Source organism: Hydra vulgaris, chromosome 07 (assembly GCF_038396675.1).
Source record: "Hydra vulgaris chromosome 07, alternate assembly HydraT2T_AEP".
NCBI classification, from domain to species: Eukaryota; Metazoa; Cnidaria; class Hydrozoa; order Anthoathecata; family Hydridae; genus Hydra; species Hydra vulgaris.
Genome location: NC_088926.1, coordinates 6,555,410 through 6,627,498, shown reverse-complemented (window position 1 = coordinate 6,627,498; position 72,089 = coordinate 6,555,410). Strand labels below are relative to the sequence as shown.

Here is a 72,089-nt window from a genome sequence, read left to right as displayed (position 1 = left end):
AGAAAATGCAATTCAAAAAAGAAAAAAAAATACTGAAGGAGAAAAGGTAAACTGGCTGAAAATATGTTGGCTGAGGTTTTGTAAAAGTGCACCATATACTGTTTCATATAAAACATCGATGGAGGATACGGAATTTAAGACTTTAGACTTATCACCAACCGTTCGAGGGAGACCACCAAAATTTGAAAGAATCGCGCTAAAGTCTTTGTATATTAATGCCAGACCCATTACACACGAAAAATATAAGGATATGATGCAGTTGTTACCTTGTATACCTCCTGTGCATCATAAATATTTCAAAACACTTCCACATAATGAGCCTACATAAAAACCAGTAACTAATGTTAAGCTCGTTTAACGTTGAGAATTAAAAAGACACTATTTTATTTTGTGTTATCATTTTTTTTATAAAGAAAATCAGAACAAAACAATGTATTTCAAGTGAAAATTAGTTTTTTGTTATTGACTCCATTTAAGACCCTGAAAGAATATGTTATTTTAGTTAAATTTAAGTCATTTATGTAATCAAATTACACATTTCTAAATTCGTAGAGACATTGTTAAACTTAGTACAATTTATGCATATTTTTTAATCAACTAAAATGCTAACCTTTAAATTCTCGAAAGCAGAAAAAACGGACTTACATCACTTTCAAAATAAACGGTTCATATATGAAAGTTTCTCAAACCATTAGGTAGCTCTCAGAAATTCTAATTGCATCAACAGCTGTAAAATATCAGATTATTAATAGCATTGTGTTGTGCATGTTTGATGTGCAATGTCGAGGCCACACAAAGAGTTACAAATTTGAGTTAGTCAGAATGAGGTTACTGCGTAGCTTATTGCTTAGGGTGTCATACACTATCTAATTGAATATTACTTTTTGCAGAATTTATCAGACCTGCTTGCTCATTGTGAGACTAATGTTAATTCGACTATTTTATCTTCAAATCCTTATACCAAAAAAAATCCTAAGGGTATTAGCCTTTGATTGATAAAGATTTTAATGTTGCAGAAGTTAGATTCTAGAGACCTAAATATTGTTTTAACACAGGTCTTAAACCTCATATTCCATTTATCATACATGAGTTTAAACTGATTTGGAAGACAGCTCTTAAATCAGAACTATTTGCAAAGAGCTTTTTCTCTAACTTCTTGAATCTAACGGCCACATTCTTCCTGTTTTCCCAAAGAAACAGGTAATCCAATGTTTAACAACTAAATCATTTCTTCTGTTGCTAAAGCTGTTTCCCACGAAACCTTTCTACCGCTTTTGATCAAAACAACATTCCTATCTTGGAAAAGTCTCTTTTTATATAAAATTCTTTATATAAAAAAGTTAAATAGTTTATTTTGCAAAAAGAGTGCTCAGTAAAATTAAACACTTATTTTTTTCTTCTATTGTCCGATGCTTCTTTAACAGGATCATCAGGATCTCCCAGTTACTGCTTCAACATTATCATCAGCTCTCCTGATTATCTTTTTGAAGGGAAAACTGGCAGTAGAATAAAAGTTAAATATATTTAATAATAATAACATTTATATAAAGTTTGATACAATGTTTTTACATTGTATCAAACTTTATATATATATATGTTATTATTATTAAAAATATAAATAACATATAAATGTATATAAATATATATAAATACATGAATATATATACATAAATATATATACATTTATGTATATATATTTATGTATATATATATATATACATTTATGTATATAAATTTATGTTTATATATTCATGTATTTATATATATTTATATACATTTATATATATATATATATTTATATATATTTATATACATATATATATATATATATTTATATACATATATATATATATTTATATACATATATATATATATATTTATATACATATATATATATATATATATTTATATACATATATATATATATATATTTATATACATATATATATATTTATATAAATATATATATATATTTATATATATATATATATATATATATATATATATATATATATATATATATATATAGGTATTTTTAAAATACTGAAAACAGTCCGTTGCATTTTACCCTTTTTTCGAGCACTGCATATAAGGTATCAAAAACACAAAACTTCATGTATTAAATTAGCTAAAAACTGTTATTAAAAACTTATTGTTCCTATAAATATTTAATTTTTGCATTTGGTTTAAAAATCAACCTGATTTGCATTCCATTAACTTTTATATAAAAGTAATCTTCTCGACTACAGTTGAAGAGACTACTTTTTTATTTTTTGTAAAAAAAAATTGTGATAGCAACATTGTGATTAGGGTGTATCGAAAAACAACTTTTTTTTATTTTGAAATTGTAATAGAGCGAAAAAGTTGCATAATGCTATAAAAAGTAACTGTGCCATAATGCTATAAAAAGTAACTGTGCCCTTCATTCGATGTAACTCTTGCACGAATGAAGCCGTCTCTACTAGCCAAACTGTAAACATGATCTGAAGTTTCGGTTACAAGTTTGATACATCTTTCTACTCTTTGAGAATGGCTCTCTACTCTTTTTCATTTGAAATGTGAGACTCACATTTTAGATGGAATTCTAATTGAAATGTTAACAAATTTTTATCTTCCAGATGTGAACCATTTTCCGTGCCATACTCAAGGAGTAGAGAGATGCATCAAACTTGTAACCGAGTTAGCAGTTTCGTAATCAAGTTTGCGAAAAATAATGCTTTTATTCAACACAAAAAGACAGTTTGAGACAGATCCAAATGAAACAGGTAGTTGAACTTTGTTACAGCTAAACTTTAAACATTTTTCAAAAACAATTTCCACTCTTATTAAAACTTTAATTGTACATTATGGACTGCAGAGCTTGTTTGCCAGAAACTCCTGAAACAGTGTTTTTTCGTAAAAACTCATCCCTCTAGCGGCAGCTGAAGACATTAAAATATTTTCTTGAAAATTAAAACCATTTCTTACTTAGTCATTGTGTAATGTTTAAACTCTATTACAACTCTAGTCTATGCGTAGAATTTGTTAATTTTATTTTGTAAAAAATGTCAGAAAGCATGTTTTTTAAGAAAAATAAAACCCTAGCGCAAACTGAAGACATTAAAAAAAAAAAAAAATTTTGGCACAGTTACTTTTTATAGCATTATGCAACTTTTCCGCTCTATTACAATTTCAAAATCAAAAAAAGTTGTTTTTCGATATACCCTAATTGTGATTTTCAACTTTTTAACTTCGAAACATGAATCATGATGAACAAAACAGCTGCACAGAGAAGCAAGTTGATTGCTGTACAACCAGGGACGTGTTGGGTTTGAACACCTTCCCGCTTACAAGTCGAGCGGATGGAATGTACTTGAAACTTTTAAATTTTCTACAGACAGAGATGTTTTTTTTATAACTTAGAAAACGATGGAAAACGTTTTAAAATTCCTTCGTCGGAATGGGACGCAAATGATATTTATTTAAAATGAAGCTTTTTTCAAATCTTTAAAGTAACTATCAACACAAGAAAATTAGGTCAAGAAGGAAGTTCGAAATAGATACATAATTGAAATAATATTTCTTATCTTCAAGGCGATGCTAGCAAAACAAAGTTTTTGAAGTGGTCAAAAATTGCAATAAGTAGCGATTATTCGCTGATTTAGCACAATACAAATAATAACTGCTTTTATAGCTCTTTTTATATGATGAAATAGCATGAATTACGAGAGTTATTTTACTGAAAAAATTATTATAACAAATATTTTTGCTGCAGATATAAAAATCTTAATCTTTTTTCACTTTCCTACAAAATTCTTATTTTGGCATATTTTAGACATTATGAGCACTAATAATGTTTTTATCTATTCTTTTTATTAGTTTTTATTGTTACGTGTAAAAAATCATGTTTATTTCACACGTTTTGTTTTCACTAACTTGTTTTTGGCCTGCCCTTATATATATTATTGTTATTATTATTTTATGTGTGTGTGTGTATATATATATATTATTGTTTTTTTTTCTTTTTTTAACATCTGTTTTGATATTAACAATTGTTCTTTTGTGTTGTATAATATTTTAAATAATTGTAAGTATGTCAAAATCGTTTGCATTTGGTTGTTTTTGTTTTGTTTTTTATGTATTATTTTAAACATTTATTTCTAAATTATTATATTTTTTATTGTTATTACTAAAAAATGTTTTTTAAGGGACAGGAGGATTTTTTCTTTAGCTTTTGGGATTTTTAAATGTGTTTGTATGGAGCGGCAATATGTGGTTCTTGTGGAAAGAAACACCGTGGCATACAGCTAATCGCAGAAATCAACCAGCAACTTTAGGCGGGCAGAGTCATCAATCAGCACCGGCTGCACCTATATAAATAAATAGTTATCTATTTACCACATATAAGTTACTTTTTGTATGGTTATATGGATACACTTAGCCGTTTATTTAGAACTATCCTTCGGATGTCTTTTATGCTGTAATTTTTAATTTGTTTTTTTTTAAAAATGTTTATATTTCAAAGGTAAAGTGATTTGTGTACTAGAATAACTTTGTGAACATTATGTTCAAGGTTTTTTTTAACCAAAGGTTTTGCTTAAGTTTTTTTTGCGGGATTTGCTTTTGTAAGATTATTTTCATTTCTTTGTTCATTTACAATTTTTAATTTATAAATTTAAGATTTGTTTCATAATAAAGATTTCTTTTGCTTAACGAACAATTAAATTTCTTTTACTACACTTATTAAATATTTAAGTCCATCTTTTTAAATAAAAAATAGTTCCTCAAAGTTAGTTTTCTCTTCAGTGAAAAGAAAATTTAAATATATCTACGCTTTGTGAAAACTTAATGGTAATTCGAAATAAGTCCATTTTATAGTGGATTTTCAGTTATTTGACATTTTGGTTATTTGAAGTAAAATCTTATTACCTGTGGAACTTCCAACAATTGAGAGTCTACTGTATTAGTAGAGTTGGGCGAATCTGGAAAAAATGTACGCCTATTGGAATCGTATGCTCTCAATAATGCTAAAACCGAGTCAGGAGATCTTCTATCGCTAATCCTTTGTTTTGATTGGTTATAGCAAGGACGTTTTAATAGATGCTTATTTTCAGTTTTCCGAAACTCATTATTTAAAAGCAAAGATATGCGCGTTTGTAATTGTTATAAATAACAATAGGAAACATTTGCGTCACGTGGAAATACTTTTGATTATACATCAAAATGATTATGATTATATCTTATTAATGATTATGAATATATCATATGATTATACATCAAAATGACAACTTAAGATGAGACTTATCTATCCGTTTAAATAAAAAAAAACTTTATTATGCAAAGTATTGTGATAAATATATTTAACTATTTTGTTAAAAATTATTCTATCTATTCCATCGCCCTTGTATAACTATATAACAAAAATTTTTTAAATCATATGATTATTTTAGAACTCTATTAGTAAAAAAATTCAAATACCAAAAAATATCAAAACAAAGTTGAGACAATAAACAATTTGATTTCCGTCAAAAATTAGAAGTTTAAGGTGGTCCTATACTAATAAAACCAAAATTTTATAAATGCATTCTTATTTTATAATTTTTTACAAAATATAGTATTTCATATTTAAAGCACAGTAAATAAATTTTTTTTTTTTTTTTGCGTCAAGATTTTGGGTCCATGGGCCCTAAAAATGGACTACGTGCTGAGATAAACACCCTATGAACTAATAATGGTATGACCATGAAAATTTCACAACTTTTTAATATCAGATGATTATACTCACCCTGCCAAAATCAAATAATGATTTTTTTTTGTCGAAGGAAAAAAATAATAATGGCGAAATTTTCACCAATCAATATAAAGGATTTACTGGAGATACATGAAAACACATTAATAAAACTTTTTAATGATAAATTCGATAAAATAGAAATTAAATTTAATAATATACAAGAAGAAAATAAAAATCTTAACAATGAAATGAAGGAATTAAGAAAGGCAGTCGACTTATTAAAGTGAGAAGATTGTAAAAACTCTAGCCGAACTGAAAAAAAACGCAATTCCAAATGTCGAACTAACAGATAACATAAAGTTTAATGACAAAAACAATGATGTGAAAGACAAGCTTGCCGAACTTGAAGATCAAAGTCGTAGGAATAATCTTCGGTTTAATGGAGTCCAAGAAAGCGAGAACGAATCATGGGAAGACAGCGAGAGAAAAATTCAAGAAGTCTTAAAATCCAAGTTTGGTTTTACTAATGATTTAGAGATTGAAAGGGCGCATCGAACAGAAAGAAATGAAAATGGAGTTAAAAAAAGAACAGAACAATAATAGTAAAATTTCTTAATTACAATGAAAGAAACGCAGTTTTTGAAAAATTTATCAAACTAAAACTTTGGAATGAAAAACTATATATTAACGAAGATTTTAGCGAAAGAACCACGGAAATTAGGAAAAAGTTGTTTAAAGAAGCAAACGAATTAAGAGCCAAAGGTAAATTTGCTAAAGTTATTTACAACAAACTTATTACGTGCGATTTTTAAATGAACTCTTTTATTTCTAGTTATTTAAATTTTAAAAATGGATTCTTATTATCAAAACAATTTTGAATCGCTATCATTTAACTTTTTTCAACCTAACGATTTGGTGCTTGATACTAATTCAGATCGGGATCTAAACTATTTTAGTGATTTAGGAGCTTTTCGAAACAATTGTTACTACTTCTATAACAAAGAAATAAAAGAATTTCTTTCTCAGGATCATTTAAATGTTATTCATTTTAACATTAGAAGTCCTAAAAAAAACTTTGAAAATTTGTGTACTTTAATAGAGGAAACTTCAAATACATTTAGTATAATTTGCTTAACTGAAACGTGGTGTGAATTTGATGGCGCTAAATCTCCATATTCGAGGTTTTAATATGATCCCACTAGCGCGTAAAGCAAATAAACGCGGAGGTGGTGTACTTTTTTATATAACGGAAAATTTGAGGTTTTTTATTAGGCCTGAGATGAGTATTTCTGATGACAATAAAAAAATTTTAACAATTGAACTTTTAACCAATAGTTCTAAAAACATACTTATAAGCTGCTGTTATCGCCCACCATCTGGTCATATTGAAAGTTTTAATGCATTTTTGTGTAATATTTAAAAATATTTAAAAAAATAGTTTTAAGGAAAAGAAATTAAATTATATAATTGGTGACGTAAATTTAAATTATTTTGAATGTCACGTTAATAGCAACATTAAAAAGTTTTACGATGACTTATTCGAACATGGAGCAATTCCACTAATTAACAAACCTACTAGAGTAACCTCAACTTCAGCTACCTTAATTGACAACATTATAACAACCGATATCTTTAATGAAACTCTTCAAAAAGGTATAATAAAAAGCGACGTTTCCGACCACTTCCCTATTTTTTTCTCTATTGATATTGACAACAAATTAATACAACAACATAAAAAGTCATTATCAAACGTTTTTTCACCGATTCAAATCTAGCATCGTTTAAGGATCAATTATCTTTAATAAATTGGAATCATATAAACAGTTCATTTGAAGCTAATGAAGTATACGATATATTCTTTTAAACTTTCTATGAAATATATGATGTAAATTTTCCAAAACGTGAATTTATTATAACCAATAAGTGTTTAAAGTCACCATAGGTCAATAAAGATCTTAGGAAATCCTCAAAAATAAAGCAAAAACTGTATATAAAGTACTTAAAAAAACCAAGACCAGAAAATAAAATTAATTATAAAAATTATGCTAAAAGTCGAAGAAAAAATTTAAAAAAAGATATTACTATGGTTTACTAGAAAAATATAAACATTATCCAAAATGCGCATGGCAAATTATAAGTCAAGTTACTGGAAATTATGCTCTGTGCCTAACACTATAAAAGTTGATGGCGTATTTTTATATGAACCCAAACAAATAGCAAGAGAATTAAATAAATATTTCGTGTCTGTTGCCCCTAATTTAGCTAAAAATATTCCAAATATGATTAATCCAATAAATGATTACGTGTTTCCATTAATCTCTAGTTTAGATAAATTTGAATTATTTTCTTCAGAATTTGAAAGTGGTTTTAAAATATTTAAAACTAATAAAGCAGTTGGTCCTGATGACATATGAATTGTAATATAGTCATAGATTCACACAATACCATAAAATATATTCTTTTTAAAGTTTTTAAATTTTCTATAAATCAAGAAATTTTCCCCGATCAATTGAAAATAGCCAAAATAACGCCTATATTTAAAGGATTTGAACCATCAAATGTCAGTAATTATCGAACAATATCTATCCTCTCTGTTTTTTCAAAAATTTTAGATAGAATTTTGTTCAACCAAATATCTAATTATCTTGCTGCTAATAATATACTTTACATAAATCAATACGGGTTTAAAAAAAATAACTGAACATGCAATAATTCATCTTACTCGTAGTATAACTGATTCATTCCAAAAGTCAGAGTTTACTTTAGGCTTATAGACCTATCTAAGGCTTTCGACACAATTGACCATGAAATACTGTTTAAAAAACTTGAACATTATGGTATCACCGGTAATGCTTTAAAACTATTAAAAAGCTATTTAAAACATCGCAAACAATTTGTCTATGTCGACGGATCTGCTTCACAAGATTATCTAAATATAACCTGTGGAATTCCACAGGGATCTATACTAGGGTCCTTATTTCTAATTTATGTTAACGATCTCCATGAAGTCTCAAAATTAACAACTATAATGTTTGCTGATGATACAAACCTGTTCCTATCTAATAATAACATCAATAAACTTTTTTATGATATGAACATTGAACTAACAAAAATATCTGACTGGTTTAAGTCAAATAAACTTTCACTCAACATTGATAAAACTAAATGGATTTTCTTTCATCCACGATTTAAAAAACATTTACTTACAAGTAATATGCCTCTTCTTCATATTGATAATATTCAAATAAAAAGAGTAATTTTCACAAATTTTCAAGGTATCATTGTAGATGAAAATCTATCATGGAAGAAACACAGTGGACATTTATGCAATAAAATTGCAAAAAGCATTGGAGTTTTATATAAAGCAAGAAGCGTTTTAAACAAACATTCATTAACTCAACTATATTACTCTTTTATACACTGTCATATTAATTATGCTAATATTGCATGGGGGTAGTACCCATAAAAGTAAATTAAAGCCACTTTATTGTTAGCAGAAGCATATTGCACGTCTTATAAATTTCAAAAATCGTTTTACTCACTCAAGGACACTCTTATTTAACATGAATGTTCTTAATATATATCAAGCAACGGAAACTGGAACTGTTAGAAAAAGTTTTAAACTCGCGCCGACATTTGGAAAAGACGTCTCCAAGTTGTATTTATATAAAAAATTTAGGAGTTCTTTGGGCTGCTTTTTTGTCTTTTACGATTATTTTCAAAGAAATTATTTCTTTATACAATTCCGCGCCATTGACATCACAGGATTCACCATCTTTAAATTTATTAATAAAATCGAAAAAACTTTTTTTATTTCTTTATCTTTCATATCAATAAATTTGAAGAGAAATCAAAAGCATTGTTCGAAATTTGACAAAGTTTCAAAACAGGTGGTAAGAGATAAAATTGCTGTATCTAGTATTACATAAAAAAAATTAATTTGAAAATTTTCTTTTGGAGTAAATTAAATATCTTTTTCTTCTTCATAGCTAAACTATTTTCGGTGACGTCGGCGACGGACACTAATTTCAGCAGGGAAATTCGGTTCTGTTTCAACTGCTTTACAAATTTCATTAGAAATATTCAAACAATTTTCGAAACATTTATCATTTCTAATGCTTTTGAAAAACTTTAAAACTTCTATAATTGATTCAGCACATGAACTGATATTCCAAGAAACTTTCCGCATCATTTTGCTAATGACATTTACCTTTTCCAAGATTTCGTACCATATTATTATTGAACAAATAAATTTATAAGATTTAATTTTTATTACCAAACATTCAACATTGGAGCTTCACTAATCTATTTCAATGTTAAAGATTTTATATTTTTATTTAAATTTTGCCATCTAAATGGTGAACCACTAAAGAAATTATATATTGCTGACACAGTACTAAAAAAATTGTTGGAAACGAAACTTAAGCCGCATCATTAATTGCCAAATTTAATGTTTGCGCGTTGCATGGCATAAACAAAGCTAGTGGGTAGGGATGGCAATTCCGGGATCCCGAAATCCTGGGATTCCAAACAAATTGTTTGTCCCGAAATCCCGGGATTAGTCTCCGAAATTTTTCGGGATTTCGGAATTGTCTTAAAAAAGTAAAAGTACAAAAAGTTTCAGCTTAATTTGTAATCAAGAAAATTATGACATCATAAAATGTAAATAAAGACTTTGGAATTGTAGCTGCTTGGTTTTGTAGCTGTTTATCCTCTTTGCAATGTTTTCTTATTATTCTCCCTCTTTCTGTGTTTTATCGAAAATGAAAACTAAAAACATTAACGCTTATTTGCAATATTATACTATATATACATTTTTTATATGTTTAATCGTACATATTTTGTACGGTTAAACATATAAAAATGTATATATAGTATAATTTTAAAACTAATATATTGTTAAAAATAAATAAAAATTTAGCACTTGCTAATTGGAAGATTAAACATTTTTAATAAAAGAAATACCTATTTATTTTGAGTTTTCTAGTTCATTCAAATTCTAATGTTTGCTTGATTTTAATTTAATTTTATGTCCACTCAACTTAATTACAAATATGTGCGTGATTTACAAACGTTTAATTAACGAAGTTATCAAGATATAGAAGGTTTATTAAACTACAAAAGTTTACTTTACGTCCGTTCAACTGATGAAGTTATCCAAATATATAAAGTTTATTAATTAAACTTTAGTTATCGTTATTTTAAGTAGAAATTGGTTTTGAAGAGAAAGGTTATATTCGAGATTCAAATGATTCATTGTTAATTAATGAAACATCTGAAGTTAAAATTAGGCACCAAATTATTGATTATAACAAAAACGTCACGAAAATTATAAAAATGTTTAAAAGGTTCCCAGACAGAAATGAAAATTATTTACAAAAGTACGTAAAAATTGAGTTTAGAACGATCATCCATTTAACTATGGATTACAAAATCCGATGTAGTAGCTTAAATGAGAACTTAAAACTTAAAAAATTATTGTGCTAAAAAGGTACTTCTAGATTTAGAATTGGATTCCAACATCGATGATTCAATTAAGATGAACGAGAAAGAATGTAGATTGATATCTGATTTAGTAGTACTTTTACTTCCAATAAAGCAACTGTGGTAGCACTTTGTCGACAAGACGCAACTTTAATATCTTCTGACAATGCATAAAAGTTTATGTTGACTAAAATAAATGAACAAAAATCTGAAATCGGAAAACAATTGTATAATGCTTTGAGTCACCGAATTTGAGAGTGGAGAACACCGTTAAGGAGCTTAGTATATCTTCGTGGCCAGGTTACTTTATAAAAAATTCCAGAAGTTTTTCTACCAAATACAAGTACCAAAAATAAAAAATTTATGATAAACCTGATAAAGTGTTTATACTCCACAAATATAATAATAGCAGCAGACTTGTGTAGAATAATGTCAAAACAATTAAAATAAACAAATTAAATGAAGTGATGGAAAAAAGATTGGCAACAATACGAACACAAACTATAAAGGTAAAAAATAACTTATAAAATTTAAAAAGAAATACTGTTATTTGAAAGTAGTAGCTTATGATTACATCACCTTTAAAAAAATATTATTATAAATTATCTATACGGCCAAAAAGTATGAAATTCGAAAAAGCATTCTCAGTTTTTATGTTCAAAAAATCAAATATGATTAAGCGATGAAATGATTGACACTTTGATTTTTTAGGGTTGTACTTTCAAAAACAAATATAACTCATGTATATTCATATTATTTTTATGCATGCATGTTCATATTATTTTTAGTTATTACTTTTATTTATACTGTGTTATCATTTTAAAGTTTTATGATTTAAATTACTTAGGTTCATTAATGAATGAAGTACTTTATTTATATCATAACTAAGTTAATCACTTTTGGGTATTTGATAAGTAGTTAAAACGTTTCTTCTTTTTCTACAAGTTTAGTTCTTCTCTTTCTACAATTGCGCTTTTTTCTATTCAATCCCGGGATATACTGGGATTTGCCGGGGACAACTTTTTCAATCCCGAAATCCCGGGATTGAAAATGTCCGGGATTTTTGCTATCCCTACACGACTCGTGGATAATTTTCCAAAGTTCGTTTTTGCAATCCAATATGTTTCCCGGACATATTAGACCCATTGTCGTATCCCTGGCCCCTCATGTAGTTAATATTTAGTTCAAGATTTTAATTTTTGAATTAAGGAATCATAAAATGTTTCTCCAGTACTTTTTTCAGCTTGATAAAAACCAATGAAATTTTCTTTTACTTCAATTTTATTATTTTTAGTATGTACATATCTGATAATCATTGTAGTTTTCTTGACATGTCTAGCATCAGCCTACAGCCTAAAATGACAAAAATATTTTTTCTTTTATTGATGTTAATATATATTTAGAAATTTGACTAAACGGGTGAAAGTTGATTCGTATTACCTAGTAAACAAAGCTGTACTTAAATACATAAACGAATGAGAGCTAATAACGTACCAATTAGTGGCTTGCTAGTAAAATAAAAAGCTTTATATTTTACGATAGAGTTATGCTTCAAAAATTTTCAGACTTCGGATGGATGACTAGACTAATTTAGGAAAAAGCAAAATAATTTGGAGATAACTTGACAAAGGCTCTTAAAGATATAAATCGCGTTTTTGACATGAATTTACTAGCTCATAAAAGACAATCTACAATTACTGAACTTTTTTTTCAAATTTAAAAGTTTTCACATAATATATATTGTTTTTAGGCCTAAGAATTACTATTTGTTTGTTTGATTTCTACTCGTTACTTAGAAAAGAATATTTGAAAAAAAGTCAACTTTCTATAATTCAAAAATCTCTCTAGTTCGAACTTTTATTTTTCCCCATAAAATTCGAATTAGAGAGATTGTACAGTATAAATATATATATATAAATATAAAAAATACAAAAATATTTTTTCAAAAAATTAGTAATTAGTAAATAATTCACTTATTTTATTAATTTTTTGGTTTTTTCTGATTAAATTTCTGATAAAAATGTATATCAAAAATTATTGTTTTTACTAAAACATAAAGAATTTTATAAATAAACATCTTTAATTATTAGTACTTACTTTTTAGTGATGCACACAAAAAATATACAGAAATGAGCATGTGAAGTAAAATTAAAGGAATAAGGAAGAAAAACAGTGCAATTAATGCTTAATTCAATATACCCAGGAATCCAAGCACCACAAAGTCTCTGTGCGGCAAGGTTATTATCAAAACCCAACCTACTTTTTAGTCAACGGTTCTAAAAGGTACATACATAACTAGAGCATGCATCTTTGGAATAACACTTTCTATTTAGGTCTCATTATAAGAGAAATATTTTGATCAAAGACTAGGTTTTGATCAAAATACGTAACAATTATATACGTAACAATTAAGTGCTGAAATTCAATGTTCATAATGCTGAAATTCAATGTTCCTAGCAAGTTTCTAATGCATAGGGGCTTGTATAAATATTGTGGGTCATTGTATATATATTGTGTGGATAATGTGAGTCACTTTTAAAAAATTTTTGAATTTAGGTTCGGATGGCTATTTTTATTATGTCTTTGACCATATGAACCTTCGAACTTATTCCCTTTATCTTACATTTAATGTTTAGTCGAGTAATTTTTAGCTTAAAAATATTAGTTTATCATTAATATACTCTTTACCCAACGTTTCGGTCATTTTTCTGCTACTATCAGCCTCAAACCAATCTAAATCAAATCAATGTCTCAAACTACATCTATTTTATCAACAAAAATGTCAAGATCTGATCCTAAAATAAAACAGTTAAAGGGGCATTTTACAATATAAATGAGTAGTTAGTAATTTTCTAATATGTGTTGATGACGTATTTCCGCATCTTTTATATAAGCTATAATTGAACCACCAGTAGCAGTTTTATTATTTAAAAGAAGGAAGAAATAAATATACAATAAGTACGTGTGAACTTGTTGTAGAAATAAGTGTAAAGTTATTAATAATGGTTTGTGATAAAGTTAGATATAAGTTAACAATACAAATTGGTACAGGAAAAACGTTGTTAGAATCAGAACTACCAACTTTAAGAGATTTTTTAAGATATGCTCTCATTCTTAGAATGATGGAAGAAAATGACCAAAATTCACGGTAAACTTTTGAAAATTTGTGGACCTCAGTAAAATATTTTTGGCAAAAAGCTAATCCACTTATACCCATATCTTTGATAAAAGAGAAAAAGAAAGAATCGTATATGACTGGGAAAAGGTATATAACTTCACTTTAGGTAGGGGAACATCTAAGCAAGTCTCTGATCATAAATGATCTTAGGTAAACTGTTTGACATTGCTAAGTGTAAATGTTCAATAAAATTATACGCAGAATTTGACAGTAATAACTGCAACTAGATTTTTCATTTTGTTGGCAAATGTTCTCAGGAAAATGAAATTCCTATTATTGAATTTAACTTTTTACAGTCGCAGAGGGATAAAGCTCTAAATGTGGAATGCAAATAGATCCAGTTATCAAGACAAAAAAAAAACATCATCAAAAAAGGCACAACAAATCAAAGAGAGTTAGAATTGAGACTGTATTCCGATGTAATATCTCAAAATGATGTGGAGTCATGTTGACAATGCCATGATGTGGAGTCAGACCATGTTGACAACGATTTTAATAACAACTATTATTTACCGGACATAAAAAAAGTTTCTCAGCGAAATAGCTAAAATGTAAATCATATTGCTTTGTTGGCAGTTAGATTTGGTATAAGTAACAGAGTAACTTCATCAATAGGCACTGCAAAATTAAAAACAGCCAAGGATGCAGGGTATTTATAAGATACCTGATAAAACATAGCTTTAGATCATAAAAAATTGATATATCAAAGCAAAATAAAGGTTATTGGAGGCCTGCAAAGAGAAACATAACAATGAAGTTAAGGAAGAGGGCATACAATCTGTAATGTTCGATGGTAGAAAGGACCTTGTATAAATAGTTTTATATGGAAACAAGAGCAAATCTTACCTAAAGTAGATCAAAGAAAATCATTGTAGTGTATTCAGCCTGGCGGAAAATATTTATTCCACTTTTAATTAATTCAGAGGAGAAGGTTGAACACCTGCTGAACATATTGCTAAATAACTATATGATTTGATAATAGCAAGTTGCGTTGAAAACTAATTTGTAGCAATTGGAGGAGATTCATCCAACTTTGACACAGGTATTATTCTTATTTCTTTAAATGGTATTTAACGTTTTATATACTTTTATTTTTTACTGAAAATAAAAAATTATAATGATTGAAAAGATGGAGATATTCAATATTTAGAGAAGAAATTAGGATTCAAACTAATCTGGGTTATTTATGCACTACATGCCAACGAGTTGCCATTTAGGCATTTAATGTTTTTATCTGAACTGCCATTTAGGTATTCTATTTTATCCAAAAATAGATTCTCAGAAAACATTGGAAAACTTATTAACAAAGCGACAAATCTTTCAACATACGTTCCTTAGCTTGATTTTTTTGTAGAGTTAATTCATTTGGAAATGGAAGCTGTAGATTCATTGTCTACAGATCAGAAGTATTTGTACAGAATATGTAATGCAATATCATCTGCTATTTTCCCTGATGATTTAAAGGATATTTAAATTGTCCCAAACAATCATTTAAGATGGTTGAATCTTGCAAGTAGATTACTTCAAATCTGGTGCTCCGAGCATGGTTTACAAAAAAAAGACCTAGAAAACTTGAAATTGTTTGCAGAGTTCATCATAGTTTATATTCTGTTATATGGTTTGAGATTAAGGTGATAAACATAGTAATGTAAAAATGAAATACAATAATTTACTTAAATACTATTATTTACTTTAACAATCGTAATAAAATTATAATGATAAAAAAAGTGATTAATTTTTGATGCCTATGTGCCAATTAAAGAAAGATCTGCTACAAATTCTTTAATCAGTATTTTAACTTTTAAAATTATTTTAGAAAAATATGCTGAAAACATTTTGGTAATATTTTAATGTTTTTGACGTATAGACTTAATATAACATAAAATTGTAATTCATGGTATAACTTTAATATATTATTGATTTAACTAAGTTAACTAAGGCAAAGGAATTTTTTTAGACTTTATTTTGATCAGAGTAGTAGCAAAGCAATTTGCAAACTTGGTGTAAACTTATGATAAAAAATGTAAATTTATGATAAAACTAATATTTTTAAGCTAAAAATTACGTAAATAAACATTAAATGCAAAGATAAAGGAAATCAGTTCTAATGTTCATAAGGGCAATGAAATAAGAAAAATGGCTTGCCGAACCTAAATTCAAAAATTTTTCAAAAGTAACCATAAGCTCTATCTACCCTAAAAACCATAACCTCTATCTACCCACATAATTCTAATGGATATGTGAAATATTTCGGTCAAAAAGAAAAATATTGGCATGGATCAATGGAATCTTTTTTTTATTAAACAGCATTTTATCACTCAAGTTAAACAAACGGTTTGTATTTCCGGATAGTAGACAGAGCACCATTGGAGGACAGTAAAACTAAATAACTTGATATCAATATTGTTTTATCAATAAGAAAATATTTAGTAATAAAAAATAATTCTTTAAACGGCAATGTCACAATTACTTTTGTTTGCTCCGGTCTCCCCAACCAATAAACTGAGGTAAATTTTTTAAACTAGAAAACAGATGTTTTAATGTAAAACAAACTGTGAGATAAAAATTACAGGTAAAATTATTTTACGCATTAAAGTGCAGATTTATTTAAATATTCAGCAAAAAAACACTTTTAAAATGAAACAGTTATCAAAAACAAAAATGTTAAAAAAAAAGAAACAAACTTTCTTATTGATCCTAAAATACTCAATAAAATTTTAAAGTAAAAAAAAACAAACAAACAAAAAATAAAACATTAAACGCAAAAGTTCTTATTGATTAATTTAGCCGTTGATTTCAGTTTTAGCGTAAACAAAAATATACAAAATAAGCTAACTTCGTAAGATACGGAGAATTTTATTTATTGCAAATCATGAACATAAAAATTAAAAAAAAAGTTAAACTTCAATCTTTAGCTATAAGTTTAATTTTAACGATTTTTCGTCGTATTTCATCCCTCCGTAAATCGTTACCACTTCGTATTACATTTGACTAACGGCAGCAGCTATTTTCTCTAAGATGGTTTCTACAAAAAAATAAAAATTATAAAATCAGAAAGAAAATTTTAATTTTGAAACAACATTATCTCAAAAAGATATTCCTATTCATCCAAACGTCGTTTGCTAAATAAGGCGATCAAAAAGAAAAACTTTAAGAACACCGTTGAATAGCTCATCTAAAACCAAAACACCGTTCCGACAAAAAGTTATAATTCTAAAAGCTTACTTTGACCACCGCAATTGATTTTCATTTGTTCGATCATTCTTTGGCGTTGTTGAACATCACCACTAATACTTTCAATAATGGATATGTATTCGATGATCTCATCAAATCGATTCCACTGCATTGGATTTATTTCTCCAGGATTACAATCAAGAATTGAATAAACAACATCGAGTGCTTTGTTAAGCTGGTCGAGTAAAGAAGTTATCATTTGCGTGTAATCATTAAAAGTAAAACTTAATTTGCTCATCATATTAACATTGCAATTAAAACCTAAACAAATATTGCTTTATATATATATATATATATATATATATATATATATATATATATATATATATATATATATATATATATATATATATATATATATGTATATATATAAATATAAATATGTATATATTTATTTATATATGTATATATTTATATATATATATATATATATATATATATTTATATATATATATATATATATATATATAAGCTGGTCGAGTAAAGAAGTTATCATTTGCGTGTAATCATTAAAAGTAAAACTTAATTTGCTCATCATATTAACATCGCAATTAAAACCTAAACAAATATTGCTTTATATATATATATATATATATATATATATATATATATATATATATATATATATATATATATATATATATATATATATAAAGCAATATTTGTTTAGGTTTTAATTGCGATGTTAATATATATATATAAGTATATATATAAGTATATATATATATATATATATATATATATATATATATATATATATATATATATATATATATATATATATATATATATATATATATATATATATATATATATATATATATATATAAATCCTTGTTGTGTAGTGTCTGGTGGATTCACCAATATATCCAGCATTACAGCTGGGACATACAAATTTATGAAGAACAAAGAATTTTAAATTTTGGAGTAAGGGGTCCTTTGAAGTAAACATACTACTGATTTCAAAAGGTGTGAGAGCTAGTTTTTCTTTTATGTTATCTTTACAATATTTTTTAATGCATATATTTAATTACTGTTAAAGTGTGTTTAAAATTTTTCCATAATAAAGGAGTTTAAAGTACTGTATATCAGTTTTGAAGATGATATGTGTTCTTTAGAAAAGATAAGGTTGTTTAGTTAATGTTTTAAGATTTTTTCAATTAGGTTCAAATGGAAATCACTTTTTTGAAGAGTTTGTTTAATTTATAAAATAGCGAGATGAAAACTTATCCAGTTGCTGTTGATTTTAAAGGTCCAGTCACTTAGTTTTGATAAGTCCAAGTTTATAATTTATATGAGTGAAGCTTGAAAATTAGTCAGTAAATCGGTTTAAGTTTTTTAAAAAATATGTTGAATTACCAAAGTTTTTATTTACAGAGTTATTGATTATATCAAGAAAGTTCAATTTGTAATCAACTTCTTCCTCTTTAGTAAATATGACTTAACACTTCCTTACATATAAACACATTTATTTCTACTTATTCAACAACAAAATATTAGATCAAATCAATGGTGTTGCCATGGGATCTCCACTAGCTCCTGCTTCAGCTAACTTATTTATGAGTCAAAAACATTTGGTTAGAAAACAATAATTGAAATAAAGTAGTTTATTTCATAAACTAATAAAACTAATGTAGCCAAAAAAATTGTTCATATACAAAAATTGTAGTTAATTTTTTTTTATACCTGACTATGTCAATTGTTGATGAAACATGTCATCACCATGATTATGGTGGCTTTGGCTGGTAACCAGTACCAAAGGTGCTTAAAATACAGGCTAAATTACATCAAATTATAAAGCGTACTTTTCTTATAACTTTGTTTGTAATGCCATCCATTGTAAGGCACTTATCATGGTGGCAACCATTTGCCAGACACCCTTAAACTTTGAAAAAATGTAACTGTACTAGTATAAAAGTTGAAATTTATACAGGTTACTTGGGTAACTGTTAGAAGATGTTTCTCTTTCGCCAGACACTTTCTACAGTTTGAAAACCTTAGTTATGTAACTTAACTGAAAATAATCGCTGTTTTATTGTGTCAAAAAAAGTATTGATTTATATTAGCATTTAATAACAGTTAAAATCCAAGGTGAAAATTTAAATTAAAATGAATTTAAAAGATGGTTTTAATAACTTTTTTTTTCAAATAAAAAAATTGTATTAAACTGAACAATTGTAAAGGAAATTGTTTTGAAAAAATTTATGAAATAGGACACAAAAATAGTTTAAAAACATAAGATAAATAGACTGCCAGTACAAACCAAAACCCTTAGTCAATGTACAAACACTCTTAAGTGCCAATTCTATTTAATTCAGCCAATGTATGTCACTTTAATTCAGCCAATGTATGTCACTTTAAATAAAAAGTAGTACTATGTTAGAAGTAAACATGTAATTGTTTTTTTCAGATCAAATATATAAGACACAACATTACTAATTTTGTAAAGCTAGTAAATAAATAGTATTTCGATTAATCTTGGTGATCAAAACAAAATAGGGCATATATACATACTGTGTGTCATATTTGTGAAGGAAGTCTTTGAGATTAGACAAAAAGAAAAAGAAAGATTTTTCTTTTTGAAGTTCTCATGTTTGGCGAGGACCCCTAAACCACATTAACAACTGCTATTTTTGGCTTGTTGATACTATTGGTATTGGAAAAAGAAAGATGCAAAAAATAGCTAATCCTAATATTCCTTCTGCTATTACAAAATTTCAACATTCCGACAAGATTCCACTTTCAATTTTTAAAGGTTTATTTTTGTCAGATGATGAACAAAGTATGTCTGCTACAAAAACATAAGAACTTTTATCAGGCTGGAAGACTTTTCATATAATGCTAAACAATTCAATTTGCCTCAGTGTTTCAGTCAGATTGAACTTAAAGTTTTTATTTTTTAAATTTAATGTTATTTACCTCCCGAAGGGTACTACAGTCAAGGAGGCTCCTTTTAATTGTGGATACAACCCTTTCCCAACTCTATAACTCTGAAACACAAACTTGATAAATAAGGCCGCTCAATCAATCAAAAATTAAAAACTTTGATACTTATAAAATATTCGTTTTAGTAGTTCACATTTATTTTTGAATACAATTTAAAGTTTTGAAAATACATCCCAACATTTCAAAATGAGTTTTAAATCTGTTTTTTAGAATTTTTTCTAATAATTTGCACAATAAAAAATATTTGTTGTAAAAAATCTGTAGCTTGCCATTAAAATCTGATGCCAGATATGAATTCAGCGCATTAAAATTATGTAAGAACGAGTGTGAAATTTAATGCAATAAATTTATTGTAGACCTGTATTATTAATAACTCATTGCAACAGATAAAGATAAAAACAAGGCTTCTAATTTATATTTTCAGCATAATAGGTGTACTGAAAGGGTAGCAGGTTAAAGCGAAAAGATGTTAATTTGAATATTTTTCAAATTCATTTTTTTTTTAGCTACACAGCCTGGTTTTCATTTTATCTATTGCAACAAACTAACTTTTAAACTTAAGTTTGGCTTTTAAACTTTTAAACTTAAGTTTGGCTTTTAAACTTTTAAACTTAAGTTTGGCTTTTAGTTTTTAAACATTTTTTAAAAAGGTTATTACAATTATTTTTTTATTTTATTTTAAACAAAACAGCTAATAAAACTTTTAAAGTCATTTTTATTAAAATTTTTATTTTAGATTCTAACTGTAATCAAATGCTAATTGAAATCAGTACTTTTTTCAACACAATCAAACAGCAATTATTTTCAGTTAAGTTACATAAACTAAGGTTTTTGCCCTAACATTTTTAGATATAAAACTAACAATATTGCTAACATATATACTTGTCTGGCAGAAAAACTGTAAAAATGTCTGACTAATAAGAATACATCCTCTAATACCACCCAAGTAAGCTGTAATACCACCCAAGTAAGCTGTATAAAATTCAACATTTGTACTATAACATAATTTTTTGAAGTTTAAGGGTGTCTGATAAGGGGCCAGAATTTCCTGATGTATTTTGTGCATTTGAATTGCTTAAAATTTGTTTATCAAATTCTTAAAATTTATATTAATAAAATTTATATTAAAAAAATTTATATCAAAAAAATAAAATTAATTCCTTAAAATTTTAAAAATTTATCAAAATTAAAATTCTAAAGCCAAGTAAATGCAGACATTGTCCTAATGTCATTTTACTTTTTCGTTCATACATTGTTTTTTGTTTATATTTTTCTTTTGTTTACTGATGATGAACAGGCACCTGTCAAAAATACATAAAAATTACAACCAATTTAATGCTTCACATAGACACATTGGACGAATGCTAGTGTACTGTTGGTCACCTTCTTTTAAAAAACACAAACAATTATTTACTTTTATTATCAATTTTACAACAAAATAGTAAACAAACCGTTCAACTGTTTTTGAGTTGAGTCTGCATCATATTTGTCGAGGAAGGCCATAATATATTCCAAGCTGCCAACATCAACACCTAACATCAACAAGCTTGGGACAAAGTTTTGGAAATTTTTGTTTATACCAGAACACTTATTGTCTTTCATCACTTCGCAAACTGTAATCAAACATATTTTGTCAAAAGAAAAAAAAATTAAAATTAAAAGTTATTTTCAAAACCAAAATTGACATTTACAGAACTCACCAGTTACTGGACATGGTACATTAATACAATCACCATATATGATTCTATTAGATAGGTCACAAGGTTTAGAAAATTCTGATTTTTTATCGCAATTGGTGAAGACAAATAGTGCTTTTCCACCACCACATGAAAGTGAACAACTTGAATTTTGCACAGGATCCTTCCATACCCCATCAGCTAAACACAACATTTTTATTTCAATTAATTTTTTGTATCAATACTATAACCAAACAAAAAAAAAGAAGGTAAAATAACTAAAAATAAAAGCACACATATAACATTTTTTTAAAATTATTTTATAGGTACATTATTTACCTACAAACATGGAGCTTTCTAGGACATTAAAAGAACATGTTAAACTTGTTTACACTAAATTACTTCTGTGTTAAAGTTGTGTTTAAGATATCATTTCAAATTAAACTTGTTAAATAAAATGCATAAAAATAATTGGCTAGATAAATTTCTATAAAGATAAATGAACAAAAAAAAAATACATTTATTTAGTATATTAGATATAAACCATAAGTATATACAACTGAAGATATGCTTAACTCGCAGATCAGATTTTATGTCAAATCAAGCACTGGAAAAAAAAAAAATCACATTTTTAGGTACTTAAATAGCCATTACTCGATTTTCAAATAGTGAAATTATGAAATACTGGGTTAATTGAATGTAAACAAGTTTTGAATTAAGTGATTGCAAATTGCGATATCTGGAAATATTTCTGGTCATTAAATTCTCAGTTTATTAAATAATCATTGAAAAGTGAAAAAATTATTGAAAAGTGAAATTAAATTATTAAAAAGAAAAAAATATAATATTTTAAAATTGTATAAACATCTTTTTCAAAAATTTGCAAAAAAAAAATTTTTTTTTTAATAATGTAGTCTTTTTAAATTAGTAATTTTTAATCATTTCATTAGTAAAAAAGAAACAAATAAATAAAGCAGTTAAATCATTCAACAGGAAGATTTAATTTATTCATAATTTAAAGTAACTTATAAAAATAATCTTTCAAAAGATTTTTAGAAAGACATAGAAAAATAGTTTTATATGTTTAAATTTATCATAAAAAATATATGCCAACTACAAATATTTAAATATAACATTTAATTTACATTAAAAAATATGTTTCTTTTAAACGATCATTATAATTAACTTTTTATTTTATTTAAAGCCTTAAAATAAAAGCCTTAAAATAAAAAATTTAGAAAAGATCAACAATTAAAAGTTATTTATAATGCAACAAATTTTTTTATTGCTTTTATATTGTTAAAACATCAAAATAGCTGTGGTCATATTGTGAAAAAATAAATAAAAATAAGCGTGGTCAGTTGCAGCATGCAATCAAATGCCATAATATACTTTAATATGGCATCTAAAATAGAAAAAAAAAAATAGTTAAACTGAACTCAACAAATGATGTTGCATGATGTGATGATATTGCATGATTTAAACACTGCCCTTATTTGCATGTGATATCTTCTCTGATGAAATTAATGATAAGATTATTAACAAATCAGTTGTTAAAATTGATAAAAGCAATGTTACCAAACTTATTTCTGCTGCTGTTTTAACTAGTAACAGTCAGCATATAACTGCAAAAAAGTTTAATAGTATATCTTGGACAAAAACTAAACATGTGCCAGGTATGTGCCAAGAAATAGTTATTATTGAGCAAGGTGTCCATGAATCAGTAATGTCAAACAACCCACTGGAGATTTTTGAACTTTTATTTACTAATGAACTTAGAGATGTAGTAGTAAAAATAACAAATAAATATGCTGATTAATGCAATATGGACAAAGTACACTCCAAGACGTTTTTCTTGAAAGCTTCTTTCAAAATAGAAAAACACAACATCTAGTAACATATATTTGAATGTACTGCATCTATTGTACCAACCTCTACTTGAATATGATATACTGCAGCTTGTTAAACAAACAAGAAATCTATTTTAAAAAATCTAATATGTTTTTATTAAAATAAAATTTTAAAAATTTACTATCGCTTTTTACTAAAAAAGATTTGGATGTCACATGTCATGTGATGCCACAATGTCACAAAAGAGAAAAAGCAGTAGAACAGTAGCAGTATGAACAAAAAATTTCTCATTGGTTGAAATTACATTAAAAAATACATTGAAAAGACAAAAAAGATTAATGATGAGACTCTGAGAAGAGTTAGATGTTTCTAGCAAAAATATTAATGGTTATACATGAGTACATCCAGCTTATGGGCAGTGTAGATTGTTTTGATCAAATTATTAGATTGTGATCAAAAGTGAAAGACCACAGAAAAAAATGGTATAAGACTATTACCCATTTAGTCAGCATAATTTGTTTTAATTTACAAAAATAAAGAAAAGAATGGTGATCATGATGCTCTTTATTTTTAACTAAAGATAATAAAGCAAATTGTTTTAAAATGCAGAATAAAATGTAAATGAAGCAGACACTCAACACTTAATAAAAGTGTACACCCATCACTTAAAGGAACGCTTTTCTTACTAGCTAAGCCTAAAGATTATTTATGATACCAGCTACTGCACACAAAGAAAATGCTACAAGAAAATTTGTAGTGTATTATAATAAACCAAACAAACCACAAAAAAACCACATTAATTTTATGCCAAATACTATTTTAGATGTGTTGTGTTTTATTGAGAACTATCATAGATATTAATTATAAATATAAGTATTAAGATATTGGTTTTAAAAAGTATTTAGTATTCACTTATTAAATCAGCCAACATCATTGACATTAATACATTAGAAAATGGTTGGAAAAATCAATAGAAACATAATTAAATGATTAGAAATTACTAAAATTACTTTAAATTATTAGGAGACTATTGGAAACATTATGATTGATTGATTGATATTTATCAGAACATCAAATACATGTTCTAAAGGACATGCAGGCCCATACAAAGACGGACAGTCAGTGTGCCTTAAATAAATTAAAAATATATTACAACAAAAACAATTACAAAATTATAAAGAAACAAATAATTGTTCCTGTTAGAATAAATATTTGTCAAAAGAGTTTTTTGAAAATATTTATTGCATGCACAGCTTTCAACTTTCTATTCCATATATCTGCAATTCAGTAAGAAAAACTATATTTTCTCGAATCTAAGCAACAAATTTGTTTGTGTATGATGAACCATTCAACATTATATAATTTAGAAACACATAATCCGCAAGTTGTTACGGGTATATTATCATTGAGGAATTTATCAAAAACAAATTTCTGGTTTAGTATTTGGTTCTCAATTATTGAAGTATAAATAGTTACCATATTTTTTTTAATATTGTTTTTTTTAATAATATTGTATGGTTGTGTTAATGGTGAAAATTGTTCCAAATTAATGGGGGCTTTTGATATGATATCAAGAGCAAGCTGGTAATAGTATTGAATTAATATTTTTGGATATTGATTATAGTTATAGCTTCCACTGTTTCCACTCTTTTATTCTACAATGGTAATTTTTTATTCTACAATGGTAAGTAGTCAAAGATTTTTCAAATTCTCTTTTTCTTAACCTTAATTAAGAGGTAATCTTAACCTTAACTAAGGGGTCTTAACCTTAAGGTCTTAACCTTAAAGTCTTAACCTTAAGGTCTTAACCTTAATTAAGGGGTAATCTTAACCTAAGGTAAGGGGTATACAGACTCTATCTGTTGACCAGCTTCGCACCCCTTCTTTATCTATTAGGCTGGCGCAGATGTATTTTTAATACTTTGTTTCCAGTTTAGGATGTTGAATGCTAGATCTTCTTTACTCAATGCATGGGTTTTGCTTGTGTCTCTATTTTTATGACTAGGCAACTCATTCTATTATCTCATAATGAGGGTACAGCACTAAAACTCAGTTTTATGGTTCTGAGGCCAGCTGGTAGTCAGGTTTCCCGAACTCTGTGGTAGCTCTCAGAGAGGCTGATTCCATCAACAGCTGAAAAATATCAAAGTATTAACAGTGCCATGTTGCGCATGGATGGTGTCCCTGTTTGTACTTTTGGTGTGCATCGTCAAGGTCACATTTGGAGCCCTTTGATACTGCTTAGGGTTTATTAATAGTAATGAGATAATTGCTTAGGTTATTAAACAGTGTACTGAGTACACTGATTAATAGCCCAAGCAATTAATCAGTGTACTCAGCACTAAAGTACCAAAAACTATAAAACACAAAAAACCATCATCACCACCAAGTTTTCTAAACCTATCATTCAATAATATTTGTGGTCTTCGAAGTAACTTTTCTTCTGTTGAGTCTTATCTTTTGCAAAGTTCACCGGACCTACTTGCTCTTTGTGAGACTAATTTGAGTTCGGCTGTCTCATCTTGTGATCTTAGTGTTGATGGTTATCTTCCTTTAATTCGTAAAGACTCCAATAGTCACATGCTTGGCCTGGGCATTTACATTCGTAAGAATTCACCCTTTGTCGGGAAACTAGGTTTGAATCCACAGACTATTCTTTTATATGCTTTCATTTAGCACCACTTCAATCTATCTCCTTTCTCTTTGTTCTATATTGCTCTCCTTCATCTCAAGACTGCACTCTTTTTGATGTTATTTCTGATCATATTGACCAAGCCCTCTCTCTTTATCCATCAGCTAATATACTTGTTGTCGGTGACTTTAATGCTCACCACTCTGAATGGCTTGGCTCTAGTGTCACTGATTCTGCAAGCAATAAAGCCCACAACTTTTGCCTTTCTCAATCCCTAACTCAAATAGTCAACTTTCCAACTCACTTTCCAGACAATCCGAATCATTTACCTTCTCTACTCGACTTATGTCTTGTTTCTGATCCTAGTCAGTGCTCAGTTTCTCCACCTTCACCCTTAGGTGCTTCTGATCACAGTTTGATCTCTCTAAAACTAATATTTCATACTTCTTCATCACCTGAATCCCCCTATTATCGTACCTCTTACAACTACAGTTGTAAGAGGTACGATACAAGCTGACTGGGATTCTTTCCGTGATTTTCTTCGTGATAGCCCTTGGGTAGAAATCTTTTGTCTTCCTGTTGACAAATGCTTATCTTATATAACTTCGTGGATTCAGGATGGCATGGAATCTTTTATTCCCTCTCGTCGATTCCAGGTCAAGCCTCACTCTTCTCCATGGTTTTCTCACATTGTGCTGTTGCAATTTCCAATCGAAAACGTTACTTCCATATCTATCAGCAAAACAATTCTCCAGAAAACAGACATCTGTTTATTACTGCTAGAAACCATTGTAAAAAGATTTTGTCTAACGCCAAAGCCTGCTAATCTCAGGTCATGAAATCTCGTATCTCATCTCAAAAATTAGACTCTCGTGACTTCTGGAGAATCTTTAATAGTATCAATAATAAGGGCAAATCTTTAATTCCACCTCTCTTGTATTGTTCAGACTTTGTCACCTCACCTAAAGACAAAGCTGAATTGTTTGCTAAAAACTTTTCATCAGTATCATCTCTTGATTCCACTAGTTGCGTTCTACCTGATATTGCCAACAAACAGGTTGATCCATTGCTTGACATTCGTATCACTCCAGCTGCTAAAGTGATTTCCTGTCTAGACTCTTCTACAGCTTATGGCCTGGACAACATACCTGTTATTGTCTTACAGAAGTGTTCTCCAGACCTGTCGTCTATACTCTCAAAACTATTGCTTATCAGAGCAATAGTTTTGAGAGTATAGTTTTGAGATTGCACTAAGTGCTTATCAGAGTCTTGTTTTCCAGCCTGCTGGAAAAGCGGCATCTGTTATCCCTATCTTCAAAAATTCTGGAGAGCGATCTGATTCATCTAACTACTGTCCCATTAGTCTTCTTCCTATCATAAGCAAGGTTTTTGAATCTTTAATTAACAAACACTTAATTTCTCATCTTGAATCTAATAACTTACTTTCTGACCATCAATATGGATTTCGATTTTCTCGCTGTACAGCTGATTTGCTAACAGTAATAACTGACAGGTTTTATCGTTTATTAGATGAAGGTGGAGAGGTTATGGTCATCGCTCTTGACATTTGAAAAGCTTTTGATAAAGTTTGGCATGCTGGTCTTCTCCATAAGGTTTCTTCTCATGGTGTATCTGGCAATATCTTTAAGATTATTGTATCCTTCCTTTCCAATCGTAGCATAAAAGTTGTCCTCGATGGACAGCACTCTTCTTCTTATTCTGTAACTTTAGGGGTTCCTCAAGGTTCTATCCTTGGCCCTATACTCTTTTTAATTTACATTAACGATCTTCCAGATATTCTCACATCTAAGGTGGCATTGTTTGCTGATGATACTACCATTTATTCTTGTTGTGTTAAGAAACCAACACTCTCTGATTGCTTGGAGGGGGCATTTGAGCTTGAAAAGGATCTCACTTCTGCTACAGCATGGGGTTCGTAGTGGCTGGTGAACTTCAATACAGATAAAACTCAATTTTTTTCAGCCAATCGTTATTGCAATAATTTAAACTTCCATATATTTATGAACAGTGATGTACTCGATGAGTCATCTACTCTTTATCTTCTAGGATTAACTCTTACTTCCAATCTTTCTTGGAAACCATATATCAAATCAGTTGCAAAATTAGCATCTGCTAAGGTTGCATCTCTTTATCGAGCTCGTCACTTTCTTACTTTGGATTCTATTCTCTATCTCTATAAATCTCAAATCCAGCCTTGTATGGAATACTGTTGCAATATCTGGGGCGGATCTTCTAACGATGCCTTTTCTCTTTTAGACAAGGTGCAAAAACGCATTGTAAATATAGTTGGACCTGCTCTTGCAGCCAACCTCCAACCATTATCACATCGTCATAATGTTGGTTCTTTTTCTCTTTTCTACAAATACTATAATGGACACTGGTCTAAAGAGCTATCGTCTCTTGTGCCATCTACTAAAATTCATTCTCGTGTTACTCGTCATTCAATTAAGTGTCATCCTTTTTCTGTGACTGTTCCTAAGTGCTCCAAAAACACTTATTCGTCTAGTTTTTTTCCTCGAACATCAGTTCTTTGGGATTCGCTTCCTTCATCTTGTTTTCCTGATTCATATAATTTGTAATCCTTTAAGTCGTCCATCAATCGTTATCTTGCTCTACAATCTTCATCTTTTCTCTTTCAGTAACTTCCAACTTTAATTAGTGGCTGCGTGCAGCCTTGTTGGAAGCGAAGATGTTTAAAAAAAAAAAAAAACTCTTTACCTCTAGAAAACTTAAATAAAAAAAGCAGTTGCTGATTGAAACTAGTCGCCAGGAGAAAAAAGTTGAGCCCTGTTCTATGAAGGATGTGGTGAGAATAAAACTAACAGGCAATATTAAATGATCAGTAATTTTAATATATTGACAAGTATTTTTTTATTCAGATACTAGTAAACTTTGATCAGTAATTTAATTATTTTGCCCAGTAAAATAAATAAAACAATAAGTAAATTAAATAAAATGATTAGTAGATTTATTAAAACAATCAGTAGATTTGTTAAAAATTTATAATGAGTTATTTATTATTATTAAATTTATAAATATATATATATATATATATATATATATATATATATATATATATTATATATATAAATATATATATATATATATATATATATATATATATATATATATATATATATATATATATTCCACAGTAAAAACTAAAATTAAGGTTGAAGTAATCAAGTTAATTCAGAATGGAAAATCAAGTTTCATTGATTTATTAAGGCAGGTAGTGTAAAAAATAACTGAATTAACTTATTGAATTGATTAAATTTGAATAATTATCATTTAATTAAATAACTATTTATCAATTAACTGAGTAACATTAATATACTGATCTTTTAAACAAATGATAATATATTTATTTTACTGGCATGTTATATATATATATATATATATATATATATATATATATATATATATATATATATATATATATATATATATATATATATATATATATATATATATATATATATATATATACATTTACATTAAATAACTTAGATAACTACTTTTTTTTTTAAATTTTGCTTTAAAATAAATAAATAAAATTTAACTCACGAACACATATCCAAGTTTGATTTAAAGCAAAATATGCTGAACTTCCTGGCACACATGGAGGTGGTGTTGTTGTTTGAGGTACTGTTGTTTGAGTTGTTGTTGAAGTTGAAGTAGTTGCTGGAGGGGTTGTAGTTGCTGGAGGGGTTGTAGTTGCTGGAGGGGTTGTAGTTTCTGGAGGGGTTGTAGTTGCTGGAGGGGTTGTAGTAGCTGGAGGGGTTGTAGTTGCTGGAGGGGTTGTAGTAGCTGGAGGGGTTGTAGTTGCTGGAGGGGTTGTAGTAGCTGCAGGAGTTGTAGTACCTGATGTTGTAGTTGTTGTTGTTGTTGGGGGTGCTGTGGTTGATGTTGAAGGTGCAGTAGTTGTAGAAGCTGAAAAAACAAGATAATATTGAAATGAATACAAACAAAAAAACTAAAAAAGAACTGAAAAATAGCTTTTTTTCATTTTTAAGTCCATATTTATATATTATCATTAATAAAATATACAATTGAGTTATTTTTGCTTTTATTGGCATTACACACGTTCCCACCGGCACATACACAATAATTCTATTTTTTGTTTACTATTTCCAAGATAATAGGGATTGTTTGCAGCCTTGGAAGAGAATTATTAAAAAAAAAAACAAAAAAAAAATACACTTAACAAGTGCTGTATTTTAATAAATAAGTGTTATTTTTCATAGAAAAACGATTTCTTTGTGGATTCTTTGTAGTAATCAATTGACAAGTTGATAAAAGCATGTTTAATTATTCTTTACAATATTGTCAAGTTACATTATGTGTTCTGTTGTAAATTATTAACAATATGTGTTCTATTATAAACTGCTTTAGTTACTTGGTAACTAATTAGTAAGGTATTTGTTCATCAATTATCTTTTATTTTCATTATTTAAACTAGTTTTTAGTTTAAACTGATATTTTACTTGTTTTTTTCTTGAATTTTTAGAATTTTAAAAAATCAATGTAAAATTTTAATATATATATTTTTCACTATTAAACTTTATGCTTTATACTTATGTGTACTATTGAGGCTGATATTATTTAATATTGAAATTTATCTATAAATACCTTATACTTAAATTTATCTATATATAAATTATCAAAACTCTCTCTCAACAATAGACCTCTAAAACACAAACCTTGTTATACAAGGATGCTGCGCAGAGAAACAGGTTGAGTGCAGTACATCCAGAGCAGCATGGTGGATTTGAATTATGAGCTTTTAATTGTGAAAGTTCTACCATTAGTCTACTATCGCATGATATAAAAAACATAAAATGATCTACACAAGCTGTTGTACAAACTATTGACATAATATGGTCATGGTATATTTATATCTTGTCAATAAAAATATTGTATTCCATTAAAAGATAACAAGCCAAGAGATGCTGTTTGATAAAAATTTTATTAACCAATACCTACTAGACATCCAAATATGTTAATTTAATCACATATATATTTAGATATTGCTAAAATATATATAATATCTCAAAATGCTAAAACACAACATCAGAATACTTTTTAATGAAATTCATGAACAATAATCTTTTTTTTGGAAAAATAATCTAAACAAAAAAAAACTTAGAGAGATTCGCAATTTATGTTTAAACATTAAAACACCAACATTAAACATTTGATTAAAAATATTTTGAAATGTTCAGTAATGATGCTTTACCAGACATTTCTACAGTTAATTGACTGAAAATATTTTGAAATCTTCAGTCATAATGCATCATCAAACTTTTCTACATTTATTTGACTGAAAATACTTTGAAATGTTCGGTAATGATGCTTCACCAAACATTTCTACAACTATTTGATTGAAAATATTTTGAAATCTTCAGTAATGATGCTTTACCAAACATTTCTACAGTTAATTGACTGAAAATATTTTGAAATGTTCGATAATGATGCTTCACCAAACATTTCTACAACTATTTGATTGAAAATATTTTGAAATCTTCAGTAATGATGCTTTACCAAACATTTCTACAGTTATTTGATTGAGAATATTTTGAGATCCTTATTTGCCAAAAAAATAGTAAAGAATTTGTCTTCCACTTTGCTGGATATGTAGCAAAATAACTTCAACCTGTGCTTTTGTAATATTTCGAAAGATTTAGATTTTTATCAAGTAAGTAATTTTACAGGGTTTTTTTAACAGTAAAAGCTAATATAATTTTTAATAAAATTCTATTTTTATTACAATTCTATTAACCCCCTTTCCCCAACTCCACATCTGAAAAGCCATCTATTTTCTTATAACTTTAACCAAGACAATGCAACCAAGACAATAAACAAAATTGTTTTTAAGTAGAGCAATAAAAGTTAACAATATAAAGTAGAATAAAAAAAAATTAAACTTCAAAATAAAAATGAACTATAAATAATAATGATTAAATTACAAATAACATTAATAATAAAAAGTAAATGTTTTATAAATATTTGAACAAATATATTTGAAAATGAAATTTTATGCTAATGAGTTAAAAGAGTCATTTTCTAGAGAAAGAATAATACCTTAACAATAGTCTTAATTGTCAACAAATCTGAAAATATCAGGCCTTAAACTTTAGGTAGACCATAGAATATTCTGCCCTCAAAAAATAACTTAGTAGGTTATTTTTTGGGTGACATAAATTAGCATAAATTAAAATCTCTGTTGTAATCACAACTACAAATTTAAAAAATTACTTTGTCTAAGTTAAAAACTTATGCAAAGAAAGTTTATTACTTTAACATACTAAATTAATTAAACTAAATTTAAAATACCTGGTGGGTTAAGGGTGAATAGAACATTATCAATTGCTGGTGTGTTGAATATAAACCATGAACCACTAGGGTTGTCAAGTGCATTGTACAATTCAACATATCGAGGAAGAGTTAAATTGCACTACAAATTAAAAAAAGGAACAAATTAGGCAATAAAACAAACAGTACGTCAGCATTAACTACCATTAAATGAGCAGCCATTATAGTTTCAGATAAATTATAAAATAAAAATGATACAAATTCATAACCCATTTACTTGCTTATCAGCCTAACTTACTGTACGAATTGTTATACACATAGAAGTAGCATATCTGTTCTTTAGCAAACATGTTTTTTCAAACTAACAAAATCTAATTTTGAAATATGATCCAGCACATAAAGTTTATAAATTCTTTTTTTACCCGTAATTTTTTAATTATATTTTCACGTAAAATGAAAATTAGTTAAAAAATTTGATTTAGCAAGTTTTTTAAATGACAAATCAAAAAATGTTAGATAACTGAAAAAGGTAAGAAAGAAGATTTATACTTAACTATTTTTAAACAATTTAAAGCCATTACTTGCTTCCCTTTTGTAAATTTGAGAAGTATTTATGACTAATTAAGAACATTTAAAGAGGATACAATTTATTTTACAAATATACTTGTTAACTTTAAAAAATTTAACTGTCTTTAATTTAAAGACAGTCCTCAACCTTTTTTAATTTCTTTTACTGATTTGTCTGAACTGATAAGTTAGTAAAAGATATTTTTTTTTTCAATTTACAATATTTCATTTATCAAATTATGATATGCTAAATATAATATTATAACTTGATTATATTTATAATAATATAGTGAAAATAAAGCCAGTATAAAATTATTTATTTTTGTGTATTAAAGTTTCTTTTTTAAAAATAACCAAAAATCAAAGTTAATAAATTAATTAATACATTTTGATAGATATATAACAAAATTAAGTACATTAAGTTGTAAGTTTTTGCAAATCTAAAACTTTTAGAGTATTTTATTCATCAATTAGTCAAAACAAATTCAGTTAAAATTATATTTTATTGGTTAATAAAGTTACATATGATATACTATACTGTTACTATATACTTGATATATCATTAAAAATATACTATAATAAATATATAAAAAAATATTTGATATAATTACTTTTTTAAATTAAGCTATAAATATTTTTACTCCAAAAATATTTTGAAAATGAATTTTTCAGAATATTTTTGAAGTAAAAATATTTATCTAATTGCTAGTTGAAGACAATAATTAGAAAATGCTTAAGTTATTAGGCTTGACATAATAAACATGACATAACTGAAAACTCAATAGAAATTTTTTAAAAAGCGTTTTTGAAATTAAAAAAATTTCTAGAAAAAATGAATTCAAATATCATTTCATGGAATCAAGTACTTTGGCAATTTGAAGTATTTTGTTATATTTTCAGAGTTTTAGTAGTTTACTGTTGATAGTCCATAACTGATTGCCTTTTTTAAAATACAACACAATTTAAACTGAATTTAGAACAGTAAACAATCTTCACAACAAAATATAAACAAGGTCAAGTCATAAGTAAACACATAAATATAAATATTTTATAAATATAAGAATATATTAACAATAAATGTAAATATATTATTGGGTTGGAATATCTACTGCAATATTTCGTTTATTATTGATCTAAACTAATAAAAAAATCAAAGGAAAAAAAGTAATGAGGGAGGATGGGAGGAGAAGGGGGAGCTTGGTAAGAGTAAAGTTTCTTTTAAAAAAACTTTTACAGCATGTTTGAAAATAATAAACAACTTTAAAAATAATTTAAATTAAAACATACCCCAAACTGTGCCACACTCCCAGGTAATGATACACTGAAGTTTTGCCAAAATTTTTTATTGTATGTACTCGAGTCGGTAACATTGTATATAATTCTATTTGGCCCACAACTCAACTCTAAAAGTAAAAAGCCAGCACAAAGTTTAAATAAGTAAAAATAAATTTAAAATTTTGATAAATTACTAATAAAATTTTTTTGCATATTTTTGCAATAAACTAACTAAATTTACATTTTAAAATACATTTAGAAGTTTTTGTATAGTGTATGGAAAAATATTGATACTAATTTCTTTAGCTAATAAAATTTGAAATTTTTTAATTTTTAATGTCATTATATTATTTTCCATTTACAATAATTAATAAATATTTAATATTGATATAATTACATAAAAGCATTTTCATAACTATTTTAATATAATTTGAACAAAAAAAATTTAGCATTGAAAAAATATTTACGCATATATTTTATAATTCAGTAAATCCTTTTTTGTGATGTCACACACGCAACAAAAAACAATTAAAATTTTTATTTGTGAGAAACTAGAATGCTTTTTTTGAAAATATTTTTAGTTATAAGCAAAAAGTATTGAAGAAACAAAATGAAAATTTTTTTTATGATATTGTAATAAAATACCTGAAATAAAATTAAAAAATGTTCGGTCACACACATAACGTAGTTTTGTAGTTGATGATATGTGTGACATTGCACTGATAAGATCATTAAATTTAAAATATCAGAAAACAAATAATTGATGTAGATTAGAAATAAATTATAAATACTAAATGATAAAAAAATATTTTTTAATATAATATTTTTAACATGAATATAGTATTGATATAAATTACTTTTTTAAAAATTAATCTGAATTTCTCTATTAAATTAAACAAGAAAATAACCACATAGTAATGTTTTAAAAGCTTTTTCAGTTTGAATTTGCTTGAAAAGATGTATTTAATAATTCTATAAATTATTAATTTTAAGTCATTTGTAAATTTTAAGAGTTTCCTGTTATAAGTTTAAATTAATGTATAATAAAAATTAAAATGTCTTGAGCTGAGAGGTTGAAAAACTTTAGAGGAAAATTAAAAGCTGACGAAGAATACTGCTCAATAAATTCTAATTTAAATTTTATTGAGCAGGATTCATTTAAAGAAAAAAAATGCAAATAATCTAATAGAAAAAAAATTAAAGATCAACTAAATGAATAGATAGAATGGAAAGAAAAAAAAGCTGAGAAATATTTTTTGACAATCTTTTTGAGAGAGGCTTACTCTATTTTTCAATTAATCTTTAGAGAGATAATGCCTTTGTCTACATTTTGTAAGTTGAGGCTAAAAAATATACTTTTTTTTAGAAGAAACACCCACAGACTAGTGGAAGTGAAAACTGCATGAGAACTTTTGCTTATTACTCAAAGCAATAGGCATCAGCTATAATAGTTTTTATTAAGTGTCTTCAATAACAATCCAAAAATGGGTGTGTAGGAGAAACAATAGAGGAATTAGTAACTATCTAAATTTTAGGAACACGTTCGTATAAAAAGAGTTCAAGCAGCTGAACTTGAAAGAGCAATGGGATTGCAGGAGAAAGAGTTCTTCACGCGGATTTTGCAATGGCATGTATTTACAAATATCCAAATGAAGTACAAAGTGCAATGTGAAGTAGGAACATTGTTCAATTGTTTGCAGGTACTGTTTTAAATAACAATAATTGCAAAACATATCTTATCTGTTCAAACACTAGAGACAAGGGCAAAGACAGTGTTTACTGCTTTATTGTGTAATTATATAAGATACTTATGAAAACTGTTATAATGATACTGAAACTCTTCACTGATGGCCCTTCATTAGAATTTAAAAATAAGTTAATGATGAAATTACTCAACCAATTATTATTGCGATAAAACAATGTTTGAGTAAAAATTTTTGCAATTTTCCATGGAAAAAGGGGTTGTAGATGATGTTGGAGGAAGAGCCAAGTCTTTTGTTTGAATGAAATGTATGAGTAAGAATGAGAAAGTTTGTGTACTAACTTTTATGGATTTTTTTAATGTTCTCAATGAAGAAATCATTAGTAAAATAGACAACAAAAAACCTTGGTCAGACGTCAAAAAAACACCGGGAATATGTAAAATTCATCATATTAATGCTTGCAATGGATGCTTGTCATTTTTCAAAACATATGACTCAAAGTCATCTGATTTTCAAATAAACTATATTAATGACATGCAAGCTTCTTAAATATTTTTCCAATTTTCCAAAAATGGCTTTTATGATTGGTGCCTTGTGCAGAACAATGAAACTATGAACCCTGATAAAATAATGCTTAAAAAGTTGAAACTTGAAAAAAACTATAAAACAAAAGTGCTACTCAGTTTTACTTTATTTCAGTTCAGTTAAAATATCAAAAATTAAAAAAAATTGTTTTAAATCTACTTAGTTATTAAAAGTTTGTGCTGTGTCACACACATAACAAAATTTGTCACACACGTAACACTAAAGTTTATCATTTATTTTTATGAAGTTAGTGAAACTTTAAAATTAAAAGAATTTTTTATAAACATCAACATGTTGTCATATCAACATGTTGTTATATCAACATGTTGTCATATCAACATGTTGCCATGTCAACATGTTGTCTGCAACATAAAAAAAAATCATCAAACTAATCATATCCAATTAGCAGAAAACTTTAATCAAAGTTTAAAAGTTAATAGTTTTGTACGCGTCACACATGTAATGCAACTAAATAGTTCTTTTACTAGTATGTGCAATAAACATATTATTAGGAGAAATATTATTTTATATCAGACACATTTGATACTATAATGTTTGCAATATATATCTTGCATATCTGTTGTACACTATTTTTTATGGCCCATTTTTATTTGAAAATATTTGTACCAGTCACACACGTAACACGAGAATTGCCCATTATCAACAGATAAAATAACAAAAATTATCCGTGTTATCTTTTGATTAGATAATTACTTTTGAATGAAATCTAATAGAAATTTAGATTCTTTACATCACATAATAATCAGAAGATGAGGCCAGAAATAAACATAACCTATTTAAAAATTTAGATGGACACAAATGACACTTTCTTGAACAAACTATAAATTATTTAGATTGAAGTTATTACATAGATCCAGGTACTAACATTCACTACTAAGATCCAGAAAATTAGTTGTAAACAAAACTAGGCATCAAAATTTTGTACTTAAAATTATAAAGAATCCTGAGTTGTTAGATTTATTAAAAAGTGCAAGTTATGTATAATCTTTCCCTGATTTTTTTTTGTGATGGCCCTAACATAAAAATCTTTTGTCATCCTGCTGACAAATGTGCTTCTTATGTAACTTCTTGAATTCAGGCTGGCATGGAATCTTTTATTCTCTCTTGACGATTCCAAGTTAAGCCTCACTCTTCTCCATGATTTTTCTCTCATTTTGCTGCTGTAATTTCTAATCGTAACCACTACCTCCATATTTACCGCCAAAACTCTAAAATTCTCCAGAAAACAGAAGGCGGTTTACTATTGCTAGTAACCTATGTAAAAGGATTTTGTCTAGCACCAAACCCCGCTACTCTCAGGTCACAAAATTTCATATTTTATCTAAAAAATTAGGCTTCAGAGACTCTTTAACAGTGTTAATAATAAAAGCAAATCTGCACTTTCTCTTCTCTTGCATGGTTTAGATTTTACTACCTCACCTAAAGACAAAGCTGAATTGTTTGCTAAGAACTTCTCATCAATATCATCTCTTGATTCTTCTAGTTGCATTCTACCTGACAGAAAGTTTGATCCATTGCTTGACATTTGTATCACTCCAGCTTCTGTATTTAAAGTGATTTCCTGCTCAGACTCTTCTACAGCTTGTGGTTTAGACAACATACCTATTAGAGATTTGCAGAAATGTTCTTTGGAGCTGTCATCTATACTTTTAAAATTATTTAACAAGTGCTTATCAGAGTTTTGTTTTTTACCCTGCTGGAAAGTGGCATCTGTTATCCCTATTTTTAAAAACTCTGGAGAGTGATCTGACTTATCTAACTAATATCCAATTAGTCTTCTTCCTATCATATGCAAGATATTTGAGTCTTTAATTAACAAACACTTTATCTCTTATCTTGAATCTAATAAATTACTTTCTGATCATCAATATGGATTTTGATCTTCTTGCTCTACTACTGATTCATTTAAAACCCATAGGTTTTATTGTGCATTAGATAAATGTGGAGAGGTTAAGGCTATCGCTCTCGACATTACTAAAACCTTTGAAAAAGCTTGGCATGCTGTTTTTCTCCATAAACTCTTTCCTTACGGTGTATCAGTTAACATCTTTAAGATTATTGAATCCTTCCTAATCAAACGTAATATAAAAGTTGTCCTCCATGAACAGAACTCTTCTTCACTTCCTGTAACTTCAGGGGTTCCTCAAGGTTCTATCCTTAGCCCTATACTTTTTTAAATTCACTTTAACAAAATTCCAAGAAATTCTCACAAATGGTAGTATAATTGTTCACTGATGATACTCCCATTTATTCTTGTCTAGATAAGAAGCCAACACAATCTGATTGATTGGAAGGGGTATTTGAGCTTAAAAAGGATCTCACTTCTGCTACAGCAGAGAGCTCTAAGTGGCTGGTGAACTTTAACTTAGGTAAAGCTCATATTTTTACAGCTAATTGCAACAATCTAAATCTTCCTATACTTATAAATGGTAATGTACTCAACGAGTCATCTATTTGATTTACTCTTACTTCCAATCTTTCTTGGAAATCATATATCAAATCCATTGCAAAATTAGCATCTGCTAAGGTTGGATCTCTTTTTCATGCTCGTCACTTTCTTACTCTGGATTCTATTCTTTATCTCTATAAATTCTTTTTAGCCTTGTTTTTTTCTTTGAACATCAGTTCTTTGTGAATTGCTCTTTATCTTGTTTTCCGGATTAATATAATTTGCAATCTTTTAAGTTATCTGTTAATCATTACCTTGCTTTATAAAATTCATCTTTTTTCTTCCAGTAACTTCCAACTCTAATAGTGGTTGCTTGCAGCCTTGTTGGAAGTGAAGATATTGAAAATAAAGCGTTATCATGAGGTTTTAATTGAATAATTGTGATTAATTGAATAACTTGTATTTACCAAATTCAAATAGTGATTTTTTTATTTTATTGTAAAATATAAAATTTAAAAATTCTCTATTACAAAAAAGTACAGGAATATTTTGTTATAAAATTTTATAATATAATTTATATTTTTTGAATAATATAATAAATAATATAACTTTTTTTAGAAAGTCATATGTAATATAATAATACTTCACACATTTGGGGAAAATGTTGACACTGCTATAAGAAGAATATTTTTGAAATGGTTACTTCAGTTTTTTCATTTTTAATGGGAATTTTTAAAAGTGTTTATTTCTGCTTTTTTGTATTTTTAATGGGGATTTATGAAAGTGTTTATTTCTGTTTTTTTTTTTTGAATTTTTCATGGAGATTTTAATTTTTCAAGAAAAACTTATTTTCATGTTTACATATAGATATTAGTTCAGATTTTTATTTGATAAACATTCTTGTTTTGCATCTGCAGTTATTAAAAACTTTTCTTGTAGGCATACGTATTTTAGAAATACCATTATATCATGGCAATGTTGGACCAATCCAATACAAAATCATCAAACATTTTTATCTTTTTATTTTCACTTTGACAGCATGTCTTTTGAACACTTTTTATTTCTAAAGAAATGGTCACGATTGGCAAAACATTTTTCCATTCCTGATAATATTAGATATTGTTTATTCCATTACATATCTAAAATTAACATTTGTTGTTAATTTTAGATATGTAATAAACAATTACCATTGATTGGAAAATTGTTTTTTTGTTTACAATTGCAATTTTGAGTTATTTTTCATTAAGAATGATATTTTTATATAACAATGCGTTATTGCGGCTTTTAACAACTCTTTCCACATTTTTGTGAAACTGTAACAAACTTTTTTATAGACATAAAACACATCTTTTTTCACTGCTTTTTTATACACAAATGCTGATTTTAACTAAAGGTAATATTTGTTTTATAAGTTCATTACAAAATAAGTTTATTATAATTATTTTTTTGGTTAAATATTTTATGTAATTTATCAAAGAGTAAAAAGTGCTTATATTAGAACCATTTTTGCAACTGAAACAAGCTTGTGCTATCTGCAAAAATTATGGTCTTTAAACTGGACACTTTGTGAAGATCATTTATGTTAATTATGAAAAGAAGTGGTCAAAGTATGGATCCTTGTGTGACATATGTTATGTTCACTATTGCTTGTGATAGGGAACCTTTGTTAAAAAGCAATGTATTTCGGAGCGATTACTTTAGAACCAATCTAGAATTTTACTTGTTAATGAAATATTTCCTCTGTGAAAATCTTCCTGAACCCTCAAACTCTGCTCAGATTTTTTCTACTGATCATAAATGCCAGTGCTGGATTAAGGGGGGCCCCAAAATAGTTTTGAGAACCTTTTTCTTATATATAGTCATTTTTTATGCTGTGGCACACAAAGAAAGCCTCCAAAATGAAATATACCCGGGCACCGAACAGTCTTAATCCGCCACTGATAGAAACCATTTTTAAAATGAGTAAAGGTAGCCTCTATTTATTATGCTTGCCCTACTCATACTACTGATTCCATTCTCTATTTCTATAAATCTCTTATTTGTCAATGAAAAAATTGATAAAATAACTTAAAAATAAATATATAAATTAGATAAATAAATACAAAATAGATTGACATTAAAAATAATCTAAATTATTTATGTCTTCATTGATTTAAAACTAATATGAACTAATATGAATGGAACTTATTTCTTTGTTTAAAATAAATAAAAATGAAAGCTTCCTTTTTAAATCTGTCACTTTTCTGCTTCCAGTTTTTTCATTGTAATAAAGTCCTAATGCTGAGAGTTGATGTTATGCTTAAAGCATAATGCTTTATGCAGAAAAATCTTTCCACAAAATATATTATTATTATTTTTATTACTATTATCATTACTATTATTATTATTACTACTATTTATTATTTTATAAGATTTAAAAATTGGATTTGTATAAACATAAACAAACATAATACATTTGTATTCCAGTCAACCTGTCATACAAATATATTATGTATGTGATATATTTACTAATCTTTAATCATAAATGATTATTTCTTCTACTTATTTCTTTTATGTAATTCTCTAATTTGTTTTTAAAATTACTCAGGGATGATGCATTTACAATATCATCTGGGAGGGAGCTCTGTTTGAATTATATAACAATGATACATATTAACATATGTTAATATGTATCATTGTTATATAATTCAAACAGAGTTTGAATTATATAACAATGATACAAATCAAGCTTCATTTTATTTACCTGAAAAATTCCATTATATTTTTAAAATTAAATACTTTATGCTTCAATACAATTTATCAAAAAAGATCAAAAAAGGAAACTGTCTTTGCATTCATAACTCCATTAAATGCATTTATTTTGATATGTCACGTGCAGCTTATATAATATAATACTTCTTTTTAAATATTTTATAAAGTAATTATAAAAGAAACTAAAAAAATTCATATCTAAATCTAAAAACATAATCATAATGTACATAAAAAAACATATCAAATACTTAGTCACAAAAAATCAAATATTAAAAATATAAATAGATTAAAGTTAAAAAATATTTAGTATATATATTATTAATTACATATATGTGTGTGTGTGTAAATATATATGTACATATTGCATATATATATATGTGTATACACTTTTTTAAAAAGAACTTACGAAGATTTGTGTATACAAAATCAGGAACTTTATTTGAAACAAATTGATAGAAACTAAATGTCAATGTGACTGTTGAACCAGCAACAGCATCTGAACATGAAATTAACAAACTTGGTAATGGTTTGGGCTGGTAAAGTGATGGATTAAACGCAAGAAATGGATTTACTAAAAAACAAAAACAAATTTATATTTTGTTATGAAAATATATACTTTGCCAGATTTGTTTATACTTTCAATTATTCAGTTGCTTTAGTTGATTTTTTTTACTTTCTAAAACAGTAAAAATGGACAATCAATGTGACTAAACTGAAAAACCACATTCATCATCAGTAATAGTAGACAGTACAAGTATGTTATTGTGTATAAATAAAAAAAACATTTATCCAAAATTTGCAATGTTTTTTTCAAATTATAGATAACTTACATGGATCGTTATCACTTCCTGCAGCTGGTAAACTATAGGTGTTAGCTGGGTTCCTAATATACCAATGTGCACTATTGATGGTTGAACTTAAAGGATAGTTAAACATATCTGCACAGTTTGCATTTGATGGCTGATCAAATGTGCACAGCTTGCCAATTTTTGCTAAATAAAAAAATCTAATGTGAAAATAAAAACTTTTTAACTTTGTTTATAATTAAAAATGAGGAAATTATGGACATGTACTTATGTCTCTATGATAATAGCATACACTTTTATTGATCTCCTAATGAGGCTACATAGTTTTAACTTATCTTTTACAAATACATATGGTCTTCAAAGAAACTTTTTATCTGTAGAATCATACTCTCACAAAACTCAACAGTACAAACTCAACAAGAACTTATATCAGTACAGCATTTCTAAATTTAGCTGTTTCAACTTTTTCAATGTTGATGGCTATTAACATTTATTTCACATAAATTTTTGAATGTTTCCAAATTTGATTATCACTAACATTTACAACATACAATAACACCAACCATTAGTCACCTACAACAACTTAATAGGTGAATTGATACTTATGTATCAATTCATTTTTTGCCACTTTCCTCTATGTTCTTCATTATTCTCTTTTGTTCTAAGACTGATATAGTCCGGTAGAATTTCACCAAAAAAGGGGTCAACCTAGAAAAAATTATTATAAAGACATGTTATATATCGTTGGAAAGCTTATTATTTCCTCTTTAAAATGGGTAATTGGTATTTTTTTTTATTTTGGGGAAAAAAAGTTATGACGTCACAAAGATTAGGAGTAAAATACAAAATTTTAAACGTTGCTGATAAATTTTAAGTATGCTGTACAATAAGTTGCGTTGTAACTATAATAACACTTATATTTAAATAATATAAAAGTGTTGAGTATATATATATATTTTTTGTTACTAGAAACATGGCTTTCGGAGCCGCGGGGGCCACAGCCCCCCAAAGGACCTTTTTTGAATTTTGCAAGAGGAATTTTTTTGATTTTTTGTTTGTTTTTGTCAAATATTTTTGTTAAACTTTGTTTCTGTAAGTAAAAATGGGTAGAGGGAATAAAAATTCCTTGTTCTACATTTCGAATTTTAAAGTTATTAGAATGTAATACTCTTTTTGTATTCGAAATGTAATCGAATTTTTTTGGCAATATTTATCAAAAACTTTTTAATAAATTATTTATCTTAGTGTTTATAATTATGTAATGATTTGCTATTTTCAGATATTAATATAAATTATCTGATCTTGTAAGTGATAATAAAACTAGTTCTGAAACTGAAAAATTATGGACTTAAAAAATGAATCCTCTGTATGTGCATTGTGTGGTAAAATGAAATTAGAAGAAGATTCGTTGAGCCAAGTGGGGGCAAGATTTGGAAGGAATGTTGATAACCAAGGAGCTCTTGGAAAATTAATTGAATGTGCTTTAAAATTGGATTTAAATGTATTGGTAAATGAACTGAATAAAAAACAAGAGACAGGAGAAAAGGTTTTTATTCACTCATCGTGTCGAACTAAATTAAGAAACCAATCAAAATCAATTAAACGATCACAAGCATCGATGGAAACTCCTATTGAAAGAAAACGTTCAACTCGATCAGAACAGATTTTTTTTAATTTTAAAGAGCAATGTTTTTATTGTGGAAATATGTGCACACTTGACAGTCGCCATCCTGAGAGAAATAATTTCATAGAAGTAAGAACAAAATCATCAAAAATTTATCATGCAACTCTAGAATTATGCAACGAACGTAACGATTTTTTATCTAAAACAGTTGAAGCTAGACTTTTGAATATAAATGATCTTGTAGCTGTTGAAGCACGATATCACATCTATTGTCGTGCAAAATTTGAAAAACCTATTACTACATCAAGCTGTGGAAGACCAACATCAACAGAAAAGCTTACTGTCTTTAATGCAGCATGCATAAAACTTGAGGAAGATATTGATCTATACACAGTCTCTGAGTTTTACGAGATGATGCAAACATTAGGAGAAGAAATATATTCCCTTAAAATGACGCAAAATAAATTAAAAGAAAAATACGGAGATTCTATGCAATTAGTCTCGCGACAAGGTAAAAGTAATGTATATATACTGGACAGATTTAGACATATATTATGCAAAAACTGGTACACCAGAAAAAAACACAATGCAGAGGACGAAAAAATCAGAGTTATAACTGCAGCAGCAAAATTATTGAGTGATTGTATAAAGAATTTTGACCATGATGTAAAAACGTATCCTTTAATAGAAGATGTAACTAACAATGAAAACACCTGCATACCCTTATTGCTGAAGGTGTTTATCAGAGAACTAATTCCTGTGCCATTAAAACAAACGTCAATTTCACAAGCATTGTTTTCTGCGGTGAGGCCACAACCAATAATGCCAATGCAGTTAGGAGTAGCCGTTACCGTTGATAATGTACTTTCTTCCAAGTGGCTAAATGTTCTACTTGCTAAACTGGGTTTTGCATCAAGTTACGACGAGGTTTGTTTATTAAGTGATAATTTTATTTGTATTTGTTTTTTAAAAAAATTTTTACACATAACAATATAGAATACAAGAAAAACTAAATTTATTTAACAGGTCATTCGTTACAAGCAGAATATAGTGAAACACGATAAAATTAACGATATACTTTGCCCTGAAGGTACAACATCTATTCAGTTTGTTGGGGATAACACAGATCATGATTTAGCAACAATTGATGGTAAAAATACACATCACGGATTAGGTTCCATATCAATTGCAAATGGAAATTTTATTGAGAACTCAAATAAGAAAAGATTGCCTAGGGATAAAAAAGATTATTGGTCCAACATAAACTTTGACAACCAGATTACAATTTCTCAGTTTTACAGCTCTGACGTTCCGGTTTTATCTCAAATAAAATTTCAAGAATTTACAAAGGTATTTACTTGACTGGGGTTAAGAGGGATAGCGTTTCAAAAAATTAGTGTTTAAATTTCATGTACAGCTTTAAAATATAATAAAAACTTCTATAGATACAATTTATTTTGAGATTTTTGATGATATGAGACAATCATTAACTTTTAAGTTTCTTTTATATAAGGTTACTTTAAAGCCAAACCTTGTCGATATACTTTGGAACATGTCGCATATCTTTGAATTACAATGCCCAAGTTGGGCTGCCTACATGAGTCGTCAAGTTAATAATGTTCTTCCTATTTCTAAAGTATCCATGCTTCCAGTAATCAACTTACCGGCAACTGATTTTAATGCTTTATATTCTTTTTTAAGTTTCGTTGTAATACAATCAGAAAAGCTAAAACTTGGAATGCCATGTGTTACATTTGATCAACAGCTTTATGTGAAAGCCTATGAAATTGCGGCTTCAAAGAAAATGAAAGTTTTTATTAGAATTGGTGGATTTCATCAGCTAATGAGTTTTCTTGGAGCTATTGGAACATTGATGGAAGGAAGTGGATTAAAAACTGCTCTTGAAACTGTTTACGCTTCCGCTTCAGTCAACCACATGTTTTCTGGAAAAGCAATTTCTTGAAGTCTTCGAGGCCATATGTTTGTTGCATCTTCTATCTTATCTATATGCGGTAGTGGTGTAGTGGTAAAGCGCTCGCTTCATAAGCGAGAGGTTCCGAGTTCGAACCCCACCACGTCCCTGGTAGTACCGCGCTCAACTTGTTTCTCCGCGCAGCGGCCTTGTTCGTCAAGGTTCGTGTTTCGGAGTTATAGAGTTGGGAGAGGGTTATAAACCACTATTAAGTAGCCTCCTCATCTGTAGTGGCCTTCTCGGCCTTGAGGAGGTGAATAACAAAAAAAAAAAAAAAAAAAAAAATATTGCTGGAGGAAGTTTGGGTTGAACTAAGCGATGAAGAAAAAACTGAAATTAAATTAATGTACAGCTCAAATATGCATAACAAAAATGGCGACACTGACCTTGAAAAGAAGTTAATTCTATTATTTGAAAAAAAGCAAGAAGAATACATGGCAAAATCACGAACTGCAAAATTATGGCTAAACTATGTTCACTATATATTTATTGTACAAGAGTTTATTCGAGCGGAAAGAACTAGTAACTGGAACCTACATATTGCTACAACAAAATGTATGCTAAAACTACTTGCCTCAACAGGGCACAATAATTATACAAAATCATTACGTTTATATTTACAATCAGTGGATGAATTAGCATGCACTCACCCAGAAGTATATAAACAGTTCCTCAATGGAGAACATACAGTAAGGCGCACTTCAAAGAGTTGGTCTGGAATATGGACTGATTTATCAATAGAACAGATATTAATGAAATCGTTAAAGGGCAAAGGAGGAGTTGTTGGCAGAGGAATTACTGAAAATGTTTTACATGTTTGGACAAGTACAATGCATAGGTAAAAATAAAATTAAATATTTATTGTTTCGTTTACTTGGAATTTGCTAATAAAATAGATATTTCCAGCAAAAACTAAATGGGGCAAATATTTACAAATATAGAAATAATATTTTTTATCAAGGTGCGCTGAAATGACAGAAGCAATAAATTCATTAACCTCGCCAAGAAACTCAAGTAAAGAACACAAAGAACTTTGTGCGGGAAGGATTAGACGTGACTCTGAAGATTTTCAAAAAATTAAATCATGGTTTGATTCTCATAGCCCATTTGATGTAAGAGAACAACTTGAGGCTCTGGACTCAGGGCTTGTAGATGAGTTTAATCAGGTGACTTGTGATTGTTCGGAAAGCATTGGTGCATCAATACTGGCACAAATGAATGATATGACATACACAGAAGTATCCTTCAAAAGGAGTAATCAACTCAAAAATCTTCAAGGACTGTACTCAAATATTAAAGTCAACAATGAAAATATATCAGTTGATCCCTTGACATTGTTTTTGCGTTTATCAGTTATCATTGAGAAAAAACCAGAAAATTGAAGACTACTTTTACTATGAACTAACTTCGTTCCCTATGTCACTTTTTAAAGATGGTCTTATGCGCAGTGCTCAAAAACACAAGCTGAAAAATTACCTAACAAAGCCAGTTATATCTATGCCATTTGCTCCTTATTCTTTAAAAGTTGCCGATGGTGGCGCTCTTTTATACTGCTGCGATTGGAACAAGGGTGAAATATTTGACAATATTTTTGAAAAGTACATCCAATTTCTTAATTACCTTAAAGTTAGTGTAGTAGTATTCGATGGATATGAAAATTCTAAAAAAGACGGTTCGCGTATAAAGCGTGGATCTTTATCACAATTTGCAGTTGAAATACATAAAAGCAATCCTTGTCCGTCTGATAGAAGTAAATTTTTCTCTAACTACGCCAACAAAAAATCATTTATCCGAATTCTAGAAGTTAGATTAAGAGAAAGAGGTTTTACTGTATATGTGTGTCATTCTGACGCAGATACTACAATCGTTAAAATTGCACTTAACTTTTCCAAAACAGAGCCCGTCACAATATTTGCTGATGACAGCGATATTCTTTGCCTCTTATTACACCACTGTAAATCAGTTGAATCTTTACACAAAATATATTTAACAAGTATGACAAAAAGAGTTGATTGCCAGCGTGAATGTTATGACATTGATCAGATTATTGGCAGTACACCAGAACATGTCATTAACAATATTCTTTTTGCGCACGCATTTACAGGTTGTGTCAACATCAGCAATTCACAATTTTGGAAAGACTTCAATTTTCAGAAAGCTTGAAGCCAAAGACTTGTGCAATGCAGCAAATATTTTTTACCATGATGATAAATCGCCTGATGAGATTGGAAATGCATCAATTCGTTTCTTTCAACTGCTACATTCCTCAACATCAAATCTACAACAAATACGAAAGCTAAAGTACGAGGAAATGATAAACTCAGATCGAGCTCACATAGACCCTTCTGTTCTTCCACCATCTCCTAGAGCTGCTTACTACCATGGATTGAGAGTATATCATCAAGTGCGTATTTGGAGATGTCTAAGTGAAATTGATCTTGACCCACTTAATTGGGGATGGAAATTAAATGGCTTTATGTACTCACCAATAGCGACAGATGAAAACGCAGGTCCAGAGGATATCCTAAAGGTTGTTCGATGTGGGTGTAAAAACTCCTGTTCGAGTCGATGTTCCTGCAGAAAGATGGGACTTCACTGCACTTCATCGTGTGCTACCTGTCACGGGATTAACTGTACAAATATTGAAAAAGTTGACGAAGAAAATGAATCAGCCCATGACCGTCACTTCTCAGATGTTTTTACATAAATTTTAATTTAATCAGAATAAGTAAGATAAACTTAATGCATAAAGATAAACTTCTTTGTAAATATTTTTTAACATGCTCTTGGTAACATTACAGAATAATTACATTTAACAGTATTTTATATATTTTGAATATATTTGTTTTGTAAACACATCTTTAAGTCAAGTTTTCAAAAAATTGGCTAAAGTAGCGTCCCCCTCTGCCTTTATACCGTACTTTTAATTATTATTATTTCGCTTTCAGTTCATTAAACCAACTAATAATACTTAGGAGTAATAAATATAAAAATATATTACATTTACTTGCTTAAATTATAAATTCTTTTAGTAAAAAAACGTCAATTTTGTTGCTTTTCTGCTAATCTTTATGACGTCACAACTTTTTTTCCCCAAAATAAAAAAAATTACCAATTACTCATTTAAAAGAGGAAAAAATAAGCTTTCCAACGATATATAACATGTCTTTATACTAATTTTTTCTAGGTTAAGACTAAATTCTACCGGACTAATATACTTTTGATGTTTTTTCTGATAGGCCAAAGTATTTTTCATTATCCATTAGCCAATATTTTTTTCTTGGTGACTAAAACTTAGAGTGAATGGTTTGGCTCTATTTTCACTAAGCCTGCTGGTACCAAAACTCACAACTTTTGTTTTTCACAATCTCTTACTCCAATAGTTAACTTTGTGACTGGTAGTTAATTTTGTTTTCCAGCAACCTTTACCTTTTACCTTCATATTTTGATTTGCATTTTGTCTTTGACCCTAGCTTGTGCTCAGTCTTCTTGTTGTTCTTTGGGTGATTCAGGCTATGCTATGCGAAGAAATATGGCATTATTTGTTTCCTACGACAACTAATATTATATCTGTTTTAGATACATACAAACTTGTTATTTGTCAGTATTGTTACTTTTATTTACAGAATCGTTGTTAAAGATATTAATTAATGATATGAATATGAATTAATAAACTTTTGTTAAAGATTGTTAAAGATATGAATTAATGACTAACTTTTATTTATGTTTCTTCATGTATTGTTGTTTGAAGTTCTTATATTTATGCACAATAAGGTGAAAACTCTAAAAAAATCTATTTTAATATTAAGATGTCCAGAACCAGCTTATATTGTAAGACCTCAGAACATCATCATCAAAAGTCCCAGTAAACCAATCACAATTCTAGTACTTAAATTACCCAAAATAAAAGTACTCAAAAAATTCAAAAATTTTTGATTGACAATTCATGATCACCCTTCTCTAAGCACAAGACATCAAAAATTGATTCTTCCTACATTGAACATAAACTGTTAGAAGAGTGGTCAAACCTTATTAGTCCATGGGCATTATTCAAGCAATGTATAGACATCCAATAAGATAAATAAACAACACAGTTGTCCCAGTGCTATGAAGATAAGTTCATAAACCAACTCCTGAAAAAGAACTCTAGGATAATAAAAGAAAACAATGAGGTGCTTTTAAAAGCAATGAAAAAACTGGTTATTTTACCATTGGAAACTAGTGCAAAAAAAAGATAATCTTCGTCAAATGAGACAGAGACATAGTAAAAATACCTGGTCACATAGTAAAAATATCTGGTCACAAAATAAAGGAAAAAGCTGCTACTTGTAACACACTGCAAAGTCATTGTCACGAGCAACAACTATTCATTTAATGTCGTATATATTGTTCAGGGGCGGATTCAGCTATTTTTAGTGTTTGAGGTAGCTAACTTCCAGACATAGAACAAACTCCAAACATTTCTGTGTTTATACTTATGTCAAATAAGGATGCTTTGCAAAAAATTGCAATGATTGGAGCCTGGGAACAAAAAAGCTCTAAAATTTTGGCCACAATTGCCCCAAATGTGAGAGCAACAAGTTGACAATATATTTTTTTTATTATTTATAACTAAAGTTTTATTTATCAATAAATTTTAAGTTTCATACAATAATCTTTTAATATTCAAAAGTTATGACCATATAAAATTTGTAACCACCTCAAATTGAGGGGCATTTAAATTTCATATGGTCATAATTTTTGAACGCTGAGAGGTTACTCTATGAAATTTAAAATTTATCGATGAATATAACTTAAGTAGAGAATAGTAAAAAAAAAATTTTTTTCAACTTTTTGCTCTCATGTTTGGGGTAGTTGTGGCCAAAATTTTAGGGTTTTTAACACCCAGGCTCTAATCATCGCAATTTTTTACAAAACATCCTTATTTGGCATAAGTAGAAACACATAAATGTTTGGAGTTTGAGTATGTCTGGAAGTTAGTTATCTTGAGTAACAAAAAAGCTAGATCCGCCCCTGTTGTTGCACGACTATTAGATAGTGACATCTGGAAAGATGTACTTAAATTTTTAAATACAGCCTTAATAATAGATAAAACTACTTTTATCACAGGAAAAAAGGTGGTAATAGATTTTAGTTAAACCAAGTGTATCACCTTTAAGGAAATAAAACAAGAGCAACACTCATTGTAATAAAGAGACTGTTATTAAAGTCAAATGCTGCGTTTGTTCAAAGCCTCACAGTTATTTATAGAATCGTTTAAAAGATGGAACACAAAATCTGATATAAACTGTCTAGGGTAATTCCGTGTCAAATGACCCAGGTCTTGTCACCATACATCTCAGATTTTGCTGATTTTTATACAGTTGAGAGTGCTTAGTAAAATAAGAATTCCTTGAAAATTTTAACCTCTGGCTTCAAGAAGATCCTGAAAGTTTTAGTTTTAGCAGATATTGACCACGCCCCTCTTGTCTCCTCAAAATTGCAACATTTATTTGGAGGTTTTAAGTCACATAACTTTAAAAATATTTGATCTTTTTTACTTTAAATTTTGTAACTGGGTATTTTTGGGGGTGACAAATCCAATGAAATGATCAGAACTTTAAAAAATTATTATTAGGTACCTGTTATTATCAATTTAAATAAATTTAGGCAACTTTTTATATACCTTTTTTTAATGCTCAAGAAACCCATGCGGCCTTGATGATATCAAAAAAAAAGTATTACACATTCTATATTCATTGATCTTTCAAAAAATATAAAGATTTTGATCTGCAATTATATGGGTTTCTATATATGGATAACAGGGCAAGGACCCCACTTTTTTGTAGTGGAATATTGCAATTGATTCATCACCATCTTCCAGACCAGCTCGAGCTCTGACAATTTGGCATTTCTGTAGTGCCAATGAATGTGCAATTAAAATTGTATTCAAGGCCCCAAGACATTAAGACATTACTTTTTTGAAGTGGAATCTTGAAATTTTTTCACTACTTTCCAGACAAACTGAAGCTCTAAAAATGTCAGTATTTATGTAGTTCTGATGAATGCATGTTAAAACTGTTTCCAGGGCAGACAACCAGAGGTTTCCATAGCCCAGGGCGATGGGGCCATGCCCCACTTATTTTATAAGTGGGGCCAACAACTCGGCCCCCCCCCCACCTTGGTGTCTCAGCCCTGAAAACAACTTTAACATGCACGTTCATCAGCACTACAAAAATGCCAAAAGTTTCAGAGCTCAAGCTAGTCTGGAAGGTAGTGAGAAATCAATTGCAATACACTGCTACAAAAAAGTGGGGACACCGTGCTCAATTATCCATATATGGAAATCCATATACTTGTAGATCAAAATTTTTATGAAGGATCAACGAATGTCAATAAACGATGTGAAATAATTTTTTTTTTTTTGATATCATCAAGCCCACATGGGTTTCTTGAGAATTAAAATAGATATATTAAAAATTGGTATATTAAATCAGGTATATTAAAATCAGGTATATTAAAAATTGTATATTAAAAGGTATATTAAAATCAGGTATATTAAAAATTGCTTAAATTTATTCAAATTGATAAATACAAGTACTTAAAAATAATTTTTTACCTTTCTGATTATTTTATTGGATTTGCAACCCCTGAAAATAGCCAGATACAAATTTTAAGTAAAAAAATTTAATATTTTCAACTTGAAACCTCTAAATAAAGGTCAAAGTTTAGAAGGGACAAGGGGGGCCTGGCCAACATCTGTTTAAAGTAAAATGGTAATATTTCAAAATTTATTTGGAGCCAGAGGCTAATTTCAAGGAATTCTAATTTTACTAAGTACTCTCAACTGTGTAAAAATCAGCAAAATCTGTAATATAAAGTGACACTTTATATTACAGTGTATATACAATACAAATTTTACTTATATTACAGTGTATATACAATAAAAATTTCTGGGTCATTTGTTATGGAATTCCCGTTTAGACTCTGAATTCAATAAAAGAAACAATCAAAATGATATGAAATTGAATACAAGTAGAGACACTAAGACCAGTAGATCAGTGTTAAAACTGAACCTTATTAAGCAAATGATAAACCATCACAAATAAAATCAGATGTGAAAAGGTACTCTTATGAAATGAACTCTTATATGTATCCATATTGAATATATCTTTTTTTTAAATAGAAATTATATCAAAACAAATTAAATGATTAAAATTGGTGAATTGTAGCATTTCAGCCACATAAAAAAATTATATCGATGGTGTAGTTCTTCGACGTCAAGAAGGACAACAATTTAACAGAGATAAAACTGAATGTAAATTGCATTGTAATAGTATTTAGATGTGTCATATGCAAATGGATTCTATTTGTTTATTTATAGAAGCAATGATCCAACTGGGTATCATACTATGTTATTATCCAAAAAGAAGAAATCCACCAAGTCCACTTACATTAAACACTTGTCCTCATCAGATTCTACCTGATATAAATGGTTCATGATATAAATTAACATTTTAATTTAGGATCCAGTTACAAAATTTCAATCCAGTTACGGGATTTACTCCAGCTGCCATACCAATGCATTATCAAGACCAAGTGGAGTACGATTTAATTATAATTCTAGGAAAGTTGAGCAACCAATGAATAAACAGAGCTGGACGGAAGCGCGCCTTTATCCGCTACTCCGCAAAATATTGGAAAAGCTGCATACAAAATGTTTCAACGTATTCACAAAGCCGGCGCGAAGGAGGGGGTGTGTGGTTCAGGGTGTGACATCCCCCTCCCCATTCAGTGAATACTTACACCATTAGTCGGCAAATTGTACCATCAGTCGGCAAGTTTGAGCTTCTTTTATATAAATGTTGGCAAAATTGGAATTATTAAATAAACTATTTATCTCTGGTCGGCAAATGAGTTAGTTTTAGGACCTGCTAATAAGCTAAGCCAATAACATGATGAGACAACTTTAGAAAATTTTGAAAACAAATTGTCATAATTGCTACTTATAGTTACAATAAAAAACAAAATAAAAAAGAGAAGTGTTTTTCAAAAAGTGTTTTTCATGTTGTGAAGCAGATTTAAAAATTTCTTAAAATTTTTAAATCTGCTTCACAACATGTTACCATAATATTATCCATGACAATTGCCTAAATAAGACAAAAAATTTTACCCATTAATTATAAAATAATTTAACTTTTTTTGAAAATTTCAAAAATTTCCAAAATCACTCTCAAAATATTATATTCCGCTTATATTCTTCCCGAATATAAGCGGAATGAATAAACAAATTTTTTTACACACTATATAAAATTTAAATTGATTGAAAGATTATAACTTTAATTTAACAACCTTTTAACGTTTAAATTCTTAACCATGTAAATATCCACTTTAGAATAATAAAGCATGGGCATGAAATAAGAATAAAAACGTCATTTAAAAATAATACAAGGGGAAGGTTGCGTATGTGGAGCATGTTAACAGTGAATTGTTTTTTTGCAGCCGAAATATTATAATATTTATATTTATTTTTGTAGATTATCATAATTTAGTCTTTCCTCTTATAGAATATAAATGAATAGTTCATTAAAAAAAAAATCTTTACACCAAAAATTGCGTTATTTTTCAACACACCCAATCATCTCATATTAGGAAATCAGTTTTCTAAGATAAACTTTTTTTAATGGAACTCAAAAAAACTCAAAATAACGAAAAAATAATCACAAAAAAAAATTAAATAAAGCTGTTCTTCAAGGACTATACTTAAGTAAAAAGTAATTATCTCAACCATAAAAATAAAAAACAATAATAAATCCTTCCTATCTCTAAAAAAGTTAACGATACTATTTTTTGAAAAAACTTTCACTCTTGAAATGCCAAAATAAAGCTCCGCGGAGAATAACTTTAGAAAAACGCGCTTTTTTTAATAAAAAGCTGCATCTCATTTGACGTCTAAAAACGTATCATAATTTAAATAGTATGACAACAGCTTATGTATTATCTCAAATAACCCATTAATTAGCAGCAGATAAGCATAAAATATTGAGAATGTAATAAATTTTTGATGATATTGTTTCGTTCGGACATGATTACAAAATATTGAAAATAAAAAATTATAACGGGGATGGTAAATTTTTTAACAGCAAAACAATCAAACAATAACTATGCAACCAAGACATTAAAATAAATAACACCGTCGAACTTGTATGAATATTCTTAACCAAAAAAGTTCGCGAAAAAATCATTAGTCTACCCGTAAAACAGGTTATACCATCTTAGAAACCTGCTCATCTTACGCAACATTCCCCTATTTGCTATTTACTAATGACAAGAAGTTAAAAAACATTTTATTTCAATCATAAGTTTTTTTTTAGAATGAAAAACAAATAATAATATACTTTACTCAATCACGGATTTAAAAAACCCATTATTAAATCAAAAAGGCTAAAAGTGCTATTCATCAATTAAACACTAAATACTTGATGAAAAATTTTTTTCAACATCATGCAAACGTCGAACTCGTACCAGTTAGAGGTGAAATGTAAATGCACACAATTTTCATGTAGCCAATCGTTACACGTAAAGCACCGAATCCAGTCTTTACCAAAGTTTTCTCCACATATTTACATTTAGTTTTGTTTTCAGAAATACCACAGTTTATTTGTTAATATAGTTTATATATGTTTTTATATTCAGTTAATGTATTTGCATGTCATCTAAGATGCAAGATTTGTTAAAATTTTACTAAAATTTTTCACATAAATTATTTAAAAATTAGTTTAATATCTTTAATTTTTATTTTATTATTCAATAAAAAATCTTTGATATATAAATTTTATTGCTCTTATTTTTTATATATATATATATATATATATATATATATATATATATATATATATATATATATATATATATATATATATATAACAAAATTAAAAAATCATACCATATCCATAGGGAAAAACCAAAAAGAATATGCCACAAAGTAGAGATATTTTCAAGTTGGTCGTCATTTCTGTTCTAAAAATAAAGTCTGATATCTTATATAAATATTCTAAGAGATGTAAGTTGTACAATCTCTCTCTCTCTCTCTCTCTCTCTCTCTCTCTCTCTCTCTCTCTATATATATATATATATATATATATATATATATATATATATATATATATATATATATATATATATATATATATATATATATATATATATATATAAATATGTATATATATATAGATATATATATATATACATATATATATATATATATACACTGTCAATATAACCAACAACACCACCAATACCGTCTGGGCTAACGTAACCACAACACTTGTTGTTTAACCTTATAAATACAGCATCATACAAAAGCTTATCAAAATGGGCTCACAACCTGCCTTTGCTCAACATATTAATGCTCGATGAGTTCGCTATCGGATTAAAAACAACCTCCTAAAACGCCGACTCGGATATTATATTTGTTGCAAAGATATGGTTAAATGAGTTCTCTTAAACTCGCAGGATTGCCTGCATTGACAAGATTAGAGCATTCTTAGAGGCGTGGCTTTATACATTAAAAAAATTATTTCATCATTTTATATGTTTTTAAAAAAAAATTCAGCTTGGTAAATTAGATTCTTATTTTAGAATTATTGAAATATTTTTTCATGTTTAAAATAAAATAATTCAGCTTGGCAAATTTCTCTCTTTTTGTATTTTTTTTTTTTTTAGTATTTTTTCTTCATTATTTCAGTGTATTCTGTAAAAAATTTAACAACTTAATTCAATAAAACTTACGGTAAAAATTTTTTTGCCGTAAAAATCCACAAACCGTCAAAACCTACAAACCCGACCGTGTAATTATAGTAGTCCAGATGCATTGAAAATTGCAAAATAATTTCATAAAATAATGATTCATGACATAAAATGATATAGTGCAGATTGTAAATTTAAAGTTTAAATTCTGCAATATATCTCCTCCTCTATGCTTCATATCTACCATATCATTATCAAAATCTCAATAAAAAATGGCCTGAGAAAAGTTTATATTATTTTTTCAGTAAGAATTATGTTAACTATTCTTTTTCTTTTAGTTTTTTATATCTTATATAACATAAATAAAATAAAAAATATATACAATATATATATATATATATATATATATATATATATATATATATATATATATATATATATATATATATATATATATATATATATATATATATATATATATATATATATATATATATATATATATATATATATATATATATATATATATATATATATATATATATATATATATATATATATATATATATATATATATATATATATATATATATATATATATATATATATATATATATATATATATATATATATATATACTGATATGATATACTATATTTTATTTCTATGTATACGAAAAAAATGTTAACTCATATCTTTGAATATTTCATCTTTTATATCATTTTTTACCGAAACATATAAAATCTCAAACCAAGTGGGTTATGTTTATATGGAACAAAAATTTGACGATAAACAACAAATCGTTTCAAAGTTAGTTTCATTTTTAAAACTCCTAATCGGGACGGAAAAGCGGATCCAGGATTTTTTAGCATTTGAGTTAAGTAAAAGGTAAGTTCTAAATTCCAAAACTTTGTATGTTCATAGTAATTTCACATGAAGGTATTTTGCTAAAAATTGCGCTAATTAGAGTATGGGAACAAAATTACCTTTAAAAGTAGGCTTTAACAAAAAATCCTGGATCCGCTCTCCGCCCCGATTAGGAGTTAAAAAAATGAAAACTAACTCGTCTGAATTAAAAATTTTTTTTTTAAAATATAACTATTCTTTCCTTAAATAATACTTATAAATTAATACTTATAAATATAAAATTAAAAAATCATAAAGCACTTAAAAGTTACTGAGTTAATTATTATTATTGTTTACAACCTCAAAACTTCACTCAATTAACCTAAATTAAAAAAAACACCTTGCTTCACCTCTGTATATCTTATTTTGGTGTTGTTTTTTTAAATTTTAGTTTGTGTGTTTTAAATGAGTACAATAAAAATTTTACCACAATAACATTGTTTTGTTATGATGGTAAATGTATAAAAATATTTACCTATTAATATATATATACATATATATATATATATATATATATATATATATATATATATATATATATATATATATATATATATATATTTATATTTATATTAGAGATTGTATCAAAATGATGTCATGACATGAATGTGAGTTTCTAACCCATCAATATTAATTTTAGATATTCTTGATTTTCAATTTATATCTTGAGTTATATTTAGTTTTAGTTTAGTTTAGCATTTGGCGAATTATCAGCTTATCATTTTTCAAATTGATCTGTCCTTGTTGGTAAATACAAAAGATATCTTTGTGAGGATTTGTATTGTAACTCAGTAACCATATAAAAAAACTTTATTTGATATTGTTAAAAATTTACCGCTATTATTGTATTATTTGTTTCAATTTTATAACAAATATAATTAGTTATATATTTTAACAATCTTTATATTAACAATCAATATTTTAACAATCTTTTTTCTTACTGTTATAAACCCGTAAATCGTTAAAGTCATATTTTATATAAAAAAATGCAACGCTAAAATATATGATCAGATAACTGTTACGTTTTAATAAAAGTGAAAAACATTACAAGTGATTGAATAAACTGAGTGTGTTTGTGATTGAATAAACTGTCTTTACATTACAACACTCATACATATATCAATTTATCGCGTTTATCATGATGCAATAATTGGAGATTACATCTCAGAATATTACACCAAGAACTACGAATATATTTATATTATCTAAGAACCCTCAAGAATCATCGAGAACATCATAACATCTAATTTTAATTTTTAACAATATTTTATTAATCATTATTGTATTATAAACCTCTAATGTTTGTAACATCATTGTCAATTACAATAAATGTAATTATGGTAACCTTAATAATAACATTGTTTCCATATAAACTTTTTATCCAATATAATTTCATATTTTAAAACTTTGCACAATATTTTGGTTTTACAAATAAGAAATTATTACATATAAAAAAAAAGATAGTAACGTAAAACGTTACAAATAAAAACATTGTTAATTTAGATAATAAAATTGTTAAAAGTAAATTACGTAAATTAAAAGTAATAAATAATTTTTTTTTTTAATGTATACATACATATATAGCGTTTTTTTTTAAAGAATATTTTATATTGACGCTTAAAAATAAAAAATTAAACTAAAGTTTCAATGTAATGAGAATTTTTCATGTTAAATTACCTGTTATATTTACTAAATATTGTTTTTCGTTAGTCGATTGTTTGCTGCAAATTCGATAAAATGCACTAGTTTAAATAGCGCTCACTAAACTTTATGAGATGACTCAGTAATATGTTATCCGAAATAAAAAAAAACAATTGATTAAGTATTATTGAGGCCCACTAACTATATGATTTGAATTATGGCTGAATTAATAAGGGGATTTGAAAATAATGCAAAGATTGTTTAAATCTATTATTTACACTTAAGCCTATTGCTATATTTGAAAACATAAAAATGAGTCATAGGGCATTTCGTTATTAATCTTTTTTCTAATAATATTTTTGCATAATTTTTTTAAATAATCTCTTTGTAACATCTCTCTGTATAATATTTTCTGACAGAAGTTGATAAACAAATTTATATATAGCTTACCAAAATAAGTTTAAAACGTTTTAAGATTTTAAAATTTATCAATTTTGTGGCAATCTCTATTCAATTAACTTATTTTGATGATTGTCAAAACGACTAAGTAAATATCCGTTGTATTATTGCTTAGGCTAGTTCTGTGACCGTAATAACTGAGTAAACTAAATTTCATTACCACTAAGCCCACAATTTGAAAGTTATCAATATGATATGTATGGTAACAGTTAAAAAATTATCTAAATGTCTTCCATACAAAACTGAAAGTATAATATCATCAAATTTTATAATAAAAATTTACTAGATCAATTTAATTTTTACGGTAAACAATACATTCTCTGGAAGCTATTACAGTCTAGGAAGAGGGTCCTCATTTTTTTTTTGATTTAAAACTCTCACTCAAAAACTCACCCCAAACTCTAAAAAACGAACCTTGATAAACAAAGGTACTGCGCGGAGAATAGTTTGAGCCCTATATTTTCACAGGCGTTCAGTGATTTTAAAATTCGAGCTTTTTGAATGCGAGCCAATAGATTTACCCCTAGCCTACTAATGCATTACCGTATAATATAACATTTTCTTTCTCTCAATGCTGAACATTGAGATATTTGACAGCAATTTAAGAGAAAACATAATCATGTAGCTTTTTAAGTAAGTTCTCGAGTACCTAATAATTGTGAAATAGATTTTTATGGTATCATCAAAAGATGATACCATAGTCAACGAAGTTAATTCTACTCAGCACAACTCAACATTAATTGAGCAAATCTTAAAAAAACAAATATTGGTGAAGAATTGTTTTTTGTTTCGGCTGCTTATATTATCCTCACGACCTTAGTGATCAGGTTCTTACTCAGTGTATCACATTGATAACGGCCGCTCGGCAGATACTCCCTAATATAAACTGCTCGGCAATGCAACTGTATGGCAATTTCAATTTTATTCATTCATCTTATGAGTCTATCGAAGTTAACGGTGGTATTTCAAGAGATAAGCGTCTTTGTAATATCAGGTTCCAAAAGTGCCTTGGTGAATGTCACCTAACTCAGCTTGTCACATTCCTAACGCACCGTAGTTGTCAACACGTCGAGCCTACGAACACACTTGATCTGATCATTACAAATGAGGTAAACTTGCTGTTGTATGCTTTGACAACTTGCCTACTTTGTCGCTACAACCTCGATTATTTGGAGCTAAGCAAACAATGCAGTAATATCCGCGCACATCGCAGCTGTTGATTGGAAAACAGAATTCACTGGTCTAAATGCAAACAATAACTACTACACATCCCATCAACAACTACTCTCTTTACTGAGAAACAGGAACAATGGGTAACACCAGATCTTATTTAGGCGATCAAGGCTATTGCGCTTTTTGGGTCAAATACATTACGCACAAATTACGCACAAGTTTTTAAAGAATCGCATTTCACCGCATGAAAAAACGTTACTAAAATCGTAGAATCTGCTAGGCATAACTACGAAGAGAAACTTGCCAGGAAGTCCAAAGGCAACCCTAAACTCTTATATGTACATATACGCAAACAAAGCGTCAGGAACACTAGAACACATTGCTAGAAACAACTAATAGCAATATTACGACCGATAGGCAACATACACTCATTGTTGAATAACTATTTTGAATTGGTATTTGTTTTGGAGCCCGAAGGTCCAATGCCAGCTTTTGAAAGTCGTACTGAAGCAATTTGTGTCGTCAACCAAAATTTTTTTTTATCAATATAGTACAAAAGTGCCTAATTCACCTTGATGAAAGAAAGTCAACCTGCTATGATAACTTACATTCACGGGTCTTTTGTAAATGTTCAGCTAACGTTGTCAAACCTCTTTCGTTTATCTACAAGTGCTTGTTCATGACTTATGTAGTTTTTAACTTGTGGAAAGAATTGAATGTAACGCTTATTTTCAAGATGGGAAGTAAATTAAATGCATCAAACTACCGGCCTATCTCGCCCACATCTATCTTATGCAAAATAAAGAAAAGTATTTTTCAAACAAGCATAACGTAACACCGTGTTGCTAATGGCTTAATTACTACAAAAAAACATGGGTTTGTTCATTGCAAGGATTGCAATGAACGGTCATCAACGGCATCACATCTGAATGGCAAGTGGTCTCTACTGGCGTGTCTCAAGGTTCTGTTTTAAGCACATTGCTCTTCTTAATCTTCATTAATGATCTTTACCCATCACATGAAACTGTATGTTGACGACAGTAGAATTATTGGCATAATTAAAAATGAGTTGGACAGCATCACTCTCCAAGCTGACATTGATGGAGCAGTGGAATGGTCACATATTTAGTTCATGCATTTTAACGTTGAGAAAGACAAAGTAATGCATATTGGCCATGCATATAACAAGTCGACACACGAATATACAATGGCTAACGCCGACGGCACGTGCTGTCTACTCAAAATGACTGTAGTCGAACGAGATCTTGGTGTGATGGTCTCCAATGACCTTAGCATCAGACCACAAGTAGAGTCAGCTGCATTAATAGCGAATATAATGCTAGGGCGACTCAAAAAAACATTTCAAAGTAGCAGTTTTTATTTATGGTGAACACTGTGTCTCATTTACATTCGCACCCACCTTGAGTTTGCTGTGCAAGCCTGAATGCGCTTTCGAAACAGCGGTGAACGCTCTATCAATCAATGCTTTCAATGACAGCATAACAAAGTAACTTTTAAAGACACAATTGCTGCTTTGTCTTAGCATCTGTGTTTTTATTTTCGTTAGCATAGAGGGGACTGGTGTAGCACCTCTTCATCAAACTATAAATAGATTTATTGTATTTGTTTTTTTCACTGAATGAAAAAAAAAAAAGACTCACAATCCACGTCGGATTTATATCCTAGTAATTAATTATTTGAGTTTATTGTGTCACTATGAAACCAGGTTTCTGTCAGTCAGATTATACTAAAATTGGTATTTATGTTATTTAACATAAATAGCAACTTTAAATAACATAAATAACAAGTTTTATTTATGCTTCTGATATTTAAATTTAATAATAAAAGTTAAGATGTCGAAGAATTAAAATAATATATAACATCATAAGCATTGTAATAACCCGTTTCGACAGAAATATTCGTCAAAAAAGTCTTATAAGCGTCATTAATTAGATTAAGTTTTTACTTCCTTATATATGAAAGCCATTAATATAGTTGCCTCTTGCCATTCTAACAGTAATAACTAAAAATACTATTTAAAACACAAAAATGTAACTATAAAAAAAATCTTTAAGCGTTCTTATGTAATTTTTTGAACTTTTTGTCTATTAATTAATTATAAATTGCGACAAAATATTCACTGTTAATTCTGTGAGTTTGCATTTCTTCAAAAAGATTTTTCTGTATGATTAGGGTTTCCAGTGACTTATAAATTTTTCTGTTTCATTTATGTCTCTTTTTATGTTCCATAATTTTCCTCATTTATAAATATTACTGCTCCAATTAAATTTTTTGAGTTCTTCAGTATGTTGGTTATATCTTTGTAGCTCAGGAATTTTATTACAATTAGTCGAGGTTTACTTTGTCCATTTTTTTCAGTTCTGTGCGCCTTTTCAATTACTAATCCACTTCAATTTAGTTAGTTTTAAAACTTTCTCTTCAGAGTTTCTTTCCAACTTTCTAATTCACTTTCAGTTATTCCTTCAATTCTCAAATCATTTCTTCTCATTCGATATTCCAATTTAATTTTTTTCTTTGACATCAAATGTTTTTTTTGAAATAATTTTTCAATTTTATTAATTTTTTCTTCTTGGGCATCTTGTAAAAATGTGAGACTGTTCTCAATATCTTTTTCAGTGTTTTCAAAATTCGATACTCTTTCGTTTGATTTTACTGTTTCGAATTTTGTTAATTTGTTTTCGTTTTGTAAAATTTTGCATTTTTCTTCAATATCCATTATTTATTTTAGCAGTCTATCAATTCTTTAATTTGAAATTTTTAAATTTGAAATGAAAGAATTGAAAGAAAATTTCACTTATCAGTTTAAGAATGTCTTTTTGCTATTTTTTAAACATCTCAGAAAATACTTTTCGAACTATTTTCACAGATATTTCTTTATTTGATTGAATTTCTTTTTTAGTAGTATTTTTATTTTTTTCCATTTTATAAACAAGTTAAATAGCAGCATACATTTATTTAAAAAAATCAAAAAAATATATATGTATATATACTTGCGAACGACTTCATAAGCACGTTTGAAACTTCCTCTTATAACTAAGAAGTGATCGAAAGATGTCAGTTGTTATTATAATAGCTCGGGATTTCACAGCTTTGTTTAAGAAACCAAACCGATAATAAATAATTATGTGGAAACGGAATAATTGTTGAAACTCTGGTGAATAAGATTACTGAATTTACTATCCTTGAGGGTATTAAACACGGATACAAAAAAGAAATTGAAGGAGGGATAGAGAAAAATCGTTTCGAAAGTCATCATGCATTGATAATACTTTTGTGAATGAAGACATTGTATCTGTTCGTCGCGTACTTGACTATTTGGAAATGTATGAGCTTTATTGTAAGCCGGTGGTTCGCGTGTTGGAGAAGCTAGAGTGCTAGGCTTTCAGGTTAGAAAATAAAACTTTCTGATTGAGAAGAGATAATGATTTTGGTGAAATTCCAAACTCACTAATATTTTTTCTTTGTGCGTAAAAATGACAGTGATTCTTCCAGTTTGTGGTTGGTTTCGTGTCACATACAACGTATGTTAAAAGAACGGCAAACTCCCTGACAGTGCAATTATCTTGAAAAATGCTGAATGATATGGTTAAAAGAACACGTAGTGAAAATACTGCAAAAGAATTTGGTGTGTTTGTAGTAACGCGGCAAAAGTCTGCGTGGATTCTAGTTCAATAGCACTGTGCGTGATTGTTAAGGTTGGTAGCAGTATAATCAAAGACGCTCGTTGGTTAAGAAAAGATGACACAACACATATGAAAATGTTCCATCTTGATGCAGTAATTAAAGAACTAAATATGGCCTTAACTGTAAAACGGAAACTTTGCATATCTACACTGATTTGAAAACGGTTTTTCTTTGAGTCACAGACGCACTCACTGAAAAGTCTAAATTGAGAACTAAAGCTTCAAACGAAATCATGATGATTAGAAGACTTCAGACTATTGCAACTATATTGGAAGAATACCAAGTCATAGCAGACTTAGTAGTTTAACTACTAGCCAATGCTCTTTCTCGAGTGCCCAATAGTTGGTTAATAATGGTTAATAAATCTTTTGAAATGATAGCAAATGGGATTATTAGAAATTCGCCATCTTTAAAACTGTTCATAGATTTACAGGACATAATGGCGCGAAGAAAACATCACACTTCTCTCGTTAAATTCCATCAGTAAGCAATGAAGAAGTAAAACAAGTGATTGAGAAATGTATATGGACCTACATGGTATGCAATATGACGTCATTTTAAAGATAAAACTAGTGCATGTGTTATTCAAGAATTAAATGCGATTTTTTTAAAACGAGGAGGTCCGGACAAAATTCTAACGGACAATGGCATAAAAATCGCGAAATTCTGACGAACATTACGGCATTCCGAAGCACTTCGTTTTCTCAATTTATGAATAAATGGACGGTTAAACTTTGCTTCAGATATGCCTAATGGTGACTTTAATGTTTATTACACTGAATGGCTTGGCTCTAACACCATTGACTTTGATGGCTCTAAAATATACAAATTTTGTAATTAATATCCTACTCAGGTAGTAACTTTGTGACTTATTTTCTAGACAACCCTAATCACCTTCATTTTTTGATTTCCGTTTTGTCTCTGACTCTAGCTTGTGTTTAGTTTTTACATGCTCTCATTCTTTATGATTGGACTACGCTCTAGTTTCTCTAAATTTTGTATTCTTTACTTCTAATTTAGACTCACACTCTAATCACACTACTTACTACCACTATAAAGTTGAGTGAAATTTTTTTGTGATTTTCTTTGTGACGATTCTTGGGCTGATGTTTATAGTCTCTTGGTTGATAATTGCGCCTTCTACCTCTAGGATCCAGGCATGAAGCTTTTATATGTTTTTTTCAGTTTCAGGCCAAGCCTGATTATACTCCATGATTATTATCTTCTTGTACAGCAGTTATTTCTAATCATAAAACGTTTTTTCAATCTTTTAAACATCCGAATCATTCTGACTTAACTCATTTACTACTTGTGATCCTTACCACATTCCTGTTATAAAATTCATACAAAATTCTCCATAACTCTATTAAATACTCGCTTAACTATTTAATAAGTGCTCCACTGTATCTTGTTTTCCTGCTGCTGGAAAATGGCATTTGTGGTTCCAATTTTTAAAAACTATAGAGAACACTTTAACACCTCTATCTATTGTCTAATTAGTCTTCTCTCTATTATTAGCATGGTTTTTGAGTTTTGAGCTAAAATTATAATCAATAATTTTCCAACATCTCATCTTGAGTCTAATAAATTGCTTTCTATTTTTTAATGTGGATTTCGGTCCTCTCGTTCTACAGCTAACTGTTATAAGATTGTAAGATGTTATAAGGTTCTATTGTGCATTAGATGGTGGTGGCCACCATCTAATGCACAATAGAACCTTATAACATACCATTACACAATAGAACCTTATAAAATACTTCTATAAAGTCCGGCATATTGTTCTTTTCCATAACTTCATGACTTGATATGGTGTATCTGGGAAAATATTTGAGATTATTAAATCTTTTATTTTAAATGCAGTATCAAAGTCTTCCTCGAAGGCCAACACTTCATTTTTAGTAACTTTTGGGTACTACAAGGTTTTATCCTTGATCCTGAATTGTATCTCATTTTTATTAATCATCTTCCTGAACATCTTCTATCTAGAATGGTTTAATTTGTTCACGACGCAACTATATACTTCTGTTTTGATATAAAGTCGTCACTTTTTAATGACTAAGAGCGGCAGCCAAAAATGAATTTGATTACTTCTCTGTTACAGTGTGGGACTTGCAGTGGTTTTTGAATTTTAACTCCAGCAAACCTTAATTATTTCTGTATGACATTAAATCATGCAGAAATACGAAATACAGAAATATAGAGATCTCTATATTTCTGCTTTAAATCTCTATAGATCTTTATAGATCTACTTTATATCGTTTTGACTGATCATTAACTACATACCTCAAACGGAAACCATATGTACAATCCATTGAAAAGATAGTATCTGCTATGGTTGCCTCTCTTTTTTTTACCATTTTCTTATTTACCTTTTTTTTTCTTTTCTTACATTTCTACCTCTGAAATTCTAAAACTGAAGTTTTGAAAAAATATATTTAGTAACTTAAAGATTGTAATGACGTTTTAAAAAAATTTCTTATCAATAGATTGAGATTTTTTTAACAAAATTACAAAACAAGCAAAAAGTAGACAGAAATTATTTAAGTTGTAAAAACATAGAGAAAAAAAAAAGCAGTTGGTTTATTTAAAAAGTTTTGAAATCTTTTGTTGATCTTAGTTAGTGCTAGTAAATTTACCAATATTTTAAAAAACCAGTAATTCGGTAAAAAAAAAATTATCACCGTGTTACCGGTAATTTACCGGTTTTTTTTCTAAAGGCTTAAATGGTAATAATCTAAACACTGAAACCAACAAAAAGCATAACAAATGAATATATTAGTAAAACAGCATCAGTTTACAGGTCCATCCTAGTTAAAAATAAATAAATAAAACAATCAAAAAGATTTTTTTTATATAATAAAATATAATTCATATATTATACATTAACATTTTTGTATTTTAGCGTAAACATAAACAAACATAAACATAAAGAAAACTTCATTTTTAAAATAAAAATAAATAATATAGTCAATTCTTTTCAAGGAGCATAAATTGTTTATTAAAGTAGGCTCTTAAAAAACACATTACATTTAATGTTTCGTCGTTTAAACTTGTTCTGTACCTTGTGCCAATTAAATCTGCTGCAGAAAAGGCTCTTTCCGACTCTACACTGGTTGGGCAAACTGATGAAATATACTTTTGGAGTTTGTTTAAATATTTTCCTTTAATATTTTGTTCCTTGAAATACGCCATTTCTTTCCTGACTATATTTAAAAGACCGGATGTTGTCTTCGGATCACTAATCTCTTCGTGAGCAATAGTTATCATTTTTTTTTTAATTACTAAATCAAGTTTTTCCTTCATTAACATTGCTTGACTTGATGTCGCCACTGCTGATAAAACCGTAGATTCACTAGTTGATTCAGTTTCATACACTTTCACAACTTCAGCTCCAGTAGTTTCGGAATCGTTTTTTAAAAATTGTTGAATGATTTCTACAATATTTTTTTCCATAACCAATTTACTTGTTGTATTAAACACGCCATAATTATTTTCATTATTTAAAGCTGTACGTGGACATGGTTCATGAAGATATGAATATATATCAGAATATACGGTTCTTCTCTCACTTATTCGAAATATTAAATCTTGTTTCAATTCATTACTTATGAAATTATTTTGGTTACTTAGTTCATCCAACATGAACCTAATTGTCAAATCTGCAACATATAGATTCGTGTCCCTTGAACTGAGAGCTTCCACAGCTACTTTAACAGGTTGCAAAGCCATTATTATATTTGATACAACATTGAGATCATTTTCTGATAAATCTATATCGGATTTGATATCGATTAGACTCTTACGAACGCAATTTTTAATCTCATAAATTCTCTCCAACATTATCAACATACTGCTCCACCGTGTTTTTGTGTCAAGGATTAGCGTAAGTTCTTTTTTAAATTCATCCTTAACATGTTTTTGAAGGATGTCATTTTTTGTTGGTGATCTATGGAACATGACAACAATTTTTGGAATTTTTGTTATTATTGGACCTATACTTTCATGTTGAATTGATGAATCAGTAGTTGATGTATCCTCAATAACGTCAAAAACCCCAATATCTTCCATTACTTCGTCCTCTTCATCTTCACCATGTTCAAATTCAGTAATAGCCACTTCTTGATTTTCTACGGAAATATTATCCGAAACAGATCTTTTATACAGCACCTTAATTACCGATAACTGGATGCCGTGGGATAAACAAAGTTGATGATTTACATCCAGTAATCTGCCTACCTTTTTCATTACGGCAGCCCCATCCGTAGTAATGGAAATTATATTTTCTATCGCAATACTAAATTCTTTAAGTGTATTTTGAAGATACGTTATACACTTTTCAGCAGGCATCGATCCTTTAATCCTAACCAATCCGAGATTCCAAAATACATTATCATACGAGTGGACATTCACATTCATAAACCTTCGATTTTAAGAGATGTCCATTCATCGAAAGTCAAGCTGAATAATTCACCACGGGCTATTCTTTCTGATAATTCTGTAACGACTTGTTTTTGGATTTTGTCACCGTACTGCAACACCATTTTCTTAATTGTTTTTGGAGACTTTGAACAATCATATCCCTTGAATTTAAATAAATTCTGAAGATCGTATGATGTACAAATCTTTTTAAATGATAAACAATCTCGTGCTGTCAGTCGCGCTAAAACAGCTGGAAATGAGTCATCAATCGTTTTAATAATGTTGAAATAATCAGAAATTTTTGATCTAGAATTTGTATCATTCGTAACGGAAGTTGTGGTATTGATATTAGAACAGCTAGCTTTTGCATCATCATGTTGAACTCTTTTTAGCAGATTAATTTTATGTTTTCTAATAAGGTGATTGTGCAAACCACTTGTGCTGCCGCCAGAGCATTTTTTTTTTTTTTTTGCATACATTGCATATAGCTGAATCACTAGCTTTCGTACGTAGAAAATGATTCCACAATTGATTTTGTCCGGATCCAGTAGACATCATAGATAAGGCTATTTTTTTAAAAAAAATTCAATATGTAAATTTTGGAACACAATACAAATATATTCTATAATATAGTTTTAAAAACTTTTTGTGAAATACTTACTCAACACAATAAAAATATAGAATATTCGCTTTATTTTCAAAGTTATGTTTTGTGTTTATTTTTAATTTTTTTTTATGATACTTAATAATTTTATCATCCAGTGCAAAAAACCAAATAATTTAAAAAAAACTCACTAACGCACTATTTAAATTAAATAAAATGTCATCTGTAACTGTAACCAGATGCGAGCACAAAATAAACTGAATGTAATTATAAATAAACTACATAAACAAATTCTAATTGTATGCAAATATTTTTCTTTCTCTATTAAAAAAAAACAAAAATTTAAGTAGGTTGTCAAAAAATCAAGTAGGTTGTATTTTTTTTTTAAGAAATGCATATTGTAATATTGTAAGAAAACAAAATTCTTTTCCATTATAAAGTTCTTAATTTTTTGCGATTTCAACTGTTTTAAAGTTAGAATTTAAAAATTCTACAAAAAGTTAGCTTTTTTGTAGAATTTTTCTTTTTAGTTAGAAAAAAATACTACTAATAATTTATTCAGAATTTCCATAAAATTTTACCGAATTACGGGTAAATTATTTGAAAATTACCGGTAAATTTAAACATAATTTTTAACCAATTTACCGGTAAACCGGTTTACCGGTTTTGCTAGCCCTAATCGTAGTGCTTAAAAACCAACTTAAAAAACCAACCAAAACAAGTTTCAAAATAAATGTTTGAAAGGGAAATTAAATGTTTGTTTTTTTCATATTAAAGTTCAATGACACTTCATTTCATGAACAATTTCATGAAATATTATATAAGAGAAAATGCTCTATAAACAAAAATTGTCATTTGGTATTTTCAAACCACAGGTTATTTCTGCAATATAATTGATAAACCTTTTATAATAAAAATTGCTTCTTCGTTTTGCGAAAAAATGCTTTTTTGTATTTGCAAAGTTATAACTGTCAAATATTTTTTTAGCATTACTGTTAAAAAACTCCACATTTTCGGCACTTATGTCCGCTTCATGCAGACAAAAAATCAATGTCTTTACCAACAAGGAGACTTAGTTTGACTTTTTTAATTTTTATTTTTTTTTGAAAAATAATAATAAGTTGTTGGTCATTGAAAAACCTCAAGATCCTTGTTCAAGTTTTCCAACATATTTTCTAATGGGTCAGTATATATCACCAGAAAATTTTCCCAGTGTTGCATACTTAATAGAATGATGCAAAAAAAGTTAAGCAATGGCTACTAAACCACAGCATATATAGGCTTTGGCCGCAATCTGGTCACCTGTATCTCTAGTCATCTAAACTAACTGTCTCTAATCTAACTAACCTGTATCGCTAGTCATCTAAAGTGGTTTCACTGTTTGCTAGTAATATATCTGCCGTTATTTTAATACTTAGCAAAAACAACAGTCTAGCAACTTCTGAAGTTGATGAAAATGTTCTACTTGGAACTTTATATTGAATATTAGTTTTTGGTTTTTTTGTAATAACATTTTTCCAGAACTTTGCAAAAATTTTAATAAAGTTAATGGTGTTGTCTGCTTTTTATATATTATTGTTTGTTTTTTAGAGCAGTTGCAAAATAATCACAAAAACTTGCATTTAAAAAGATTTTCTCTTTCCATAGGTTTCGGTGCAACAGACTAAGTTTAGATAATTAACTAGTAAGTTTAAATACTTTTCCAATGTTACTT

General features: G+C 28.0%; 3 protein-coding genes across 5 annotated transcripts in view; 2 read left to right on the top strand and 1 right to left on the bottom strand.

The window, feature by feature from the left end:
* The window catches only part of LOC105849944 (synaptophysin-like protein 1), a 44,155-nt gene extending 39,387 nt beyond the window's left edge, over window positions 1-4,768 (top strand). Inside the window, exon 5 of the mRNA XM_065800895.1 lies at window positions 4,211-4,768. Within this exon, the coding sequence (XP_065656967.1) occupies window positions 4,211-4,357 (147 nt within the window). The 3' untranslated portion in view covers window positions 4,358-4,768. The remainder of the gene's footprint in view (window positions 1-4,210) is intronic.
* A 12,116-nt stretch (window positions 4,769-16,884) lies between these two features.
* LOC136082267 (mucin-2-like) lies at window positions 16,885-60,243 on the bottom strand. Of its 3 annotated transcripts, XM_065800891.1 has the most exons (11): window positions 60,052-60,243; window positions 56,666-56,739; window positions 43,169-43,330; window positions 42,745-42,909; window positions 34,902-35,017; window positions 33,069-33,189; window positions 30,300-30,665; window positions 22,253-22,429; window positions 22,004-22,165; window positions 17,598-17,867; window positions 16,885-17,397 (listed from the first exon to the last, which is right to left on the bottom strand). In XM_065800891.1, the coding sequence occupies exons 2-11, from the start codon at window positions 56,730-56,732 to the stop codon at window positions 17,354-17,356; spliced, it is 1,650 nt and encodes a 549-aa protein (XP_065656963.1). In that variant the 5' UTR covers window positions 56,733-56,739; window positions 60,052-60,243; the 3' UTR covers window positions 16,885-17,353. The 3 variants fall into 3 exon arrangements, with proteins under 3 accessions (XP_065656963.1, XP_065656965.1, XP_065656964.1); XM_065800893.1 differs by lacking the exons at window positions 56,666-56,739; window positions 60,052-60,243 and adding an exon at window positions 48,361-48,621; XM_065800892.1 differs by lacking the exons at window positions 56,666-56,739; window positions 60,052-60,243 and adding an exon at window positions 48,217-48,539.
* Window positions 47,042-48,122, top strand: LOC136082188 (uncharacterized). Its single transcript, XM_065800704.1, has 2 exons — window positions 47,042-47,578; window positions 47,702-48,122. The coding sequence occupies exons 1-2, from the start codon at window positions 47,085-47,087 to the stop codon at window positions 48,120-48,122; spliced, it is 915 nt and encodes a 304-aa protein (XP_065656776.1). The 5' UTR covers window positions 47,042-47,084.
* Window positions 60,244-72,089: the final 11,846 nt, after the last annotated feature.

Bases quoted from the DNA above. Each gene is read 5' to 3' on its own strand.
- LOC136082267 (XM_065800891.1), bottom strand. From the start codon at position 56,732: ATGACGACCAACTTGAAAATATCTCTACTTTGTGGCATATTCTTTTTG. The intron at 43,331-56,665 runs GTATGATTTTTT...TTTTTTATTTAG, and splicing joins GGTTTTTCCCTATGGATATG to CAAAAATTGGCAAGCTGTGC. The intron at 22,430-30,299 runs GTGAGTTAAATT...TGTTGTGTTTAG, and splicing joins TCAAACTTGGATATGTGTTC to CTGATGGGGTATGGAAGGAT.
- LOC136082188 (XM_065800704.1), top strand. From the start codon at position 47,085: ATGTACAGCTCAAATATGCATAACAAAAATGGCGACACTGACCTTGAA. The intron at 47,579-47,701 runs GTAAAAATAAAA...TTTTTTATCAAG, and splicing joins TGGACAAGTACAATGCATAG to GTGCGCTGAAATGACAGAAG.